Source organism: Pholcus phalangioides, unplaced genomic scaffold, assembly GCF_987345545.1.
Source record: "Pholcus phalangioides strain wild (caught in Gottingen) unplaced genomic scaffold, Ppha-v1.0 ptg000028l_1, whole genome shotgun sequence".
Lineage (NCBI taxonomy): Eukaryota > Metazoa > Arthropoda > Arachnida > Araneae > Pholcidae > Pholcus > Pholcus phalangioides.
Window position 1 is genome coordinate 4334337 of NW_028301618.1, and position 72089 is coordinate 4406425.

The following is a 72089-nucleotide window of genomic DNA, read 5'->3' on the forward strand; positions in this document are numbered from 1 at the left end:
AGCGGGTCTCTCGCGCCTTTTCCGACTAGAGTTATCGTCGTTATCAGTCGTCTTCTTAGCCGATCTAGCTGCCCGACCACGTTTCCTGGTTATCGGTTTCTCTTCAACGACAGCGTCACTCACTTTGCCAGCTTCCTCAAGAGTCACTTGTTCTGCTTCTTCTTTTATAGCTGCTCTCCACATTTCTGCATCAGATGATTCCATCGCTTCTTCGACGGTGGCGGGATCCTCGATCCGAATATCAGCATTAAACTGCGCTTCAAAGACAGCTTTGTATGACACTGGATTCCCATAAAAACTAGTACGTCTTCTTTGTCTCTTGCTTCTTCTAACATCTGGAGGTTGATTCGCAGTGGTTGTAGGCTGTTTCGAATGTCCAACCATTTGCTCTGCATGCTTCAAGTCGGGCAATGCATCCCTTAGAGAGGCTCCAGGAGGTGTCACTTGTACCTCTTGGTCATTTAGATTGATTATTAATTTACTTCCTTTCAACTGACAATCTGTTTGGCTCCTCCTGAATGGAAAAACAGTCTCATCAAACCTCACATTCTTACTGGGGAAAAATATGTCTTCGTCTACGTTCCACAACTTGTATCCCTTGCCTCCTTCAGGGTATCCAATGAAAACGCATTCTTGTGAGCGCTTTCCTAACTTTCCCTTTACTTGCGTTTTATTCATGTGCGCATACGCTTTGCAACCAAAAATTTTAAGATGACTAGTTTTGACAGGTCTTTTGGTCCAAAGTTCTTCGGGTATATCTCCCTGGATAGCTTCAGATGGGCATTTATTCCGCAAATAACTGGCGGTAACGACGGCATCTGCCCACAAGTTGTCTGGAACCTTCGAGTCTAGAAGAAGACATCTGGTCATGTCGAACAGGGTGTGATTCATTTTCTCGGCTACCCCATTCTGCTCTGGAGTTCTAGGGACCGTGAGCTGCCTCGATATTCCATTCTTGTTCAAAAAATCGTCAAATTCACGACTGATATATTCCCCTCCATTGTCGCTTCGTAGAGTAGCGATTTTAACTCCATGGAAATTTTCAACAGTCTTTTTGAACTCAATAAATTTTTCGAGGACTTGACATTTGGATTTCATAGGCTTCACTACTGCATACCTTGAGTAGTCGTCAACAAAAGTGACAATATACCTTGACCCTCCTTTAGATGTAGGCAAGATAGGTCCTGTGACATCACTATGAATGAGCTGAAGTGGCCTCGATGCACGTTTGGTCTCTCCTTTAGGGAAAGGAATTTTTCTCATCTTTCCAAGGACACAAGTAGAGCAAATATTTCCATCTTCCATTGCTTCTGCACAACTAATGACAGTGTCATCCTGCTTCATGAGCTTCTTCACTGCATTCAAATGAAAATGTCCTAAGCGTCGGTGGATAAGATCCTCATGCCTTGAGATATGCGCTTTATAAGTCCTCGCTTCTTCAACCTTATAAAGTCTCCCACTTCTATATGCAGTAAGGATTACTCTATTTCTTTCATTAGGATCCTTGACGATGGCCTTTTTCTGGCTATGTGTCCCCAAACACCACAGGAAAAACACCGAATTCTTCTCTCATTATTTCTGGAGTATCTCCCTGATTGTACGCGAGTTTTTCCTATATCGTCAGTTTTAAGAGCTCTATCACCCACAGCTACGCAATTCGTTTGCGTATAGTCACGCAGTAACTTCTTCTCTTCCACAATCAGACGCGATTTTACCATTTTTGTGGACAGTTCGTTCTCATCACGCTCCAAGTTCAGTATCAGACCTTCGTACTCTTTGGGTAGACCCATTAATATCACAAGAGCGACTTCTCTGTCAGTGAAACCATATCCACAGGACGCTACCTTTCGATGTAAGTCCATCAATCTTCCCAAGTATGCACTTACGCATTCGTCAGGCCTCATCGACACATTAAAAAAGTCTCTAAGAAGCTGCAGTGCGTGTAATAATCCGAACTTCGTGTGAATGTCCCTCAAGGATGCCCAAGCGTCCCTCGCTCTCGCACAGTCCGCGATATCGTCTAAAAAGTCGTCTTCGACCACTAAAAACAGAAACGTGAGGGCCCTTTCATTGGTTTTCCTCTCGTCCTCCCTCAGTTCTGGTCCGTATCCGGGTTCTATGGCATCCCAGCAGTCTTTCTGCACCAGTGCGGCGCGCGTTCGTATACTCCACGCGTTGTAATTGTCCCTATTGAGCTTTGGAATCTTCAATTCCTCCATCTCTGTTAGGCTTAGTTCCGCGCGTGTAGAATTTTTTTTTCAATCCTTTGTGAAATTAGATTTAACTTATCTACTTCCCACTTACCGATGAAACGTCTATCCAGGAGCCTTCGTGCTGATAACGTGTTGCGAAACAACGGGGTGGGTGGACTGGATACATCGTGTAAGTGAAATACACTAGTCACACAAGGAAACGCACGTCCTTCGTCATCACACTTTATTTACGGGAGACATTCTACTTAACATGTTGCCAAAGGGAGAACTACAATACTCTTCATGCTTTTGGCATAACCCGCCATTATAAAGGCTTCACATTTATATCGTAACAGAATAAACATCAGACAAGACTTGGACATACCTCACATATTCACATACATTAAGAAATTAAACAATGAACAATTCGAGCGAATGTTTAGTTCCCTATTCGAACATCTGAGGGAAATTGTTGACTATGATGCTGACTGCTTAAGGAAATATAGGAGGCCCAAACAAATTGGGCGCCTTACATGGGAGAATTTGTAAAGATGCTTTCTTCTACAAATCTCATTGTATACATACTATTTTAATACTTAAATTCTCTCATTCAATTGTATATACTCACATTACTTGCATACTATGTTATATCTATCCACTTTTGACATTTATTCGCATCTATTCGATTTGTATCTTCTCATTATTGAATTTTGTATATACACATATATTTCCCAATTGAACTTGACCTGCATATGATGTACATTTGAAAAAGGTGTAAAAAAAAAAGAGCGAGAAGACTCTTTTTGAACTTTGGATTGTTTTGCTTATACATAAAATTTGTCAGTAGTAAATCCCCATTAATTTCTGATGCACTGAGTTGAAACAGAACTTTATTACCTGTATTGCATTTTTGATGTTACAGCTGGGGTTTTTGCGTCACGACTCCCATGTGATGTTTTTTCCCCCATTCCACTTCGAATATATGTTGCTAGCTGCAGATTGTGTGACCTGCTTCTGTGATGACATTTGCCTGCTTATAGCCAGATCATGACTTTTCATCAATTTGACCAGTTCTTTTTACATACACTGCACATTCATGCAAACACATATCTATCTCTAAACATGTACACATTTTCTTCTTCACAGGCCTTCTTGGCCAGTTTTTATGCCGGCAGTTGGCCCTCGCGGGCTGGGAATCGGCTTAAAGTTCAATTCTGGTCTGGACAGCTAAGACACCGGTTGAACGGCGAATTAAGTTCCATTCAGCTCAGCTCGCGGTAGGGGACGGTTGTGTATTTCTCTCGCTCCAATTTTGAGGTGAGTCACTTAAATTTGTGCGCTTATCATAATGGTTAGGTTTTGCCCCGCTGAAGGCGGCAATGTAGTTGATAAATTTGTGCATATTCGTGATAATTTTACCGAACTTTTGGGGGGGGGATATTAGTGATTTTTTGGAAATAGTCGAACCCTGGCTAGTTTATTTTTTCGATAAACAAACGGATCTAGGAGCCCTCGAGGAGGCAGCATGTAATACGTCCGAATTTTTCGATACCCTTCTTGTAAAATATAGCGACTATGCGAATAGTGATGAGGATTTCAGAACCGAGAGAGCAGCTCCCTTCGTATCGGGCTGTGCGAGTTTTTTAAAAAGATCAAAGAAAACCCTTGTTGCCATATTATGGCCTTGTATTTTCGTAAATCACCCCAAATTGACAAATCTCCGGAAAGTATTGCTAAAAGGAAAAGACCCAATCTCTCGACAAAAAAACGACCGCATTCGCCATTGCTTCAGACGACAGTTCTTAGGACTCCATTGTAAGTTTCTATGAGCAAGATGCCCCCCCCCCCAGTCCACGCGCCGTTAAAACCCAAAACGGCTCGTTCCCTAGGGAACCACGGTAACCATAGTAAACGTTCGGAAAGTGACTGTTGAGACCCAAAAACAATTGTTGCCCTACGGTTTTTTGCCCCGCTCTGACGAAATTTTAAAGTAACCTATCGTTCAAGTCGGGTTCAATTTGGTATATATGCAAAATTTTACGACGATCGATCTAAAATTGTAGATTTGTATAGAGAACACACACACAAGTTGAAAATCAATTATATATATATGTATAGCGTCCAGATCTTATTTATGTTTCCATTTCTCGTGTTTCATATTGTTTTCTATGCTGGCGATTTTTTTCCCCCGTAATGTGTCTAACGGCCTTGGCGATTTTTGATAGGGTCGACGGACATGTTTGGCGCTAAATTCGCCAGGATGATATAATGTATATTCATATTATGAATTTGACATAATCATCGTGTCGTTCAAGTCTATCTCCGCCTATGATCACAAAATTCTACTTCAATGGTTCTCAACGCAGTTTCGACTCGCGGAACCCTTTCTGGTATATAATTTCTATGGCGTAGCCCCGTATATGGGCGTATTTTCTATTTATTAATCAAAGTTACCGATTTCAACTATTTCAAAGCGTATAAAAATTGGTAATTAGCCCTTCAATTAATTTTCTACTTGTTCCGATAAGGAGAGGTCAGCGCGAACGCTAACCCCGCTACCAAAAATTATGCGCCCCAAGCAATCGCAATTTGCGAATGTGGCGGGATTCAGCCAACCGAAGTGCAATGGAAGGCCTCGTCCCGGGAGAGCCGCCTTCTTGATCACGGCATCTCCAGCGCCAGGTAAGTATGCTCGGAGCTGAGCTGAGCTGAATGGAACTTGATTCGCCGGTCCCGCGGCACAATTTTTGATGGCCGTTCTACCGGTCTTAGCAGTGGGCACAAGAAGTACTTGGCCTATTTTGTTGTGTAAAAGTGTGTGTGATGAATAGTGTGTGTAGCTGTATGTGTAGAAATTTAAGTCAAAATCGGGACTCTAAGCTCGTTTAACAGATTACTTCAGGCAAAATGCCATATCCACAACTGAAAGAGAATTATCATGAGTCACTATAATTATGCACTATAAATGGTCATGCTTTTCCTCAGAGAAGGTAGGTGTCAGCGCGCCATTTGTTGGGCTGATTTGGGGGGAGAGGGGTGGTTTTTTTTTTTTTTTTTGGTTTTTTTTTTTTAAGTTTCGTGAGGTGGTCTCGGTCCAGGCACATTTTATTCTTGCGTTGACACAGTTTTTCAACGCAGCCAGCACAGTTCATGTGTGTTTGTTATTCACTGTGTCCACAGATATTGAGCGTTAGCACGTTTGTCCATTTTCCCCCATGGGGAACGGTTCCTGTGCCTGCCTTTGTGCATTTTAGTTTCTTCGCTGGGAGGTTTCTATGCCACCTCCCTAGCGGTACTCGAAAGATATTTGTTCTCTTTGAGTTCTCAGAGAATATTTGTTCTTTTTTCGCATTTCAGATCAGTGTCATTTCATTGACGCTGATTTTTTTCACATCTTTTTCCTCACAATAAGGAGCCCGGCAATGATGCAATCTCCATTGACCAAGTGCAAGGCTCTACTTGATTGCGGTACTCAGTATCAGTAGGAATTTTGACTCCACAACGCTTAGGCCTCCACCAGGCGATGGCAAGTCTTCCTATATTTCATTTTCCAGTTGTTTCATTTCATTTCAGTTCATTTCTCGGTTGTTTTTGGCAATTGGCACTTGAACATGTTCTGTGGTTTCCGTACACGCTTCACCAAATGAGCCGGGAGCGAGATCCGGTGGACAGGGTCAGTATGGCCAGTTTGGGGGCCAGTTTCCTCAGCATGAAGGGATAGTATGTTTCTTCGCCATGGTTTTTATATTAAATGCAGTTTAAAACGAAAAAATTGGAAGGAGTAATAAATGAATAATGAAACGTGTATTTACACTATTTACAATATATACAATTTGTACATTTACCACGGGCGAAAGAGAACATTCTGCGGCCGTCCATACCTGAGGATGACCGCTGGATTATAATCCACAATTTCAGATAGATGTCGATACTCTGAGTTTCTGATGATTTCATATTGAGACTCAGCGAGTTTCCTTATGTGATCAAGATACGTATTCGTGCATAGATCCCTTCTCAAATCTGCGTTCCTCATGAACCAACGGGCTCTTGTAAATTTTCGATAGCTTTTGTTTTCGAAGATTTGAAGTGTGTGTACATTTTTCTTTGTGGCGAATGCCCAAACTGGGGCAGCATAGGTGATAATAGGCCTAATTACTGATTTGTACAAGTACATTTTGTTTTTCAGTGAGAGGCCGCTCTTGGGAAAAAAGATTTTATTGAGCATGCCTAGGTTCTTTGTTGCTTTCATACGGACATACTCAGTGTGTGCTTTAAAATTCAGTTTTCTATCAAAGAATACCCCAAGATATTTGATCTGGGGCTTCGGTGCAAGTCTGGCGTTTCCTAGGACAATAAGGTGATTAGGTCCCGTTGGTGGGTTGTGTCTCTTGTGAAAACATATGAAGTTGCATTTTTCATGGTTGAGGGCAATATCGGAGTCTATGCAATATTTCTCTATCTCGTCCACTGTCTCTTGAAGATTTTCAAAAGCTTTTTGAGGGTCTCTGCAGTTAGTTGAAATTAGCACATCGTCGGCGTACTGACTGATGATGCCCCGTTGAGGCGAGGGGAAATCATTCACGTACAGAGAGAAGAGTTGGGGGCCCAGAACGCTTCCCTGCGGGACAGACGCTCGAACTGGTCTTAAAGTAGATAATGCATCCCCAATCTGGACTCTGAAGTGACGTTCATTAAGGTAATTTTTGATGAAATAGAAAAATTTTGGTGGGAAATTCATATTAATTAGTTTGAACAGGAGCGTGCTGTGATTGGTCCGATCAAACGCCCGCGAGAAATCGAGAGCCAATGAACAGACGTATTCTTTGTAGTTTACGGAATCCATTAGAAATTCTGTCGTACGTAGGAGCTGCGTAATACAAGAGTGTTCTTTTCGAAATCCATGCTGCTCCGCACGAATCACTGAATTATTGTTGCAGAAATTATTTAATCTTTTAATGTAAATTCTTTCAAATAATTTGCTCAGGTTCGAAAGAAGGCTGATCGGGCGAAAATTTTGTGGGAAAAGGGGATCAGAGTTAGGTTTGTGAATTGCTTTTATTATTGCTGTTTTCCAGCAGCTTGGGAAGTAGTTAATTTTGATCATGGCATTGAAGATGTTGACCAATGAATTTCTGATTGAAACGGGGAGAGCTTTTATTGCAAGATTAGAAATTTTATCGTGCCCTGGGGCTTTTTTTGTTTTCAGGAGTTTTATGATCTCGTTTAATTCGGTGATTGACGTGAGCGGAACATCATGTGTCTCAGAAAGGGGAGGGGGATTATTTCTCATGAATTCATCAATTGTATCACGAATGTTTTCTTGTGTTTCGTCGTCTTGTAGTCCGTTTGGAGCAAACTGTTGCTCGAATGTGTCCGCAAAGGATTCTGCAATTTCCGGGGGGGTGAAAACAATTCTCCCATTTTTCCCGTGAATACGGTTGATAATATTTCCCCTTGGTTTGCAAATTTTTAGGGCCTTCCACACGGACCCGTCTGCTATGTTCACTTCCTCCATGAAGTAATTGAACCTTTCGTGGTTGTATGCTCTTATTTCTGCCCTGATTTCTCTTTCCATCTGGGTCAATCTTATTTTATCGTCTCTCTGTCTGAATCGCTGCCATTTTTTTCTGACTTTGTTTTTTTCCCTAATTTTAGTGAGCAACTCTCTGGAGAGGCCGTACTGGTGTTCGCTTACCTTTATTTTGTTCGTACAGCGGTAGATGGCATTGTTGACTGTTTCTGTGATAAGCGAGATGCTCTCATCGATGATGGCTACTGACGGATCATTAATCGATATTTCAGGAAACTCTGTGAGTTCATTAGAAAAATTAACCCAATCAGTTTTGTAAATAAAAGGGATTTTTCTTGAGATAAGGAAATCTATCTTAATTAGTATAGGGTTATGAGAAGAGTCGACAAGCTCAGGGGAGGAAATAGAGATGGCAGAATCGATGTTTTTTGCAAGAGCAAAATCGATGACAGAGGAAAGATGCAAAGAAAAGGAAGGGAAGTGGGTGGCTTTTTTAGTAGCAATGATATCAACAACATTATTTTGGCAGAAGTGGTAGAGTGCAGTGGCTTTAGTTTGATTATATCTGCAGTTCCATGCCTTATGATGCAGATTCCAGTCACCAGCAATTATTGTGGGAGTGTTTGTATTAAATATGTGGGAGAGGAGATTAAGATCAAGATTGTTATTCGGAGGCTTGTAAATGGAAACGAGGTTAATATTAGCGTTATTAACATGAATAGTTATCCCTACCGCTTCCATAGAATTAGAGTCAATAAGATCCAGGGGATTAAATGGTATATTATTGCGGATGAACGCTGCCACGCCCCCTCCACGATTGTGCAATCGGTCACGCCTTATGCATTGATAACCAGGAATTTTTATCTTTGTGCTTGGGATCAACCAGGTCTCTTGGCAGAGAAAAACATCCACATTATGTTCAAAGAGGGCTTCTGTTAGTTCTCCAATACTTGGTTTTAAGCTGGTTGCGTTCCAAGAAAAAATTGTTAAAGGTCTTGGAGGCGTAAGATCCGTGTTTCGGTTTTGATTACTAATTGTTGTTATTTTTTGATAGGAAGTCTAGCACTTCAGTTAGGCTTCGGAAGATTTCCGAAAGTTTGTTTTCTACCTCTATGGGAGGTTTGACAAGATTAGTGATTTTTTGTGTTGAGAGAAGTATTGATTTGATTTCATAATTTACATTTGTTTCGTGTGGGACAAATTCAAGAGACGGGATTGGTTCCGCGACTTCTGGCTCGGTTAAGGAGGGCGGAGCCAGGTTAGTGTTTACATTGTGTAGGTTGGGTTCTTCCCTCACAAGATTTTTCTCTACCTTGGCTATCACTTCATGTAGTACCTTTTCCACTTCCTTTTTGTTTTGTTTTTCGATAGATTTTTCAAGTTCAGTTGCGTACTCATGCTGTTTTAGGGAGTATCCCTTGAAGAGAGGGTGTGGTCCTTTCTTGGTGTAATAATTGGAGATTTTTGTGAAAGCAAGAGAGTTGGGCCTTTCAGTAAGGGGCGTGAACGAGTTGCGTCTTGCTAGTGTAGGGGGAGGGGAGACCTCCATGGGGGCGTTTCCCTCTTCCTCATTTGTTTGGGTTTGCTGGCCTGGGGGTGTGCCTCTGATTATGTCGGCGAATGTTCGTAAGTTTGTGTTTCTTTGTATTTCTGGATCATTTCTTATTATCGCTGGCAGCGAAGGGATAATTAGTCTTCCTGATTCTTGCGACTGTCTTTTCAGTTTAACTGGACAGGCTCCATATGTTGAGCAATGCCTCCCATTGCACAAAAAACATTTTTTGAGATTTATGTTGCCTTTGTTTGGGCAGTCACGACCGCTGTGTAGCTGAGCGCAGAAGGCACAGCGGGGGCGTTCTCGGCAGGATATAGAGCTGTGACCGAGGCGAAGACAATTACGACATTGCAATGTATTGCGGTTGCCTTTGTACCGCTCTATTTGAACAGGAATGCTTGCTATCTCTGTGATATTAAATATGCCCTTATCTTTAAGGGCAAACTCGACGAGATAGAGCGGGTAATCGAAACCTGTACGGTAATTCTTCATACGGGAAACCTTGATTACTTCATGCCCTTGCGATAATATGTCATCCGCAATGTCGTCTGGGGGAACATTCACGGGGAGACCCCTGATAACTACCTTTAGATTTTTGTCGTTTTCCAGTTGATAGGTATAGAACCTAAAATTCTTTTCATTGCAGAATCTAGTCACCTTTCTGTAGTCGCTTTCGGAGTAAAGTTTGATCGATACCGTTGTTGGTGTTGTTTTTGCATCTGGGGGGAATTCGCATAGTTTTCTTATTTCGGCGTAATCTTTAAGCCATCTGGGTCCCCATTCTGAGAGTACTATCGGGGGAATGTTTCTATTTTTCTTTTTGTAGGAAACCGTAGAGAAACCTTCTAAATCGTCATCTTCTATGTCTCCAGCAGTGGGCGTTTCGTCAATGTTTACGTTTCTGATATTGTTTACATTATTGGAGGGGGAGGGGCCCTCGTCAGTCGATCTGCGCTCTGATTGGCTGGTTGGGTCTAATGTTGATGCTGATGGTTGTTGTTGACTTTGAGCATCAGAGGGCATTGTGGGAACGTTGTCTGTGTCAGGGAAGAGCTCGCTAGGCATTATGGGAGCCTGGTTGATGCAAGGTATTATGGGTAGGTTACTTTGTGTAAAAGATGTGGCAACGGTTTTCACAAGAGACACGAGAGGATTAGGGTTATCTCCATGGGACCGGGAGCCATCTTGCTCATAGATGGAGTCCTGAGAACTGTCGAGAAAAGCAAAGGGGAATGCGATTGATTTCTTGTCGGGAGATGGGCTCATCTCATGGGGTCTTTTCCTTTTCCTGGATTTTTCCAGTCTTTTGGCAATACTTTCAGGAGATTTGTCAATTTGAGGCGATTTACGAAAATACAAGGCCATAATATGGCAACAAGGGTCTTCTTTGATCTTCTCAAAAAACTCGCACAGTCCTGATACGAAGGGAGCTGCTGTCTCGGTCTTGAAATCCTCATCACTATTCGCATAGTCACTATTTTGCAAGAAGGGTATCGAAAAATTCGGACGTATTACATGCTGCCTCCTCGAGGGCTCCTAGATCCGTTTGTTTATCGAAGAAATATCCCAGCCAGGGTTCGACTAATTCTAAAAAATCATTAATATCCCCCTCAAAAAGTTCGGTAAAATTATCACGAATATGCACAAATTTATCAACTATATTCCCGCCTTCAGCGGGGCGGATTGCGGGACAAAACCTGACCATTATGAAAAGCGCATAATTTTAAGTGACTCACCCGAGATAAAAAGCATCAGCCGGAAATGTATCGTCAGAGCATCTGATGGAGAATGAACCCCTTCGTTGATGTTATCGATTATTCCCTGTGATCTTGCAATCATGTTCGACTCCGGTAAGTATGCTCGGATTTGGTTTGCACAATTACTCGTACACTATTACCGTAATCAATTTTTAACGGATGATTTTTTTTTTTCTAGAATAATATCGTTAATATGTTTTCGAATAAACTTTTGTCGATTTGCTCAGCATTTTGCAGATTTCGAGAAATAAAAAGAAAATTGGGATTTTACCACAATATATAAATAATTTTTATGATCCTTTCTCACAGTTGGCTCGTTTACTTTCTTATGTGTAGATGGCGCTGAGTACGCTTGTGAACTTCCCATCTGATCTTTAGGAACATGTATTTATTATGAGTTTTATTAAAATAGAGTCCTTTTTTTTGTCTCTGTAGTCGGTTTTTCTCATTGGGGGGTCTTGGGTCAATTTTAACCTAGATGGAATCGTATTTTGTTTAAAATGCCTTTGTTTTTCCATTGTAATTCATTGTAAAGAGAGGGGTATTTACGTATTTTATTAGTGAGAAATAACTCTAGAACAAAAAAGGACCTAAGATATTTGAAATAATATTTTCCCTCAACGAAATTTAGAGGAGTAAAATTGAATTTTGATGCGTGAATCACGTATCTAGATGCGTATTGGTGACACTGATGTGGACTACTTTAATAATAATAATTCTCCGTGATGGAATGAGGAATAATTTATACTTTGCCAAAGCATTCCAAGTGTTATCACAATTTATGCAATCATTTATCAATGGAGACTAAAATAAATTTGAATAATTTTTTTAAGAATTAAGTCTGCATTGATACTTTTCTTTCTTAAAGTTTACACGATTTTATATTCCCTACAATTAAGACATTATCCTTAGACATTATCAAAGTTATCTTAAAATGTGCACATATTTTTATTCTTGTAATGCCTTTTCTGTAATAAATTTTTAAAACGAAAACTACCATTGGCGTACGCCAGGGAAAGCGGGTTGGAGCTGAGATTATGGCGTCCATTGGATACAGCAGGCCGACGCATGCGATATCTTTTCTTTTTTTTTCAATACATATATCCAGTGGCAATAAGAGAAATCACCGTCTTCATCGACGTCGCAAGCCTCGTGCAGAGGCCTTGTTCTATAGGTGGTGTTGGTTAGGGTGCCCAGATAAGCGCCCGCAAAACTGGGACAAATCCCGGAAATCGTTGTTAAAAACCGAGGCATTCATTAATAATAACCGGGACATTTTCAAAACTCTCATTTGGTGAGCATTACAATGTAAAATTGCAAACTCACAATGTATTACGGAAATATTACCACAGTACTTCTGCTCAGAGGCGAGAAAACTAGTAAAACGCCGGGATGGGAGCCATGGTTGTCAGATGTCCCGTATGGACGTGATTGAAGAGCGTATGCCGTGAAGGGTGAGATGCGTTACATTATATACTCATAGATTACTAAGGAGGAAACTTAAGTGTTCTTAGTCTCATATTATAATGTTTATGCTGCTATGAACAGCCGACCTTGGGTATACGAACTTAATGATTCGTTCCGGAAATCCGTTCGTAAACCGAATTGTTCAGAAACCGAAATAGTTCCCCCAGGACTGCAACTTGGGGGGAACAGGCGGGTCTCGTGCCCCGGGCGCTGGACTCGAGGGGGCAAAAATTCCATTCTGAAACCTCTCCTTCAACATTACGAGGGGGCGTAAAAATGCACGCTGGCCCCGGTTGACCAAGCATCTAGTTGCAGCTCTGGTCCTCCCACTAAGAACGAATGTATTATTGATTAATTCGTTCCAAGGGTTCCGAATTTTAGCGTGAACTTTTTCACAGCAGTGCTTTACGCTCAAGCGCATAACATGAAACCGATTGAAATCATTGGATTAACACTGAAACGCTTTTCGCAAGAAAAGACAATCCTAACCTTACAAGATAACGCACTTATATCCCGTATCGAACCAAAGATGGGGGGGGGGGGCGCATGTCTGGTTTCTTTAATATCATCTATACGCTCTTACGAGTGAAAGTTTCCATACGAAATTTCTCTGCCTGCAAAACAATCTGGATACAATTCCTTTGAAACTGAATTGATATTTCTATAAGTCACTTGCTGCCAATCGGTATAATCAATATAATCAATAAGCATACTGCCAATAACAGCTATGAGAAATGTAGTATATACAGTTGCCCCCTTCCCTTTATTTCATTCCCTCCTTACCTGCAACTTCGAATAAAAAAAAATGTACGAAATATTCTGATTATACTTATATGAGTAAGAAACGGCATACCATATAACAAATGTTATTGTACATTATTATTATACGGAACATCGAAAAGAATAATTTTTTCTCATCTGACTCATATATTGGTAGGTACCCCCTTTGAAATCTAGAAATATTAATGACTCTTGAATTTCAGTCCAAGATGAGATGGGACTACAATGGTTCAAAATGAGTTCGGCGTCCTTTGGTTACATAAAATATTAACAAGACAGAAATATAACAGTGATGTAATAAATTCCTACCATAACATCTAACGTAGCTAAAATTGGAAAAATATTGAAAATAATTCCATTTCATTGTACTCAAGAAAAAAACCGGGACACACAGGCGTCCAGACAGGGCGAAAAATAGCGAAAAACCGGGACATCTGGCCACCCTAGACAGGGTTGTAAAATCAGGTTCGTTAGCCCAAACGCAATTTCATATAGATTTCTATGGGGAAAATCGTTTAATTCGTTTCAGGTACTGCTTTTAAAATACCAAGTAGAGCGCTATAAAAACACAGAAACTGACCGAAGGCTGAAATGAACAGCTTTAAATTTTGAGAAATTACAACAGGGGCGGCTCGAGCTTACTTGCCGCCCGGGTGCGAAGCCTCATATGCTGCCCCTAAAGGCGACCCTGGTGGGAGGCTAACAGGGCTTCAGTGTCAAGGGGACCTCTAGATCAGTGTTTCTCAACCTCCGGGCCGCGACCCAGCACCGGGCCGTAAGCCTAGTAGCAGTGGCGTCGGAGCCGGGGGTGCTGTGGGTGCTCGAGCACCCACACTCTCTTGTAGAACGGGGCAGAGCACCCACAGAATTGATTCAGGAATAAAAACCTCCAATATAGATTTCTGATTTTTTTTCTCCGTACGTATCGAACACGAAGAAAAAAAAAAAAAAATTAAAGGACAAACTGCCTGTTTTTCCTCTCTATGAGTCTTGAATCTTGCTGGAGCCCCCGCTGCCATCACAATTGATAGAGCCTTTAGGCGCTGATACAGCAAGCATTTTACTGTAGTGTTTCCCCCCCCCTCCCCCCGCTTTTTCACATTTCTGCTTGTGCCCCTTTCCCTGTTTTTCCTAAGGCTGCCGGCACACTACGGTTCGGCTGGCGCGGTTGATCTTATCAGCAACCGTAGAATTTTGCGTGAAACACACACTGCTGTTAGCAACCGGGTTTTTTTTATTTTTTAATGTCACGTGACATCTCGGGGTTGGCTAAATTTTTTTCGCCAAGCTGAAGTTGGCTCCAGTTAGCATGCAAATTTGTGCTCATAAGCTGCATTGCAGTAAAACCCCCTCTTTACGGATACTCCCTGTTTTACGGACAAATAGTAATTTAGTTGTATAATATATGAAAGTATGAATTTCAAACCTCTTTTTAACGGTCACCCATTTTACATGGATTTACTTTTTTTGTCCTGTCCGTGTTCACAAAAAGGAGGGGTTTTACTGTATATACTAATAAAAATATTCATGTAATGAAATTTAATTTTCTGTAACAATATTTGCCGTTTGAAATTAATTCAGAGTTGAAGAAAGACGGCCTACAAGTTGACCCATTTTTGATGCTTTTACGATTCGTGACCAAATCGCACAAATTTTTTTATATATGATGACTTAAAGACCAGTCGCAGTCCAGGCTCTGTCCCTGATGGGATGTAAGCCATTTACCCTGAAGGGTTGGACCACGCTTATATATATATGATGACTGGAATCATCATAATTAATTTAAATAACGTATATTAAAAACTATTTAAATAACATATTTTTGAAGTTTAAAAAAATTGGCCATGAATTTAGCACGTTTTTCTTTGTAATTAAAGTAAATTTCCAATTAATTAAATTTCTAATTAATGGAAATTAAGCACAATAATTGTAATTTTGGGAAACCCCATATGTCCAAAAGAAAAAGTCAAGGAAAAAATTATTTTCTCCTATTTAAAAAAAATATATATTTCTTTTGATGGTCAGGAAAAAAAAAATTCAGATAGGAATCGGAATGAAATTTCTGAAAATTTCAGTGTTTTAAAATCTGTAAAAAAATCAAATTTTAAAAAACATTATGATACAACATTATGAAGGGTCGTCTTAAGAGTATTATGGGCCCCCCGGGACAAGTGGTTTTTAGGAGGCCCTACATGGTAAATCCTTTAAAATTTCAATCGGATCTCATTTTTGGGAGGCCCCTCTTCTCTTGAGGCACCCGGGCCGTGCTCGGGTGGGCCCATGCGTTAAGACGGCACTGACTGATGCCCGAACTCCGAGCCAGACAGGAGCGCAAATGTTAATACAAATACAAATACAACGCCACAACAGGCAAATTGCCCAACGAGGTGGCTGACTTAAGAACATCATGGATCCCTGAGCCCCTACCTACTACTGCTACACCACACATGCACCCCCCCCGCCCCCGCGGCACCCCCCAACGAATCGGTACATGCGGGAATGTGCGTGTACGTGTAGTGCAACCTGACGTAAAGTTTGTTTCTGTGTAATGCTTGTTATGTGTAGTGCTGTCATCTGCCCCAGTTTTACAAACTATGAGTGAAGTGTTATGGTTGAATGATTTACCGTTGTAGGACTGTTGCTCTCTGTGGCGAGACTTTTTAACGGGGAGATCGGCTCGCATTTGCGCCTTGAAGTTGGGAACCACAGAAAACCAACTTCAGCCGACCACCACTGTGGGGTTCGAACCCGGATCCTCGCATCACGAGTCCGGCACTATAACCACTCGACCACCACAGCGGCTCATCTCTCCTTCAATATTAAAAGGGGGCGCCAAAATGCGTGCTTGCCCCGGCTGACCACGCATGTCGTTGTGGCCGTGTACATCAGTATGTATGTTGCAGGGTTTAAGGTACACACAGGGCCGCAGCTGAATACTTTTTTAACTGGAGCTAGCAAGCTTTTGGCGTCCCCGTATAAGGAAAGGTTAGAAGGAGTGGTGTTAAAGGGGCAATTCGGCGCCCCCTTTAGTTCAGCACTCGATACAGTGGACCCGCTCTCCCTAGTTGTGGCTTTGTGTGTGTATGTAAATTAAAAACTGCTTGGAAAGAACGGTAGGTGTGAAAATTGCCTTAGTGCACTCTTCTATATTACCCGCATACAACGTTTTGCCTAGATCAGCGGTTCTCAATCTTTTTTGACCCACGGAGCCCTTTCCAGTATATAATTTCTATGGCGGAGCCCCGTAGGCCTATTTTTTATTTATTCATCAAAGTTACTGATTTATTTTTATTCAAAAATATTAATAATTATTTTTTTCAAATTTACTGGTTCTTTTTTTATTTTCCTCGAGGGCCGCGGAGCCCTTGGGAGTTCACACGGAGCACCGGTTGAGAACCGCTGGCCTAGATGGGGTTTTTTTTCATTGCAAAAACAACAGATAGACAGCCACATTCATATACGATACAAAAATAAATACCAAAAAGACAGAATAATGAAAGCAAAACACACACACAATGCAGCTCTTAGGGACATATTTCATCCCCGGTTCATACTTAGGCTTTTAATAAATGTTTCAAAAGTTTGATATGGAGAATTTGCAAATATAAAAATATATTCCTTCAGATGTCTGATTATTTTTACTTCTAATTTTTTATGAATTTATTATAAATGGTTGGGCCCCGTGGTAATTTGTACTCTTTTGGATGAGGTAACTAGTTGGTTTTTTGCTAAAACGTTATAATCGGGATCCAATGCATTTCATTCAAGTGTTCTAAAATATACATCTCGGTTTTAGCGTAATCACGTTAGTTTATGAATGTCATTATAACCGAGTTTCAATGTATGCTCATGTAAGAAAGCAAAAAAAATTTCACTAGTTAGAAAAATTTAATTTTTTCTTCATTGGTTTTTTTTATTGTTATCAGTGCAAAAGCGCCAAACAAAGAATTAGTTTCCGTCGCATGGAACTTCACCATACTGTTCCTCGAATTTGTCTTCTCCTCTCATTTTTTTATGGCAGCCTGAGAAGGGGAGCAATTCCTTTGTCCAGTGCATCGAAATCCCGATTAGGGGTTAAAAGCGGACGAGACATATGCGGACATGTCGGAAATCGGGACATATGCGGACATTTTATATTTACCAATAATCAAACGTTACTGGCGAGTAATTCTGGCGATTTTTAAGGTACGTTCTCTGGTCGCGATCGGGTCAAAATCGGACATTATATGTTAACCGATAATTTAACACTTATTGGCGAATGATTCTGGCGATTTTTCGAGCTACATTTTCTAAATGTGTTGAATGGGGGGGGGGGAGAATAAGTTCCTGGAAAGTTTGAAGAAGAATCAATACATGTCGGCTGCCGACCCCATGGGAGATTGTACTATGAAGAAGAATGAATTGACTGAGAGCTGGGAGGATGATTAGAGTCAATTGTTGCCTTGTTTTCTTCTGAGAAACGTCGTCTTCTAACATTGCCGTCCGTACCTCCAAATACGACTCTTAGCCAGCCCATGGATAAAAAAGTAATTTTAAAACTTTGAGAAGGTTTAAATCAAAGGACTTTTAAGAAGGTGTTTTGCAATAATCTCTGCCTCAGAATTAACAATCGCTGACTTCTGCAAACATAACTTAATACACTACATTCCCCTTAATTTTTATTCATGAAGCTTTGCAAAAAGTGACTTACATAGGGACGCCGTTATCAGACACGGGGCCATCTCAAAAATTTCGAGGCATCAAAAATGTTTAGGATACCCTTAGCCCCGATTTTATATATTTTGTGGGGGGGGGGGGGGAGATCATCAGCTATTATTTCAGGATATGTAGGAATGCTGAGAAATATCCTAACAAAAAATTTTAAATACGCAATAAAATGTAAATAAAAAAAATTAATGATAATTCAGTACTTAAAGGTAGTTTCAAAGTAATGAGAGGAAACAATATTCCAGAAACTGATGAAAATTTCAGAATTGAAGAATTAAAAATAACTAAAAATGGATCCAACACCAATGAAAATTCAGAATTAATTAGAAAAATAATAGAATTGATTTTTTTTTAGAATGAACGGAAGAAAAAATTCTAGAATTGATGAAAATTCGGAATTAATGCAAGAAATAATTTAAGAATTGATGGAAGCCTCCAATAAGTTACCGTGAGTGCGGGGCCCGGTGCGACCGCACCTTCCGCACACCTCTAAGGGTGGCTCTAGACTTACAGAACCATAAATTCCGTTTGGGGCGCATTATAGCCAGATTGCTTTTCAGGCAGAAATTTCGAGTGCTTTGACACGTACACTGCTCAACACTAATTTTATTGCCAAATAATTTTTAGTGATTTCAGGGTAATTTTGAGTGCTGATTCTGTGTGTGAATCTGGCATTATTTTTTTTCAAACGCTCTAATTTTTAACATAAAGTGAAACTAAATTTCAGTAGTACTACATAAGCAGCACACAAATCGCATTTAAATCTGCGAGCAGTTTACATCACTAGAAAGCTTGAATCAATGGAATAAATCAATTTAATTATGAAAAGTAATCAATTTAATTATGAAAAGTAATCAATTTAATTATGAAAAGTAATCAATTTAATTATGAAAAGTAATCAATTTAATTATGAAAAGTAATCAATTTAATTATGAAAAGTAATCAATTTAATTATGAAAAGTAATCAATTTAATCATGAAAATCAATACATAAATCGGAAGATAAGTCAATACTGATGATACTAAGGGCCGGACTTGGGCAAGTGTGAAGGTTGGCCGCAACCGGGGCGTTAAATGTTAGGGGCCGCAAAAACGTGATGAAAGAAAATACTTTGATTGCATTTTAATTTAAAAACTTCGTTTTCAACAAAGCGAATGCATTTAAACCTCGCTACAACGATACTCAATATAACGATAAATTACTCTATAACGATATTTTTTCAAGCCTTGTTTGAAAATGCCTATATCTAATGTTAAATTGCTACCTCTCGACATAACGATATATAATCCCTACATAATCTACAACGACATTTTTTCTTGGTCTGCAGAGTCGTTGTATCGAGGTTTCGCTGTAGCTTAAAATTCTGTCTAAAACCTTTAAAATTCAGACATCGAACCCTATTCCTCTTGCCTAGGGTTTTCACAGAACCCCTTCCTCCAAGTCAAGTAAAGGATGGAGGTGGATCTAGTGCTCCGGACGATGGGTTGCTAAATTATTCTTTTAAAATTTAAAAAATTACACAAGGCATACATAATGCATACTTGCCCGGCCGAAAGAGTATGAAGTTGAGGTCCTGGGTAGGTAATCGGTTCAATGGCCCGACAGCTCTCCAACCTTTAAATATCTGGGAGCAGCGTGCAATATCCTTCAAATTTATTTTCGAATGATTTTTTTATACGACCATGAAATAGTAGTTTGATGTTCATTCTGCCTATGTATACCTGGCGTGCTCCAGGGTGTTCATGGTTACTCAGGGATTAGGAAACTCCGTTTTCGAGTTCGTTTTCGTTTCTAAGAGCACGAAGATTCCTACAGTGTCAATTTTTACTTTTTCACGCTCAAGTGAATAACTCGAAACCTATTGAAATAATCATACTGACACTAAAAACACTTTTTACCAGAGAAAATCTAGACTTTACGAGAAAACGGGCACATATGCTATACATGGGCAGAGCTGTACCCATGTCTAGTCTGATTAATTTCATCTATTAATCTCAGTGTCAAAGCTCTCGAAATTTCTGCCTGCAAAGCAATCTGGCTACCTTGCGTTCCAAACCGAATTCATTTTATAAGTCACTTGCTGCCAAACTTCATCAATAAGTTCTTTGAGCAATGTGGGACATTAAAATGATGTTTCTAGAAATCAGATAGTAGTAATTATATATATGTCAGAGGTTATTGCAAAACGTGTTTCAAAAATTTCTTTGATGAAAACCGTCCCAAAATTTGAAATGACATGCTGATCTATGAGCTGAATAAAAGGAGTCGAATTCGGAGGAATGCATTTGAAAAAATCGAAATGCGGCCGTAGACACTTCAATTTCTCCATTATCATTTCGAATTTAGTCAAATATTTTCCTGCTTGCGTGTTCGTAAACCGAATCAATTTTTGTTGTTGGTAAACCGAATTTTACGCAAACCGAGACGTTCGTAAACCGAAGGTTGACTGTATCAGCATTCTTGCTATTAGCGGGACTACGAAGACTTTGAATAACTGCCTTTGCAAAGTAGGTAGTAGAATTTCATGTGCATGGCCATCAACAGAAGTATTTTAGATGACTACTGAAAGTAGTATGTTTCTATTTATCAATGACTTCATACCATGCTTCTTTCCAAAGTACAAAATCTGGGTGCAAAGTTGATGTAAGTGTTGTCACGGCGTCAGATAGGCCCAGCATAAAACCACTGTATATGCTGCAGAGGTTAATTTGTTGCGTCGAATATCGTGTAAAAAATAAATGTAGTTAAACTCTTCTGCTGCTATCAAACTTTTTTCTGTCTTTTCGAAAAAAATGGTTCTGACTTTTGCGTTCATGAGAAAATTAACTTGATGCGCAAAACGTGCGCAAATGGATATATAGTTGGGTCCTTCTATAAATAGTCAATAACGTCCATAATTTTCGGACAGAACTCAGAAACGGAAGGCAACTGAACTCTTAATTCACGAGTTAGAATTCAAAAGCATTTTGCTCAGCAAAATCACGACCTATTTTCGCTTAAAATTGTAAATCTTCGAAATTTTGAGGAAAAGTTATGAAAATCAAAATTTTCGTATTTATTCATCTACATCGGCTGATTTCACTTTTATCGCATTTATTCCGTAAATATGAAAATTACGCTTCCTTAATGATATGAATGCAATAATATTGAGAATAAGTTAGGAAAATAAATAAAAAAACACAAAAGTAAAAATTTGCCGCAAAAAATAGTGATTACAGACTGCATTGGAATGTTGAGAATATATACTATCTCAAAACTAGTCATTTCGTCAAAACCAACACCAGTTTTGGAATCAGCAGCCCACTAAAACCTTTACCCTAAAACCGTTGAAGTTTCTTTGGTAAACCGATTTTTGTTTTGAGCAGTGTTATAGAGGATATTTCAACACTTCTAACGAAATTGGACATTCCCTGTGTCTGCCCCAGTCTGGCTGTCTCTCTCTGAGGGAATTCGCGCGTTTTTAGTTAATTCAAAGTTCTTTATGACTTTTTTTCAAAAACGCTATAGGCGGGATCCGAATTGGACAAAAACCGAGACTGTCATGTAAAACCAACAGATCTATCCACCCTATTTTGTAGGTTAACTATCATTCTCCTTCGACGAAGAATAAGTTTACCTCCCCCCCCCGCACTCATGAGAAAATCTTCCGTACACTTCTGAATGGAATTCACTGCACACACAATGTACTTACAGTTCCCGTTTGAACTAGTTATTGAATTAATAACAAAGCAGGGGAGATTGTCTCTGACTAGGCAGGTCCAAAGAAGAGAAATTAGAAAAATTATTGTTTTAATGTAATTATTATACAGTATGTCATCAAATGGAAGTAAGTTCCTTATGGCCGTTAACTGTTCATGTTTCAAATGCCGCTACACAAGTAGAACGTGGATGGGGCTCCAGCTTTGTGACCCAGGATAAACGTAGTATTTTCTTAACATTTTTTATTATATTTACCTTTAAATCAATGTAGCCCTCCCCCCCCCCTCTCGAGAGTCGTTTTCTATCGTTTTTCGGTAATCCGAGTCAGTGCTGTGGGTTCTGAGCACCCATGGTAGTTTTTGGCATGCATCCGACACCTGCAGAATCGATCAGAAAGCAAATTTATTTGTTTAAAACAAAGATGAGTACCTATTGGTTCGAAACACTTCCGAAACTCCTGATCTTAGTCCTTGGTAATTTGAGGTAGTCTCGGTGCCGTTCACCCCAGATTTTCGACCAGTGACCCCAGTAATTTTTCTCGAACGGTTGAATATAAGCAAAGGGTGTCCGGCCTCCTCCTCCGGTCCATACTCCTCTGGAGCATTTGAAATAAATTTCTTAGTAAATGTAGTTATTCGTGCTCTTTACCCATTTTCGGACAAGTGTAACTAATGATGGTTCATCAATAAGAGCTGCAATGTGGATCAAGTTATCAAGCATAATCAAGAACAATAAAAAAATCCTGGACCACAAAACGGGTAAGTTTATTTAAACGTGGGACGTATAGTATAACTAAAATTCAATGTCAATCATTTGAATTTACAAATAATTTTATTTTCAATTAAAAACACCAATTTTATTTATGATTGTGTTGAATTTTAAGAAAATACATATTCGGCCGCCGAGTATTCGGTTATTCGCTCAAATCACTATTCGTCCCATCCTTAATAAGACAGTAATAGAATTTCAATTCTGAATCAATTAAGCATGAAGATCGCATGTATCTACTTGATATCTATCATTTCGATTCATTATGCTCAACTCAAAGATTTTTTAATAGACCACCTATTATATGCAAATGCATAAATATTAAATAATACAGTGGATCCCGCTTATAACGTTTTCCAAAAAACTGTCATGGAAAACGTTGTAAGCGAGAACCGCTTTAACTAGGAAATCCCTATGAGAATTACAGTCGATCCTGCTTATATAGTTTTCCCGCTTAGTATGGCTTATTCTGGAGTTTCCAACTCACTAATTCGCTCTAAGATTTTCCATTTAAAGCATTTCCCCGCCCGCTTACAATGTTTTTGTGACAGGTTTTTTGAAAAAATGTTATAAGCGGGATCCACTGTACTTAGAGTTGAAACCACAGAAATAAGTCGTACTAAGCGGGAACGTTAAAAACGGGATTGACTGTAATCGGATTAAGTGTGTGTGTGCATAGTTTTAGATCACTTCATTAGAATAAAATCTTTTTCTAATGTTTCTGTCGAACTAGTTCACATGTTTTCTATATTATCATATTTCTATCCACGTGAGGCATCTGTGAGTTGCCGTGATTTTTATTGATTAAATTTAGTTCAGTTGATGTAGTTATTTTTCTTTTCCCGCGATATATCTTGCATGTACGATCAATCGATATCGTTTATGTATATGATCGTATAAGTGCTCATTAATTTATGTATGATTTTACTAATTTTCCCTCTTATGAAGCAATCAACTCCGTTTCGTTTGACAATGCCGTAGTCCACGTACTGTGCTGATAATACTCAGGCGACATTAGTTGTAGAGACCCTTCCTAGAATAGAAATCCCTCGGGATAAGGACTTATGATCACCTCCGCGCTGAGCCCGATAATAATAATAATAGTTCTACTGAAGCTATATATTTATTATTATAGTGTTGGTTATGTCGGCGTTTTTGTTTTTTTTACGTGTAGCAATCCATCACTTGTCAGTGGTTCAAAGAGGACGGGTTTTTTTTTTACTTGTTCTGGCGACTGGTAGACGACTCACGTCTTTCATTGTTCAAATTTCATCAAAAGTTTCTCTGCATGTCTTTATAATGTCCATCAAAGAGAAAATCGCCACTTAGCAGCTTGGTGGAAAAATTAGGGATAAACCGCCAACATCGCCGGCTCGGCAAAATTTGTCCGATTTTGACCCGGCTTCTTGTTGTATCCATTTTGTCGCCATTTAACAGGTTGGAGAGACAAATGGGAGATACAGCGCCAACATCGAGGGCGCGGCAAAATTTGTCCGATTTTGACCCTATTTCCATGTTGTCCGCATATGTCCCGTCCGATTTTGACTCGCTACCGAAATCCCATCACCCTCCTTGTCAAGCCACTTAATAGACAATGGAAGAGAGCAACCGCAGGTCCAGCCGAACCGTCATCAGGGAGCTCAAGCCTTTGCAATACATGATGGCAGCTTTCCGGTTACCCCAACCGTCCCAAAAAATGTGGATTTTCTCGGTTGAAAAAACCGCGCTCAGCGGTTGCAGTTGTATCTGTGCGTTGACAGAATAAAACTATAGATGATGCCTTCCCCCCCAACGTCAACCGCGTGCAACCGCGCCGTAGTCAGGTCCCAGCCTAAGGGATGGAGGGTATCCAGATGCATATGTTTTGGTGTGGTGTCAGAACCCGGGGGTGCTGCTGCTGCTGTGTTTTGCAGTAAACAAAAACCTAACAAAAAATGAAAAATCTTTTTTTCTTCATCCTATACCTCTTATTCTGTCCTGTTGCTCTACTTATCCAGTGGTTATTCCAACGGCTTCAGGCACCTACGATGGGTATTTTTGGAGCCCACACACGTTTTTTTTTTACGATTCTGTCCACGCAGGCAGGGGCACAACTAGGGGGAACCAGGAGGAGCGTCAAATCCATTCTTTAACTTGAGTCATTGATATACTACTCCACCAAACACCAACTCTGGTTATATGGCTATATTGCAATTTACTGCAAATTTAGTTAGAAGGGTTGGAAATGAAAGCGCTGTTTATCAGCGGTCATACTCGAGCTCGTTAGGGGAAAATATCTTATTTATATCCTCTTTCGGGTTTGAACCAGGGACAGAAACCTTCACTGTGGTAAAAGAGCATCTTTCCACTCGTGCGTAAATCATTGATATATTGCCGAATATTACTAATGTTGTAGATTTCGATTAATGATTCTGCCAAAGCAGAAATTCTGTCATTTTTAACAGGGGTGTCGGAAGTGTTTCTAAACTGTGGGTCTCTAATTTAATATGGGGAAATTTTAATTTCTGTATCAATTCTGGGGGTGCTCTGATCCATGCCACAAATGAGCACCCCCGGCTCCGACGTCACTGGTTTTTAAGGTTATTTGGGGTGAATGTGGACTATTTTGTGTTTATTTATTTTTCATTTTCTTTGCTTGAGGGTTGAACAAGTAGAGTAGTCATTAAAAACTTCTGCTTGGTTGGGGGAAAAAAAAAAATTGCATTTACTTTTCATGGTCTTGGGCATGTAACTAACATTCATTATTCAAAATAATGGTGCACATTTTGTTTGTAGGTGAAACACAAAGTTTGTGTAACAAACAGTTGGATGCACAGGCCTGTTCTAGGTCTACAGCATACAATTGTCCTCTGTATTTTAGGGCATGCAGAGGCATAAACGATATTTACAATGCTCAGCAAAGAGCTAGAAACGGAAATGCTTCATTTGCCAAAAACTATTACACTGCGTAGAACACAGGAAAATAATTCCAGCATTAATGAAAGAAATAATTTAAGCATTAATGAAAGCAATTATTCCAGAAGTAATAAAGGAAATAATTCCTGAATTAATGAAAGAAAATTCAAGAAATAATGAAGGAAAATTCCAGAATCAATGAAGGAAAATTTCAGAATTAATGAAGGAAAATCCAGAATTGATGAAAGAAATGATTCCAGTATTAATGAAATTCAGCATTAACGAAAGTGATAATTCCAAAATTACTGAAAGATAATTCCAGAATTAGTGAGACATAATTTCAGAATCAATGAAAGTAATAATTCCAGCATTAATGAAAGAAATAATTTTAGCGTTAATGAAAGAAATTATTCTAGAATCAATGTAAGAGATAATTTCAGCATTGATAAAAGTGATAATTGTAAAATTAATGAAAGATAATTCCAGAATGAAGGAAAGAGAAAATTCCAAAATTAATGAAAGAGACAATTCCAGAATGAAAGAAAGAGATAATTCCAGAATGAAGGAAAGAGATAATTCCAGAATGAAGGGAAGAGAAAATTCCAAAATTAATGAAAGAGACAATTCCAGAATTAATGAGATATAATTCCAGAATTAATGAGATATAATTCCAGAATTAATGAGATATAATTCCAGAATTAATGAGATATAATTCCAGAATTAATGAGATATAATTCCAGAATCCATGAGTTCAGAATCAATGAGATATAATTTCAGAATCAATGAGACATAATTTCAGAATCAATGAAAGAAATAATTCCAGCATTGATAAAAGAAATAATTTCATAATTAATGAAAGAAATAATTTCCTCATTAATGAAAGAAATAATTTCAGAATCAATGAAAGAAATAATTTCAGAATCAATGAGATATAATTTCAGAATCAATGAAAGAAATAATTTCATCATTAATGAAAGAAATAATTTCATCATTAATGAAAGAAATAATTTCAGCATTAATGAAAGAAACAAATCCAGAATTAATGGAAGCAATTATTCCAGAAGTAATGAAAGAAATAATAATTAATAAAGAAAATAATTTCCGGAATTAATGAAAGAAAATAATTTCAAGAATTAATGAAAGAAAATTCAAGAAATAATGAGGGAAATTTTCAGAATTAATGGAGGGAAATCCAGAATTGATGAAGGAAAATTCAATTGGTAACAGAAATGATTCCAGTATTAATGAAATAAATTATTTCATCTTTTTTCACCTTTAGATGAGAGTTCCCTATCCTTTTTTAACTCTTTGAAACGCAATATTTAGAGACCGAACTGTACATTTCTATGGGCAAACGAGCTTTGTTTTCACCGAGTCACGTAGTTTCCTTGCATTTGATGGCGCTGCCGTAGCGGCGGCTGGATGCTTGCTCCCTTCAGTAATATATGCTCGATGCAAGCCTCAGAATCTCTGTCGTCTGCTTCTCTGCAGGTCACTTGTTTTGGAAGTCTCCTTGCGTCATGAAAAAATAACTGAACTGGAAGTTGTAACTGCCAGTTCTGTTTGTGAGCTTGGCTTGTAGGGAACCGAACAAACCGTCTGTCGTCTGCTCATTTGAGAGGATCTTTGTTTTGGACGTCTCCTTATGCTCAGATGAAATAAGTGAGCTTCCAGTTTAAATTTCCAGTTCAGTTTATGAGCTTTTTTTGTGAGGAACTGAGTGGAATAAGGAATATAGTTTTTTTTACTTTAAACTTCATCATCACCACGTGAGTAACTTTTAAATTTGACACTAGATGGCAGCACATTACTATAGAGTGGAATGTGGGGAAAATTCACTTTTTACGATCTTACCTGGCGTCTGCAGGTGTAAGTGACTGACCGTATGAGTGAACAAGTAAGTAAATGAATGAAAGAGTGAGTGAGTAATTGACGGTATGAGTGAACGGGTGAGTGACCATATGAGTGACAGAGTAACTGAAACTATGAGGGACTAAGTGATTGAGTAATTTACCGTATGAGTGACCAAGTGGCTGAGTGCGTAATTGGGAGTATGAGTGACCGCAAGTGACTGACCGTATGAGTGATCCAGTTGGTAAATGAGAGTGACTGACCGTATGAGTGATCAAGTTAGTAAATGAGAGTGACTGAACGTATGAGTGAACAAGTAAGTAAATGAAAGAGTGAGTGACTGACAATATGAGTGAACGGGTGAGTGACCATATGAGTAACAGAGTAACTGAAAGTATGAGGGACTAAGTGATTGAGTAATTTACCATATGAGTAACCAAGTGGCTGAGTGAGTGCGTGATTGAGAGTATGATTGACCGAGTGATTGACCATATGAGTGGCACAATGATTGACCGTATGAGTGACCATCTGAGAGACTGACCGTATCAGTTATCAAGTTACCAAATGAGTGAGTGATTGACGGTATGAGTGACCAAGTGAGTAATTGAGTGATAAACAGTATGAGTGACGAAGTGAGTGATCGAGTTAATGACCATAAGAATGGCCGAGTGACTGACCGTATGAGTGATCAAGTTAGCAAATGAGTGAGTGATTGACGGTATGAGTGACCAAGTGAGTAATTGAGTGATAAACAGTATGAGTGACCAAGTGAGTGATCGAGTGAATGACTATAAGAATGGCTGAATGACTGACCAAGTAAGTAATTGATCCCCTCATGATAATTTTTTCTACGGGCTCCGCGTCTGATAACGGTGATCCTGGAATCGACTCAATTCTGAGTGACCACAAACACTTCCTTTTTGGCATCAAATGAATTTATAATGTAACAGCTATACATTGTTGTGTAAGTTGAAGTGTAATTGAAACAGTGGACGCGCGAAGCAAGTGCAACCAGCTTTACAGTTCTATGACCCTTAATAAGTTAGGCTTCAGTTACAGGTGACGCGCCGCTTACTATAATCACGGATAACGTTGTCGTTCGGCTCTGGAAAATAAGTTGGCCCAGGGCCCCTGGTACTCTTAATTGGTCGCTCACTTGATCATTCACATAGTCATCCCTTCAGCCATACATTCCCTCACATTCACACACTCAAATGGGCACTCAACTTGGTGATTCACACCGTCACTTACTCGGTTAACCGTATGATGTGGTAAATCAGGTGGCACTTGACCACTCGCACATTTAATCACTCGGTGACTCATTTAGTTGCACAGTCAATCACTTGGTCACTCATATAGGCAGTAACTCATACAGTTAATCACTCGATCACTCCTATAGTCACTCGCTTGGTCAATTCACTCGGTCATTCATACAATCGATCACTTTGTCACTCATATGATCAATCACTCAGTCCATCACTCATATCGTCAGTCACTTGATCATTGTCAGTCAGTATGTTCAATCACTTGGTCATCCTCTTGGACACTGATATGGTCAATCATTCAATAACTCAGTCACTCATATGGTCACTCATACTGCCAATAACTTGGTCATCCTCTTGGACACTGATATGGTCAATCATTCAATAACTCAGTCACTCATACTGCCAATCACTCGGTCACTCGTACGTTCAATCAATTAGTCACTAATACGGTCAGTCACTCACTTGGTCACTCATACGGTCAATCACTCAGTCACTCATTTGGTCACTCTTACATACAATCATTTTGTCACTCATGTGGTTAGTTTACTGTCAATCACTGAATTACTCACTTGGTTACTTTTACCATCAATTGCTCAATCACTCACTTGGACACTCATACGGTCAATCACTCGGTCACTCACTTTGTCACTCTTACATACAATCATTTGGTCACTCATCTGGTTAGTCACTCACTCATACTGTCAATCACTCAATTACTCACTTGGTTACTTATACCATCAATTGCTCAATCACTCACTTGGACACTCATACGGTCAACCATTTGGCCACTCATATGGTCAATCACTCACGCAGTCACTCATATGGTCAATCACTCGCGCAGTCACTCATATGGTCATTCACCCACGTGGTCACTCATACTCTCAATCACTCACCCAGCCACTTGGTCACTCATACTCTCAATCACTCACCCAGCCACTTGGTCACTCATACGGTAAATTACTCAATCGCTTAGTCCCTCATACATTCAGTTACTCTGTCACTGATATGGTCACTCATACCGTAAATCATTCAATTACTTACTTGGGTATTACTTTATGGGCATCTTTTTATCAGCCACCTCGTTGGGCATTTTGTCTGTTGTGGCGTTGTATTTGTATTTGGTCACTGATACCATCAATCACTCACTCTTTCATTTACTTACTTGGTCACTCATACGGCCAGTCACTCGGTCATTCAATCGGTCACTCACTTGGTCACTCATACCGTTAATCACTCACTCATTTACTTACTTGATCACTCATACCATTATTCACTCACTCATTTACTTACTTGATCACTCATACCGTTAATCATTCACTCATTTACTTACTTGATCACTCATACCGTTAATCATTCACTCATTTACTTACTTGATCACTCATATGGTCAGTCACTCGGTCATTCACATGGTCACTCATATACTCACTCAGCCACTTGCTCACTCATGCGATAAATTATTCAATCACTTGGTCACTCATGCGATAAATTATTCAATCACTTGGTCACTCATACATTCAGTTACTCTGTTACTCATATGGTCAGTGAATCACTCGGTTGCTCATTTGGTCACTCATACGGTCAATCACTTGGATATACACACGGTCACTCACTTAAGCATTCATATAGTCATTTCGTTGGTCATTCATATGGTCACTCACTCATACAGTCAATTACACATTAACAAATACAGTCACTCACTCATAGTCAATTACACATTCGCAAATACAGTCACTCACTTGGTCATTTATATGGTCACTCACTCATACAGTCAATTACACATTAACAAATACAGTCACTCACTCATAGTCAATTACACATTCGCAAATACAGTCACTCACTTGGTCATTTATATGGTCACTCACTCAATCATACAGTCAATTTCACACTCACTTGATCACTCATATGGTCGCTCACCTGCTTATATAATCACTCAAGTGGCCCCCGGCATATTTTCAGATCACTTCAGTGGTCGCGGCGCAATTCCAGACAACTAAAATATTTCTCGGCCCCCTTCCTAGTACGTGACTCGTCACGTATTCACTTAAGTGATCAGCAGACGTGCCTTGGGTCACTTAAGTGATCTACAGCAGTGGTTCTCAACAGCACCGTCTTAACGCATGGGCCCACCCGTGCACGACCCGGGGGGGGCCTCAGAAAAATGAGAATTAGTTGAAGTTTGCGGTAATCTTACGTTGGAAAGACGCTCCAAGGAAAGATTGAGAGATTCGGTGCCTCTGTAGTCTAGTGGTCTAGGGCGTTCACCCGGAAAGTGAAAGGACGTGGGTTCGATTCCCCGCAGGGGCAGTTGAATTTTCTCTCTTTCCAAAATATATCTTCGCAACATCCAGTTGTTAAAACCTTCGTACAATCAATTTTATTCAAACGGACTGAAACCTGAAAAACCAGACACAGTCCCACGTTACTATTCCTATGGAACCTCTAACGTATAGGGAGTGTGCTGGAAACAACCCGTGGTCAGCAGGCGACATTTTAGTCGTATGAATAATAACTAAATCCACTCAAGTGGCGCGCGAATGATTATTATCAAATCATTCGTAGCACATTGCCTGATAGCTTAAGCGACCCAAAGCACATATTTAAGTCACTTGAGTGACCCGAGGCAAGCCCGTGGTTCACTCAATTAGCACGTAGTAATATGTGAATTACAAACATTACAAATTACTTGGGTATCTGTCAGGCGTTTCCAAATCACTCGAGAAGATCAGCGTCACGCTTCGAAATCTTTTCAGAGACTCGTAGCACATTTGCCCCTACAGTGGCGGCAGCGACAATCACATAATGAGACTGCAACTGGGATTCCTGTTGCACTGTAATAGAGGCATCGGGTACGGAACTCGATGCAACTCGATCACAAGACCCCCCCCCCCCCCCAGAATAAACGTGTGGTCATGCGTAAGACGACAATTGTGGTTTCGTGTAGCTTCAGTATTACTTTTCTGCTTAGAAGAAGGTTCAAAGAAGGCGTCATCAAACGATGTTTGATTATATGACTCATCGGATCGTAATCTCCACAACTGTCACAAAGCACCTTCTAGGCTGCTTCCGACGAATCGGTTAATTTACTCTTGGCTGATGGATGATCCACCCATTTACTCCGTAGCCTGCGAACATATTCGGCTAAATTTCCTACGGATTTCCCTATTGTCGTAATACATAACAATTCTCATAGGATCTCCTCCCCTGGTCACGTGGTGCAGGTTCCGTGGACGACCGTCCCGTATTCCCGACGAATAAGTAATGAAAAATAGCACGATTATATTAATCGTGAAATTAGCTGGAACAAAAAACATAAAAAATGAAGTTTCTCCGTATATAAAAAAAACCAACCCTATCGGTGTGTAGAAAAATGTGCCTGGTGCGTCTTGGTGTTGCTTATTCCTTGATATTTGTATATGTTACTGCTAGAGCCCGAAGTGCGGCCACTTCGCGAATTGGCTAATAGTTTTGGCCGAAGTCCGAATTGCAGAAATAATTTGGACTTTGGCGATTTCGCGAAGTGGCCGGAGATCCCTGGCCAAAGCACGATGTGCTGATGTAAGACGGCCAGGTAGGAAGCAAATACGTCTTGGCTTCTGCAACATATAACTATTCCAGTTCATTTTATTGAGTACTTTAAAAAAAAAGTGCACAATATTCTCCTTTGTAACAACATTAAATTAGAGGAAAAATCAGCCAAACAGACACGCATAACGAGAAAAAAGAATTCTTTATTGTAATAGAATATAATAATTTCTGAGACAATACAAGAAGTTTTAAGCGTGAACGACGCATTTCAGTAAATGGAGATGGTGTAAAAACGTATTGCAGGGGAAGAAAAGATGAAATGCAAGACGATGACTTTTACGGAGTCCATCTCGAAAGTTGAGTGATTTGATTGAAAGTTGTTTTGAAAGTTGAGTGAGAAGATTTGAAACTTTTAAGCTCAAAATTGGAAGAAAACAGCTCACTCAAACATTTAGGCGCATACGTTTCTCGAAGTCAAAAACGAAGCGTTTCATCAGCAGCTGCAGTAAACATCCTCATTGCATAGGCACCGGAACCTAGGTATTGAGGCTGTTTGAGCGCCCCCAATAAATTTTACAAGAAGGCTGAGCTTCCAATAATTAATGAATATACAATGCAACGCATCACTCCCTCTCCTGCATAAGGGCTTGAGCCCGTATATACGGGACAATCAAACATTATGTGGCAATCAAACGTGCCACAATAGCTAAGAATATGATGAGCAAAATAATTCACCACAAGGTAGCTCTATCGACCAAGAATAAAATCATCCTCATAAAAATATAATAATAATAAAATCATCAGAACTCCCGGGAGTTTAATTGTGATATATAATTAAAGCACCACCGAAAATACGAAATATCGCCGCCTGAAAGGCCCGGACAAAACGAAACTACAATTTCTCCCATAGAGAAATCCCTTCTACGCCGAAGATACGATAGGAGAGCGCCCACACGGGAGAGGTGATCTCCCATCATAAGTAAGAAAGAAAAGGAAAGGAAAGGAGCAAGCTCAGACCCCACTGAGTAGGAGCTCCGGAGCGACAATAACAATAGAGATAAGCCAGGGGAAGAATTTTGGCGCTCCTCCCATTAATCGCCCTTCCTCTCTTCCAAGAGAAAAAGTTGGGTAAAAAGCGAACCCTCCGAAAAGTAAAGAAAGGGAAAGGTATATATGAGCGCCTGATAAGAGAGGCGAGGAGAGCGCTCCAGGGGAAAGAAAAGAGAGGGAGCATCCTTTCACCCCCCCCCCAGACTTCCCCTGCAACACGAGGGAAAAGAGATACTGATGAAAATAGGTAATCCCCCCCCCAAATTAAGGGGAGCAGGGCATGTAATTTAAATGTAAATATATTGGTGAAGGGTATCTTTGTATTTCATCTAATTGTAATCAACTGTAGATAATCTCTTGAATCTTTTTGAATCCATGGAATTTTATAACGTAAGAATATAAACATGATCGATACACCACGGCCCCTTTAGAAGACCCCTTTTTGTAACAATACTCCTTCACGACTCCACCTCGTTCCCCTCCAGCACTGCTGAAAAAGAGGAAAAGGGCAATGAGGCAAGGAAATCTCGATATGAAAACGAAACCGACGATTCACTATCGCGTACCGATGAAACAAATTTCTTTCGTACGTAATACCCATAAGGGAAGCTAACTTTCACAAGGAAAGTAAATTATATTGTATTAATCTGCACTCTAGCCATGGCAATATACGCACAACTCGCTATGCAGTGTCATGTTTTCTGTAATTTTCGTGAAAATTAGTTGGAAACTCGGTGTGTGTTATAAGCAAAAATCGTGCGATGAAAATTGCAATTATTGTAGAAAACATTTCTATTTTTGTGAATATACGTGCTATTCTCACGAAAATGCACGCTAGTATTGCAAAATTTCGTTAAAGTTGCAATTCATTTGCAGCTTTTTCTGACACAGGGTTAATCAAAAACCTTTCTTTCTCTTATTTGATTTTTTGTCGGTCCCCTATAAATGCACTCGTAACGAAATTTTCACTAGAAATGGTGAGTAACAACAACATAGAGTATATATAAGAACGAAATTTCAGAACGATTCCTTCAGCATTTTCCTAGAAATTCTAGAAAAAATGTCTAAACTACATACCTCTCGTTCTCTTTCATTTTCCATAGGGTTTTGAAATTTTCTTCCTGGTTAGTCCGCCTTCGGATAATCGAGGTTCTACTGTATATCGAGGATTAACTTCAGCGGACTTATTATTATTATTATAAGATTTTTTTTTTTTAAATTTCTCTCGACCACTTCAGGATAATTTGCATTACTTAATGCTGGAAAATCATGAACATACTATATAGTGATCTCTCAGATTCCTCACAAGTTTATTGGATGCGAGCGAAGCTGTGAAGTAATAAATAGTTGCTATTTTCCAAGAATTTCAGGATAGGAAATTTGGAATTTTCCAAACCCCCCCCCCCCTTAATTTCTTAACAATGAATAGCATGCGTTTCAAACTTTTTCGGGGGGGGGGAGCGGCAAAGAACATACTCAATATGTGTATACACATGTTACTGCCAATGCCCGAAGGGGCCATCGCAGTTGATCCGGCCAATGTCCGAAATTCGGGCTCTCGCCGTTCTTTGGTCGGCTGTTATGTCGATCCCTATATATGTATCACTAAGATATTGATATTCACAGATTCCTTTGATCGTTGTTGTTGCCGAATTATGGTTAGCTATGGCTAATCTAAATGGCCATAAAAAAATAAGTCAACGTGGAGATATCCCCGAAGGGATCGATATAGGGGGTCGGCAAAAACCCGAATTTCATGATTGGCCAGGTGGGAAGTGTACAACTTCGGGCTTTGGCAGAGTAGCGGGCACACACGTCCGAAAACCGAAAAGTGTGTATTTCACCTTGTTTGTTCACTTCTATCGTACTTTTTAAAGCTGGTGTGGGGGGGGGGCAAAAAAAAAGACGGGCCTGATGATCAGGATATCACAGCTCGTTTTTGTGATGTCATGGTTAGACAAAAATGCACACCTGATTACAATTGACATTTCTGTCGGTTGCAGTGTTTGGAATTTCAACCCTAGATGGCACGCCAATACTGAGAGTCATATTAGTGTAGCGACATCTATGATTGAAAATATGTATAACTGCATTTTTGTCAATTTATATAGTAATTAAATTTAATTGAATTTTTTTTACATTCATTACATTGTTTGAATAATTAAATAGAGAAATATTTTTTTTTCAAGTATTTTAATAAGTAGTTGAGGGTTCTCATTTACTTTTTAAAAAATTCTTAAAGTAAATGTCTTGATATAATAAAAAGTTATTAACGTTTTAAACCAACCGGGACTTCGTGACTTACTTGATCAATACCCCGTTCGCTGGGGTTTCAGCGATATAGGGGCCGTATTCGTTGCATGTAGAAGATAAACCTGGAGCGTGATCAATTGTGTGTGCACTATTTACTAGGAGCGCATGAGCATTACAAGGATTGGTTCTAGTCAGCTAGTCATGATTACACGCCGCGACGGCATAGACATCAAAAGCAAGAAATCACGTGACTCGGTGAAAACAAAGTTCCCTCCTGGCAATTTGCCTATCAGAAATGTACACAGGGCCGGTCTTAGACCTAGTTGCGCCCGGTGCAAAAACAGTAGTCAGCGCCTGGGGGCGGCGCTGATCCAGAGTGATGTGAGGGAGGAGGCAATTTTTGCTAATCATTACTGTCCCGTAAAATACGGGACAGAATCATTCTACCATATTATAAGACTCGGTGTGTGGTGATCGTCCCCCCCCCCCTCTTGGTTGGATATTAAGGGACGAAGAAGTCGGAAAAGCTTTCTTCCTTTATAAAACTCATGTGAACTTTAAAATTATTCCTTTCAGACCCAGTACTAAGAAACGGAAGGGGCAGGCAAACACCGGCTAAAGTACCGGGCTCTGCAACTTGGGCAGGCCCGTAACTATTCCGAAGCAACTTGGACGGTGACCCGAGCGGAATGGGGGGGGGGGCACTTGTAACATCTTTTTGTGAGCATAACCATTTCAAGAAAAGTCTGTCCCCGAGAAAGCACGCTACGGACCTGGGGAAGGGGCAGGGTCATCTTAAGAGCATCATGGGCCCCCCTAGCCAAGTGGTTTTTCTGAGGCCTTGCCTAGTAAATTCTAGAAAATTGTAACTAGATCTCATTTTCGTGAGGCCCCTCTACTTCTGAGCCCATGCGTTAAAACGGCTCTGAGAAGAGGTTATTTTTCTCTCTAGATTTTTTTTTTTAACCTCAGGGACTTCGGCTTCAATTTCAACGATAACGCGCAATTCTCTTCCACCTAGTACATTACCAAGGTGTAAAACAATGCCGTGAAGCATATTTTAGGGACAACGAACCCAATGGAATAAAGCAATATATATTTTGCACCTCACTTTCTTTTAGTTTAAAAAACAGAATGGGGGGCGGGAGGGGTCCATGATTGTGGAATCTGGTTTACAAAGCTGTTTAAAAAAAATCAAATTGAACTTCCAACATACGTTCCTCATTAGTTTCTTGAAAGCAAAAAGATGTCCTTTTAAAGTCCCATTGTGGTCACAGAGATACTGTCTAGGAGCCTCATAGGAAGCTTTACCGTTACTCAGCGGCAGGGGCGGTCTTAGGGCAGTGCGACCGGTGCAATTTTCAAATCCACACACACACACACGTTGCACTTAGGGGCGGCTCGAGACAAAATCTCTACTCGAGCGGGACCCTTTTATGTCCCTGACTTCCCCTAATTGAAAAAAACTTTTGTTTCAATCTCTTTCCGTTTTGATGCGTTCAAAGGAACAGCGATATTTTATGTCATAACATATCATGTCGGATTTTTTTTCTGCCCTTTTACCTTGGATTTGGCGCTCCTCCTAGAGCGGGTAGAAATCATTTTCCCATGTTTCGGCGCTCCTAATCATTTAGCGCCCGGTGCAATTGCACCGGTCGCACTGCCTTAAGACCGCCCCTGCATAATGTACAGTTCGCGCTCTAAATATTGTGTTTTAAAGATTAAAAAAAAGGATAGAGAACTCATTTAAAAAAGACGGAAAAAGATTGAATTATTTATTTCATTAATATTAATTAATTAATCCCTTTATTAATCATTATTTCTTTCATTACTTCTGAAATAACTGCTTTCATCAATTCTGGATTTGTTTCTTTCATTAATGCTGAAATTATTTCTTTCATTTATTGTTTTAAATTCCTGTGGATATACCAAAAGAAAATAAGGAGGGATTGTGTTAGTTTGCACCGAGTCACGTGATCTTCCGACGAAAGATGTTTGTGGACACCGTTCCGAGCACTGCCAAGGCAAAGATCGCTGTCGTCATGCCAGTAATACACTGAAACGCCAAAAAAACTGGTTCACCTGAAAAATATCGTGTACGGTCCCCGCAGAAGTGCCGCAACACGACGTGGCATGGACTCGACTAATGTCTGAGGTAGTGCTGGAGGTAATTGACAGCGAGAATCCTGCAGGGCTGTCCATAAATCCGTAGGAGTAAGAGGGGGGTGGAGATCTCTTCTGAACAGCACGTTGCAAGGCATCCCAGATATGTTCAATAATGTTCATGTCTGGGGATTTAGGTGGCCAGCGGAAGTGTCTAAAGTCAGAAGAGTGCTCCTGGAGCCACTTTGTAGCAATTCTGGACGTGTGGGGTGTCGTATTGTCCTGCTGAAATTGTCCAAGTCCGTCGGAATGCACAATGGACATGAATGGGTGCAGGTGATCAGACAGGATGTGTAAAGATTCCTGTCCATATATCTATCTATCTTCTATATATATAAAATTGATTTTCTGTGTGTGTGTGTATGTTCTCTATACAAATCTACAATTTTAGATCGATCGTCGCCAAATTTTGCATATATACCAAATGGGACCCGACTTGAACGATAGGCTACTTTAAAATTTCGCCAGACCAGGGCAAATGCCCTAAACGGGCAAAAAACTGTCCGGCAACAATGGTTTTTGGGCCTCAACAATCACTTTCCGAACGTTTCCTTTGGTTTCCGTGGTTCCCTAGCAATGCGTTTCAGACGTGTATATGCCTTTACAACGGTTTGTCACTTCTTTAATCCTGTTAGTATATGTATAATAGTTTATGCCTTTATAATGGTTTGCCACATTTTCAATATACTCTCAGTAATGAGGCTTTTTGAATAGACGTCATAATTTTATTTATTTATTTATTTATTATATACAAACCTGTGCAAGGCCAGTAGGCTCTAACTCCACAGGTGCACTATTCAAACAATCAATAAAATTGGAAAGAGACGGCAGGGAACATCAGTACACATTCATACACACGAATATATGCAAAGAGAAAAATGCATAAAAGATGACGCCAATAAAAAAAAAAATAAAAAATCCCCGAACACAAAACAACAATAAAATAAACATGTTTACACAATAAAATTCAATATATAAATCAGAATAAAATACATGTATATATATATATATATATATTTAAAAAAACACAAAAAAAAAATAAACAAACAAATAAAAAATCATCACATGTAATTCCGAATTGAAATAATCAATAGAACTGATGGAAAAAAAAAAGTTATATAAATAAAACAAGCATATATGCACCAATAAAACCCGACATGAACTAAAATGCATAGCACATTAAAAATGTTGAAAGATCAGAAGCGTTGAGAGAGTGACAGATGATGTAGATGAACATACGAGATCTGGTGCTAATTTGTTCCATACTCTTCCAACTCGGCATCGGAAGTTATAAAAATTTAGCATTGTTCCTGGCAGTTGGAATTTTTATTTGTAATGAATGTCTTCTCAGTGATGGTCTGGGATTGATTTCAAAAAATGGAGTTGACTGACCCGTATATACTAAGTTGTGTACAAGTTTGAAGCACAGCTTTAAGTCGGCTTCAAGGCGACGCCATTCTAAAGAGTGGACGCCGAGACATCTCAGCCTTTCCTCGTATGGGCGATGACGCAGACTGCAAAACTGTTTGGTAAATGACTTCTGGACCTTTTCGATGAATTTTATATCTTTCACTTTGTACGGAGACCATATTTGCGAACAATACTCCAGGATTGGGCGTATAAAAACGGTAAATGCGTGCATGAGTGTAGCGGTATCACATTTTCCATACGCCTTCCGTAGGACATAAGAAGCGCGTCTCGCTTTACACACTATATTCGAATAATGTAAGTCGAAATTTCTGGTATTGCAAATGGTGATCCCCAAGTCAGTGTAGGAAGTGAACCTCTGGAGCTCTTCGCCACCCATCGAGTAGCTTGGACTCATTCTGTATCCCCCTATGTGCATGACACCACTTTTGTTAACGGAAATTGGAAGACGATTGACCACAGTCCAGTTGCGGAGACGTTGGCAGGCAGAATTAAGCTCTGTGTGTTCAGACGTGGGAAAAAACAGTTTAACATCATCAGCAAATTGTACTAGTGGAATTGGATGAGTGTAAAAAGCAATGGCATACGTGAATAGTACAAACAACAGTGGACCCAACACAGAGCCCTGAACTACACCGCTAGATACGCATTTTTTCCCAGAGAGGCAATCTTCAACACGAACCTGAAAAGTTCTAGAGCCCAGATATGACTGCAGTATTCGGCACATCTTTTCTGGCACACCCAAGTTCAATAGCTTTGTGATTAGAAGAGAGCGGTCTATTTTATCGAATGCTTTGTGAAAATCAATAAACAATATATCAATTTCGGTTTTTTCTTCAACGGCATTTGTCCAATAGTCGTGGCAAATTAGTTGTTGGATTAATAGTGATCGATCAGGAACAAAACCAAATTGATTAGATGGTATAAACCCTGAATTGATAGCAAATGTAAGAAGTTTTTGGACCAGACATCTTTCGAATATTTTAGAAGAAATATCAGTCAATGATACCGGGCGATAGTTTTGAGGATCAGAACATTTGCCTTTATTTTTGAAAATAGGACGAACTATGGCATTCCTCCAGGAATTGGGTATCATACCAAAGTCATAAAAATACTGGAACACTGCACTCAAGAAATAAGATGCCTCGTCTCGTAAGGCCCTGTAGAAGCTACCGGGGTTACCATCAGGCCCAGTAGAAGAGCGAGAAGGCAATGCATCTATTAAAGAAGCGATACCTCTAGCATCAAACATATCGATGAATTGGGAATGGTCTTGCATAAGGCCGCCATCAAAATGAACTTCTGTCGCGAACGGTAACAAGTAAGCGTCTGAAAATATGTCCGCAAATATATCAGCCTTAGATTGACTGTCAGTAATTATAGCTCCATCTACAACAAGGGATGATATAGATGCAGCCGAACGTAGTTTCCGTCGAGCGTCTTTGTAGAAGGCAGTACGATTATTATTGCCACAAATCGAACGGAGGTGTGCACTCTCGCTTGATGCAACGTACGCATTGTATTCCTGAGCCATGGCACAATATATTCGTTTGTTTAGAACACTCGGATACCTCGTCAAATTGCGCCAAGCAACCAGTTTCCTCTTACCGATTAGTCGCAGTCTTTTATTTGCCACGTTGCTAAGTTTTAATGACATACGAGGAATATACCTCCAACAATTCAAAAAGAAAGTTTGAAATGCATCGAGGGGAGACATGCGCTTTTCCCGGATAGAACCAAAGAGATCATGTAGTAATAGAGAAAGAGCGTCATAATCCGCACTCCTAAAGTCATGTTTAGCCAAGCCTGAATAATTATTGGCTATTAAATTAGGCAGTCGAAAGAGAAATGGTATATGCGGTGGGTTGTCACTATTGCAGAAGGGTGGCAATGATCGTATGTCGATTATAAATTCGGGAACAGTGCACAAAAGAAGATCCAAGAAATTCTCTCCCTTAGTGGGAAAGTCAACAAGTTGATTGAATCCCAAGTCTGCAATAGAGGCAAGAAAGAATCTGTCAGTTGCATGTGTAGATATGAGGTGGTATGAATCCCATTTTATGTTTCTCATATTCAGGTCGCCGGCCAATACGATGGGATATCTAACTGTACAATATAGTCTGAGAGCATCGAAAAAACAATGTAAATGTCCGGAGGAATATAAGCACAGATCACGAGCACACACTGAATACCGACTTTAATGTCCACAGCTATTATTTCGATTTCAGCATTATTTGTATCAGTTCTCGCCATAACAGCAGACGGGTTCAAATTATTTTTTGCGAATATGCAGACACCACCTCCAGGAGCGAACAATCTATCAGATCTAAACACGTCGTATCCCCGCGGGCATAGCAGGGAATCGGGTAGACTTGGGGACAGCCATGATTCGGATACGCATACAAGAGAGGGATCATAAGTTTCGAAAAATGAATGCAAAGTATACAGTTTATTGCAGAGACTGCGGGGATTCAAAAAGATTCCAAACACATCACATGGTCCTTTAGGTGGATCCGGATATCCCAGTGATCTTCCTAGTCACTCTGGGCCGTTAGAGACCTCTCTAGTAGAAGAGTTGTCATTTGTAGCTTGTTGTCCAGACGAATCCTCTAGAATAAATCTCGGAATTCCAAAAAATTCTCTTATATGAATTCCAACTGGCCAATGAGATGGATCACTTAAGATATTTTATAGTTCTCTTCAGCACTAGTCAAGACAAAAGAAGCGTAATGCATAAAGTTCTTCGTGTTCAACTTCACGCACTCAAACTCGAATTGAGTATTCTGGAATAGCCCGCGTACGTCCGATACTGAAGTCTCCACATCAAACCTATTCACCAATAATCGCCTTTTACGAAGAGCTGGCACTACACGTATCTGCGACGATACAGCCTGGCCAACTCTGACGAACATTTGGCGCTGTTTCTGCCAATCTCTGCTCATCCCTGCGATGTAATCGAACTGGGCCTATGGGACGATTAACCTCACGCATGGTATCCCGCTCTGACGTTTCACCATTATTTGGATGAGTCTGAGTCAACACTTGGGCAAATGAAACTGAAGCTGCAAGAGATTGAGGTGTTGATTCCGATTGGATTGGTTTTATCGATGTATTCACAGAGGGGCGGAGAGTGCTCGACAAGGCAGAAATATCCGACTGCATCTTCGGAATAATTTGAGTGAGACTTTCCAGTTTGCTGAAACGCTCTTCAAATTTCTGAAAATTATTTACGATGAGATTTGATAAACTACTAAACTCTTGACCAGCAGAAGAAAAATTAGGGCTTACACTCGTAGTTCCCGAATGTCTATTCGAAGCGACGTGAGCATCCTCAAATAACTTCGAGATCTGAGATTTCAAATCCAAAAATCGTTGTCTCTCCGATGCCCTCACAGATTTCCAGTCACAAACTCCCGTAAAAATTTCGAACATTTCATCTAAGCTTTTGTAAAATTCTCCATTAAAAACATTGCCTCCGGAGGACGATAGAGGGCGTTCATCAGGCATTCCTATCAGAAAAAACTGCTCTGATACATATGAATAATAATTTCGAGCTTCTGACTACGACGGCTGTGACTGCATCAAATACAACCAGCACTGTTTGTTTACACCGCCATGTTTATGGGCGGTTCAATTAAACTTCAAAAAATCCAGCAACGGAATTCAGTCGTGGTTCTATTTAAAACAAAAATGTCATGAACTCGGCATTCACCACTTCCGATAAGAGAATATAACAAAATCTCCCCGAACAACGCTGATAATTATGAAAAATACTATGTAACTTACAGAGCTCCAACGAACACGTCAAGCACACTTGTAAATCAAACTCCTTTTTCAATCAGTGCTAAAATTGTCGATTTTACTGTAGAAATGCGGAAATTAGTGGGATTTTCCGCCCCATCAATAATTTTAAAAATTGTATTGAATTCTCGATTTTTAAAATATTTAGTTCGCTTAGAGATATACGAAGCCCAGGAGATTAAATACGAAGTAATTAGCCAAACCTATACTTTTGAGTTGGATATTCGAGCAATAACACATTGATTTCATTTATATCTTCTCAAGTATGAAAATGAATGTCTCCATATTGTCTCTTTTGATATTTATTTGCATAAATTCATGTGGGTTAGGATATTTTAAAATTAGTTATGAGCCCGTGAAAAGTGCATCGAAAAAATTCCACAGCTTTAACTAAGGATTTTTGGAAGCTGAAACAGACAGATGGAGAACTTGAAGTTCAGGGGGGGGGGGGTCGAAATACCTGGCGCCCCTTAAAAAAAGAAAAATATATATTCATTTCTACGTTTCTGTGTAAATCTATGTTTATTTCATGAATCGCGCAGGTCGTCATATTGGTTAACTTGGACACGGTTTGTATGTCCCTCAAGAACAACGTGATCCAAAAAAGCCTCATTGAAGAAAACCCGGGCAGCGCCGGGTATTATAGCTAGTAGGTTATAAAATAGGTCGAGAGATGGCAGCAACACATTTTTCCTTCATTCGCAACTACTTATGAAGGGCAATTTTCACCCAATAGGAATCAGCCTAACAATACTAAACTGCGGCTTCGTAGAAAAGTCGCACAATTTATTCACTTTCACACAAATAATTCTACATGTCACATGGATCTAACAACTAATGATGAAATCAGCTCAATCATCAACTCGTTGGATGTCAAAAAAGCACCAGGTGCTGATGAAATTAGCAATAAGGCCTTGAAGTGCCTGCCAGAAAATATCATTACTCACATAACAGAAATTTTCAACAGTGCTTTAACATTAAATTATTTTCCAAAACCTTGGAAACATTCTGTTATAAAAACAATTCACAAAGCTGGGACTGACCCACTTATGGCACACAACTTCAGACCAATAAGTTTACTGAGCAACTGGAGTAAAATCTTTGAAAAGATTGTCGCAAATAGACTTACACAATTCATCAATGAAAATCATTTAATTAGACCCGAACAGCACGGGTTTCGGCCTGATCACTCTTGTGTGACACAGCTGGTTAGAGTCTCAGAGTTCATAAATGAAGCTTTTAACAATTTTGATTTTGTGGCTGCATCATTCTTAGACATAGCAAAAGCATTTGACCGTTGTGATTATGCTACATTGCTTTCCAAACTCATTGACTTAAATATGCCTCCGCATATGGTCATATTCTTCTATCACTATCTTTTAGGTCGAACTTTTCAAGTAAAAATTCAAAATACACTTTCTTCAATAAAACAAATTCATGCCTCTGTGCCTCAGGGCAGTGTGTTGGGGCCGCAACTGTTCCTGCTATACATTAATGACATACCTTGTCCCCAAAATGGCATAATATCTTTATTTGCAGACGACTGTGCAGTTTTGTGCAGTAGCAGGGATGCAAATCAGGCCTTCAACAATTTACAAGAAACCATGGATGAAATAGAATATTGGTGTGATCAATCTGCCATCCAACTGAATAGTGACAAATGCAAATTTTTATGGTTCACTAGACGTCGTAAAATACCGGACAGACGACTTCAAATTGGTACACAATCTTTAAGCCCTGTTAGACAAATAAAATACTTGGGCTGTATCCTCAACAAAAATCTATCTTTCTCTTCACACATTGATCATGTAATAAACAAATCTAATAGAATTATGGGTATGCTCAATCGCATCACATTTCCACAGGCAAAACTTTCGTTAAAGAACAAAATTATTCTTTTTAAATCCATAATAAGACCTACTCTACTCTATGCTTCGCCAGCTTGGGCGCATGCTTGTAAAACGAATATAAAAAAACTACAGACTATGCAGAACAAAATACTCAGAAGATTTGTTGGAGCCCCTTGGTTTGTTCGTGGAATAAACATCAGACAAGACTTGGACATACCTCACATATTCACATACATTAAGAAATTAAACAATGATCAATTCGAGCGAATGTTTAGTTCGCAATTCGAACATCTGAGGGAAATTGTTGACTATGATGCTGAATGCTTAAGGAAATATAGGAGGCCCAAACAAATTGGGCGCCTTACATGGGAGAATTTGTAAAGATGCTTTCTTCTACAAATCTCATTGTATACATACTATTTTAATACATAAATTCTCTCATTCAATTGTATATACTCACATTACTTGCATACTATGTATCTATCCACTTTTGACATTTATTCGCATCTATTCGATTTGTATCTTCTCATTATTGAATTTTGTATATACACATGACGACAGTTCTCAGGACTCCATTGTAAGTTTCTATGAGCAAGATGGCCCCCGGTCCACGAGCCGTTAAAACCCAAAACGGCTCGTTTCCTAGGGAACCACGGTAACCAAAGTAAACGTTCGGAAAGTGATTGTTGAGGCCCAAAAACCATTGTTTCCCTACGGTATTTTGCCCATTTGGGGCATTTGCCCTGCTCCGACGAAATTTTAAAGTAACCTATCATTCAAGTCGGGTTCAATTTGGTATATATGCAAAATTTGACGACGATCGATATAAAATTGTAGATTTGTATAGAGAACACACACACAGACAGAAAATCAATTTTATATACAGTCAAACCTCGTTAGTGCGTCACCCGGTTAACACGTCACTCCGCTTACCGGATCACTTTTTGGAAGTCCCAATTATCTTCAGGCAGGAATTGGCACAGCTATGGCTAACTTCGTTTAACGAGTCACTCCGCTTATCAAGTCATATTTTTGCTCTCCCAAGAGTGACTCATTAACGAGGTTTGACTGTATATAGATTGAGCGTCAATATATATATATATATATATATATAGCGTCCCAGATTTTATTTATGTTTCCATTTCTCGTGTTTCATATTTTTTTCTATGCTGGCGATTTTTTTCCTCCGTAATGTGTCTAACGGCCTTGGCGATTTTTGATAGGGTCATCGGACATGTTTGGCGCTAAATTCGCCAGGCTGATATAATGTATATTCATATTATGAATTGACATAATCATCGTGTCGTTCGAGCCTTTAAGTCTATCTCCGCTTATGATCACAGAATTCTACTTCAATGGTTCTCAACGCATTTTCGACTCGCGGAACCCTTTCTGGTATATAATTTCTATGGCGTAGCCCCGTAAGGCCTGTTTTCTATTAATTAACCAAAGTTACCGATTTCAACTATTTAACAGCGTATTAAAAATAGTAATTAATCCTTATCTACTTGTTCCGGTAAGGGGAGGTCAGCGCGAACGCTAACCCCGCTACCAAAAATTATGCGCCCCAAGCAATCGCAATTTGCGAATGTGGCGGGATTCAGCCAACCGGAGTGCAATGGAAGGCCTCGTCCCGGGAGAGCCGCCTTCTTGATCACGGCATCTCCAGCGCCAGGTAAGTATGCTCAACTTTGGTTTGCACAACTACTCGTACACTATTACCGTAATACATTTCTAACGGATGATTTTTTTTTTCTAGAATAATATCGTTTATATGTTTTCGAATAAACTTTTGTCCATTTGCTCCGCATTTTGCAGATTTTGAGAAAAAAAAAGAAAATAGGGGTTTTATCACAATATATAAATAATTTTTATGATCCTTTCTCACAGTTGGCTCGTTTACGTTCTTATGTGTAGATGGCGCTGAGTACGCTTGTGGACTTCCCATCTGATCTTTAGGAACATGTATTTATTATGAGTTTTATTAAAATAGAGTCCTTTTTTTTTGTCTCTGTAGTCGGTTTTTCTCATTGGGGGGTCTTGGGTCAATTTTAACCTAGATGGAATCGTATTTTGTCTAAAATGCCTTTGTTTTTCCATTGTAATTCATTGTAAAGAGAGGGGTATTTACGTATTTTATTAGTGAGAAATAAGTATAGAAAAAAAAATGACCTAAGATATTTGAAATAATATTTTCTCTCAACGAAATTTAGAGGAGTAAAATTGAAGTTTGATGCGTGAATCACGTATCTATATGCGTATTGGTGACACTGATGCGGACTACTTTAATAATAATAATTCTCCGTGATGGAATGAAGATTAATTCATACTTTGCCAAAGCATTACAAGTGCTATCAATTTATGTAATCATTTATCAATGGAGACTAAAATAAATTTGAATAATTTTTTTAAGAATTAAGTCTGCATTGATACTTTTTTTGAGTTTGAATGATTTTATATTCCCTACAATTAAGTTAGACATTATCAAAGTTATCTTAAAATGTGTACATATTTTTATTCTTGTAGTGCCTTTTCTGTAATAAATTTTTAAAACGAAAACTACCATTGGCGTACGCCAGGGAAAGCGGGTTGGAGCAGAGATTATGGCGTCCATTGGATACAGCAGGCCGACGCATGCGATATCTTTTCTTTTTTTTTCAATACATATATCCAGTGGCAATAAGAGAAATCACCGTCTTCATCGACGTCGCAAGCCTCGTGCGGAAGCCTTGTTCTATAGGGGGGGGGGGAACAGGCGGGTCTCGTGCCCCGGGCGCTGGACTCGAGGGGGCAAAAATTCCATTCTGAAACCTCTCCTTCAACATTACAGGGGGGGGGGGCTAAAAATGCGCGCTTGCCCCGGTTGACCAAGCATCTAGTTGCAGCTCTGGTCCTCCCACTAAGAATGAATGTATTATTGATTAATTCGTTCCAAGGGTTCCGAATTTTAGCGTGAACTATTTCACAGCAGTGCTTTACGCTCAAGCGCATAACATGAAACCGATTGAAATCATTAGATTAACACTAAAACGCTTTTCCCAAGAAGAGACAATCCCAACCTTACAAGATAACGCACTTATATCCCATACCGAACCAAAGATGGGGGGGGGGGCGCATGTCTGGTTTCTTTAATATCATCTATACGCTCAGCGTCACAGCCCACGAAATTTCTCTGCCTGCAAAACAATCTGGATACAATTCCTTTGAAACTGAATTGATATTTCTATAAGTCACTTGCTGCCAATCGGTATAATCAATAAGCATACTGCCAATAAAAGCTATGAGAAATGTAGTATATACAGTTGCCCCCCTCCCTTTATTTCATTCCCTCGTTACCTACAACTTCGAATTAAAAAAAATGTACGAAATATTCTGATTATACTTATATCAGTAAGAAACGGCATACCATATAACAAATGTTATTACACATTATTATTGTACGGAACATCGAAAAGAATAATTTTTTTCTCATCGGACTCATATATTGGTAGGTACCCCCTTTGCAATCTAGAAATATTAATGACTCTTGAATACAATGGTTCAAAATGAGTTCGGCGTCCTTTGGTTTCATAAAATATTAACAAGACAAAAATATAACAGTGATGTAATAAATTCCTACCATAACATCTAACGTAGCTAAAATTGGAAAAATATCGAAAATAATTCCATTTCATTGTACTCAAGGAAAAAACCGGGACAAACAGGCGTCCAGACAGGGCGAAAAATAGCGAAAAACCGGGACATCTGGCCACCCTAGATAGGGTAGTAAAATCAGGTTCGTTAGCCGAAACGCAATTTCATATAGATTTCTATGGGGAAAATCGTTTAATTCGTTTCAGGTACTGCTTTTAAAATACCAAGTAGAGCGCCACAAAAACACAGAAACTGACCGAAGGCTGAAATGAACAGCTTTAAATTTTGAGAAATTACAACAGGGGCGGCTCGAGCTTACTTGCCGCCCGGGTGCGAAGCCTCATATGCTGCCCCTAAAGGCGACCCTGGTGGGAGGCTCACAGGGCTTCAGTGTCAAGGGGACCTCTAGATCAGTGTTTCTCAACCTCCGGGCCGCGACCCAGCACCGGGCCCTAAGACTAGTAGCAGTGGCGTCGGAGCAGGGGGTGTTCGAGAACCCACACTCTCTTGTAGAACGGGGCACCCACGGAATTGATTCAGGAATAAAAACCTCCAATATAGATTTCTGATTTTTTTCCCTGTAAGTATCGAACACGAAGAAAAAAAAAAAAATTAAAGGACAAACTGCCTGTTTTTCCTCTCTATGAGTCTTGAATCTTGTTGGAGGGTATCCAGATGCATATGTTTTGGTGTGGTGTCGGAACCCGGGGGTGCTGCTGCTGCTGTGTTTTGCAGTAAACAAAAACCTAACAAAAAATGAAAAATCTTTTTTTCTTCATCCTATACCTCTTGTTCTGTCCTGTTGCTCTGCTTATCTAGTGGTTATTCCCACAGCTTCAGGCACCTACGATGGGTATTTTTGGAGCCCACACACGCTTTTTTTTACGATTCTGTCCACGCAGGCAGGGGCACAACTAGGGGGAAGCAGGCGGGTCTGGTGCCCTGGGCGCTGAACCAGGAGGAGCGTCAAATCCATTCTTTAACTTGAGTCATTGATATACTACTCCACCAAACACCAACTCTGGTTATATGGCTATATTGCAATTTACCGCGCTGTTTATCAGCGGTCATACTCGAGCTCGTTAGGGGAAAATATCTTATTTATATCCTCTTTCGGGTTTGAACCAGGGACAGAAACCTTCACTGTGGTAGAAGAGCATCTTACCACCCGTGCGTAAATCATTGATATATTGCCGAATATTACTAATGTTGTAGATTTCGATTAATGATTCTACCAAAGCAGAAATTCTGTCATTTTTAACAGGGGTGTCGGAAGTGTTTCTAAACTGTGGGTCTTTAATTTTATATGGGAAATTTTAATTTCTGTATCAATACTGGGGGTGCTCGGATCCATGCCACAAATTACTATGGGTGCTTGAGCACCCCCGGCTCCGACGTCACTGGTTTTTAAGGTTATTTGGGGTGGATGTGGACTATTTTGTGTTTATTTATTTTTCATTTTCTTTGCTTGAGGGTTGAACACATTTTGTTTATAGGTGAAACACAAAGTTTGTGTAACAAACAGTTGGATGCACAGGCCTGTTCTAGGTCTACAGCATACAATTGTCCTCTGTATTTTAGGGCATGCAGAGGCATAAACGATATTTACAATGCTCAGCAAAGAGCTAGAAATGAAAATGCTTCATTTGCCAAAAACTATTACACTGCGTAGAACACAGGAAAATAATTCCAGAATTAATAAAAGAAATAATTCCAGCATTAATGAAAGCAATTATTCCAGAAGTAATAAAAGAAATAATAATTAATAAAGGAAATAATTCCTGAATTAATGAGAGAAAATTCAAGAAATAATGAAGGAGAATTCCAGAATCAATGAAGGAAAATTTCAGAATTAATGAAGGAAAATCCAGAATTGATGAAAGAAATGATTCCAGTATTAATGAAATTCAGCATTAACGAAAGTGATAATTCCAAAATTACTGAAAGATAATTCCAGAATTAGTGAGACATAATTTCAGAATCAATGAAAGTAATAATTCCAGCATTAATGAAAGAAATAATTCCAGCATTAATGAAAGAAATAATTTCAGCATTAATGAAAGAAATAATTTCAGCATTAATAAAAGAAATAATTTCATCATTAACGAAAGAAATAATTTCAGCATTAATGAAAGAAACAAATCCAGAAGTAATGAAAGAAATAATAATTAATAAAGAAAATAATTTCCGGAATTAATAAAGAAAATAATTTCAAGAATTAATGAAAGAAAATTCAAGAAATAATGAGGGAAAATTTCAGAATTAATGGAGGGAAATCCAGAATTGATGAAGGAAAATTCAATTGGTAAAAGAAATGATTCCAGTATTAATGAAATAAATTATTTAATCTTTTTTCACCTTTAGATGAGAGTTCCCTATCCTTTTTTAAATCTTTGAAACGCAATATTTAGAGACCGAACTGTACATTTCTATGGGCAAACGAGCTTTGTTTTCACCGAGTCACGTAGTTTCCTTGCATTTGATGGCGCTGCCGTCGCGGCGGCTGGATGCTTGCTCCCTTCGGTAATATATGCTCGATGCAAGCCTCAGAATATCTGTCGTCTGCTTCTCTGCAGGTCACTTGTTTTGGAAGTCTCCTTGCGTCCTGAAAAAATAACTGAACTGGAAGTTTGAACTGCCAGTTCTGTTTGTGAGCTTGGCTTGTAGGGAACCGAACAAACCGTCTGTCGTCTGCTCATTAAGAGGTTCTTTGTTTTGGACGTCTCGTTATGCTCAGATAATATAACCGAACCTCCAGTTTAAATTTCCAGTTCAGTTTATGAACTTTGTTTGTAAGGAACTGAGTGGAATAAGGAATATAGTTTTTTTTTACTTTAAACTTCATCATCACCACGTGAGTAACTTTTAAATTTGACATTAGATGGCAGCACATTACTATAGAGTGGAGTGTGGGGAAAATTCACTTTTTACGATCTTACCTGGCGTCTGCAGGTGTAAGTGACTGACCGTATGAGTGAACAAGTAAGTAAGTGAAAGAGTGAGTGAGTAATTGACGGTATGAGTGAACGGGTGAGTGAGTAATTGACGGTATGAGTGAACGGGTGAGTGACCATATGAGTGACAGAGTAACTGAAACTATGAGGGACTAAGTCATTGAGTAATTTACCATATGAATAACCATATGAAGTAATTTACCGTATGAGTGACCAAGTGGCTGAGTGCGTGATTGGGAGTATGAGTGACCTCGAGTGACTGACCGTATGAGTGATCAAGTTGGTAAATGAGAGTGACTGACCGTATGAGTGATCAAGTTAGTAAATGAGAGTGACTGAACGTATGAGTGAACAAGTAAGTAAATGAAAGAGTGAGTGACTGAACGTATGAGTGAACAAGTAAGTAAATGAAAGAGTGAGTGACTGACGGTATGAGTGAACGGGTGAGTGACCATATGAGCGACAGAGTAACTGAAAGTATGAAGGACTAAGTGATTGAGTAATTTACGATATGAGTAACCAATTGGCTGAGTGAGTGAGTGATTGAGAGTATGATTGACCGAGTGATTGACCATGTGAGTGGCACAATGATTGACCGTATGAGTGACCATCTGATTGACTGACCATAAGAATGTCCGTGTGACTGACCGTATGAGTGATCAAGTTAGCAAATGAGTGAGTGATTGACGGTATGAGTGACCAAGTGAGTAATTGAGTGATAAACAGTATGAGTGACGAAGTGAGTGATCGAGTGAATGACCATAAGAATGGCCGAGTGACTGACCATATGAGTGATCAAGTTAGCAAATGAGTGAGTGATTGACGGTATGAGTGACCAAGTGAGTAATTGAGTGATAAACAGTATGAGTGACGAAGTGAGTGATCGAGTGAATGACAATAAGAATGGCCGAGTGACTGACCGTATGAGTGATCAAGTTAGCAAATGAGTGAGTGATTGACGGTATGAGTGACCAAGTGAGTAATTGAGTGATAAACAGTATGAGTGATCGAGTGAATGACCATAAGAATGGCCGAGTGACTGACCGTATGAGTGATTAAGTTAGCAAATGAGTTTGTGATTGACGGTATGAGTGACCAAGTGAGTAATTGAGTGATAAACAGTATGAGTGACGAAGTGAGTGATCGAGTGAATGACCATAAGAATGGCTGAATGACTGACCGTATGAGTGACCAAGTAAGTAATTGATCCCCTCATGATAATTTTTTCTACGGGCTCCGCGTCTGATAACGGTGATCCTGGAATCGACTCAATTCTGAGTGACCACAAACATTTCCTTTTTGGCATCAAATGAATTTATAATATAATAGCTATACATTGTTGTGTAAGTTGGAGTGTAATTGAAACAGTGGACGCGCGAAGCAAGTGCAACCAGCTTTACAGTTCTATGACCCTTAATAAGTTAGGCTTCAGTTACAGGCGACGCGCCGCTTACTATAATCACGGATAACGTTGTCGTTCGGCTCTGGAAAATAAGTTGGCCCAGGGCCCCTGGTACTCTTAATTGGTCGCTCACTTGATCATTCACATAGTCATCCCTTCAGCCATACATTCCCTCACATTCACACACTCAAATGGGCACTCAACTTGGTGATTCACACCGTCACTTACTCGGTTAACCGTATGATGTGTTAAATCATGTGGCCACTTGACCACTCGTACATTTAATCACTCGGTGACTCATTTAGTTGCACAGTCAATCACTTGGTCACTCATATAAGCAGTAACTCATACAGTTACTCACTCGATCACTCCTACGGTCACTCGCTTGGTCAATTCACTCGGTCATTCAAACAATCGATCACTTTGTCACTCATATGATCAATCACTCAGTCCATCACTCATACGGTCCGTATGTTCAATCACTTGGTCATCCTCATGGACACTGATATGGTCAATCATTCAATAACTCAGTCACTCATACTGCCAATCACTCGGTCACTCGTACGTTCAATCACTCAGTCACTCATACGGTCAGTCACTCGGTCACTCATTTGGTCACTCTTACATACAATCATTTTGTCACTCATGTGGTTAGTTTACTGTCAATCACTCAATTACTCACTTGGTTACTTTTACCATCAATTGCTCAATCACTCACTTGGACACTCATACGGTCAATCACTCGGTCACTCACTTTGTCACTCTTACATACAATCATTTGGTCACTCATGTGGTTAGTCACTCACTCACTTTGTCACTCTTACATACAATCATTTGGTCACTCATGTGGTTAGTCACTCACTCATACTGTCAATCACTCAATTACTCACTTGGTTACTTATACCATCAATTGCTCAATCACTCACTTGGACACTCATACGGTCAACCATTGGGCCACTCATATGGTCAATCACTCGCGCAGTCACTCATATGGTCAATCACTCGCGCAGTCACTCATATGGTCAATTACCCGCGTGGTCACTCATACTCTCAATCACTCACTCAGCCACTTGGTCACTCATACGGTAAATTACTCAATCGCTTAGTCCCTCGTACATTCAGTTACTCTGTCACTGATATGGTCACTCACACCGTAAATCATTCAATTACTTACTTGGGCATTACTTTATGGGCATCTTTTTATCAGCCACCTCGTTGGGCATTTTGTCTGTTGTGGCGTTGTATTTGTATTTGGTCACTGATACCATCAATCACTCACTCTTTCATTTACTTACTTGGTCACTCATACGGCCAGTCACTCGGTCATTCAATCGGTCACTCACTTGGTCACTCATACCGTTAATCACTCACTCATTTACTTACTTGATCACTCATACCATTAATCACTCACTCATTTACTTACTTGATCACTCATACCGTTAATCATTCACTCATTTACTTACTTGATCACTCATACCGTCAATCATTCACTCATTTACTTACTTGATCACTCATACCGTTAATCATTCACTCATTTACTTACTTGATCACTCATATGGTCAGTCACTCGGTCATTCACATGGTCACTCATATACTCACTCAGCCACTTGCTCACTCATGCGATAAATTATTCAATCACTTGGTCACTCATACATTGTTACTCTGTTACTCATATGGTCAGTGAATCACTCGGTTGCTCATTTGGTCACTCATACGGTCAATCACTTGGATATACACACGGTCACTCACTTAAGCATTCATATAGTCATTTCGTTGGTCATTCATATGGGCACTCACTCATACAGTCAATTACACATTAACAAATACAGTCACTCACTCATACAGTCAATTACACATTCACAAATACAGTCACTCACTTGGTCATTTATATGGTCACTCACTCACTCATACAGTCAATTTCACACTCACTTGATCACTCATATGGTCGCTCACCTGCTTATATAATCATTCAAGTGGCCCCCGGCATATTTTCAGATCACTTCAGTGGTCGCGGCACAATTCCAGACAACTAAAATATTTCTCGGCCCCCTTCCTAGTACGTGACTCGTCACGTATTCACTTAAGTGATCAGCAGACGTGCCTTGGGTCACTTAAGTGATCTACAGCAGTGGTTCTCAACAGCACCGTCTTAACGCATGGGCCCACCCGTGCAAGACCCGGGGGGGGCCTCAGAAAAATGAGAATTAGTTGAAGTTTTCGGTAATCTTACGGGTAGGGCCTCAGTGAAATCACTTGTCCCGGGGGGGGCCCATGATGATCTGAAGACGGGTCTGGTTCTCAACCATTGGAAGCCCGCGGTCCGGTAAGTCGAGTTTGCGTAAGTGAAAGGCCCGTTCATACACACGACCAACGTGAAAAGAATGGAAAAAATGAAACTGCGAATCACTCACGGCCCGGCGTGACTAGTCTTAGGGTCCGGGATTGGGCCGCGTCCCGGCGGTTCAGTAACACTGATCTACAGCATCTTTACTTGATTAAATGGCCCTCGACATGTTCTCAAATCCAACAAGCTGCTCGATTTAAAAAAGGGCAGCATTCAGTCTTCAGTTTTAGCATGAGGTCTGCATGACGTCGTCATCAAACGAATGAGAGACGCAGAACGTGCAACGTCATCAATTGTGGGAGGGGCGAAGAAACGAGAAGCGAATCATTGAAGAGATAAGTGACGTCATTCATTAGGTGGGCCGTAAAACCTGATTTTTAATTTTCGTTTTCGAGGTTTTAGTGACGTCATCAGATTCAACTCATGTCATCTTCTAATGATAAAGCAATGTAAAACTATTGTTTATTGATGATTTGTTTACTCAAGTAATTATTCTCGAAACATTACCAGTTTTTCTGAGTAGACGCCTCAAATATCCCTCATTACCACGATATTTCTTTTACATTTTTAAAAAGAATATTTGATTTTTGACAGATGTTTTTCCGAGCTCATGCATGCAATGTTAAGTCAATGGGAAATTGCTTTTCTACGAGAACATAATTGTCAGAAATGTCTCTTGCCGTAATCTTGCTGAAACTTGCAAAAAGAATTGGCTTTTAAATGCAAATTGTTTGTGGAACGTTATTCAGAAATTCAATGATTCATTTAAATAATGTCGTTTCTGAGAAAATATCTAAAGTACACACGCAGAATCAGTTTTATTGAAGACCAACGATCGCAATCAATGTCCTCTTTATTCTATCGGTGCTAGGGCTAACTGGAAAAAATTTGATTTTTTTCTCCTCAATTTAGTTCTCAAACCGTGGTCTGAAACCTGAAAAACCGGACACAGTCCCACGTTACTACGCCTATGGAACCTCTAACGTATAGGGAGTGTGCTTGGAAACAACCCGTGGTCAGCAGGAAACATTTTAGTCGTATGAATAATAACTAAATCCACTCAAGTGGCGCACGAATGATTATTATCAAATCATTCGTAGCACATTGCCTGATAGCTTAAGCGACCCAAAGCACATATTTAAGTCACTTGAGTGACCCGAGGCACGCCCGTGGTTCACTCAATTGGCACATAGTACTATGTGAATTACAAACATTACAAATTACTTGGGTATCTGTCAGGCATTTCCAAATCACTCGAGAAGATCAGCGTCACGCTTCGAAATCTTTTGAGAGACTCGTAGCACATTTGCCCCTACAGTGGCGGCAGCGACAATCACATAAGTGGACTGCAACTGGGATCCCTGTTGCACTGTTATAGAGGCATCGGGTACGGAACTCGATGCAACTCGATCACAAGACCCCCCCCTCCCCCCAGAATAAACGTGTGGTCATGCGTAAGACGACAATTGGGGTTTCGTGTAGCTTCAGTATTACTTTTCGGCTTAGAAGAAGGTTCAAAGAAGGCGTCATCAAACGATGTTTGATTATATGACTCATCGGATCGTAATCTCCACAACTGTCACAAAACACCTTCTAGGCTGCTTCCGACGAATCGGTTAATTTACTCTTGGCTGATGGATGATCCACCCATTTACTACGTAGCCTGCGAACATATTCGGCTAAATCCCCTACGGATTTCCCTATTGTCGTAATACATAACAATTCTCATAGGATCTCCTCCCCTGGTCACGTGGTGCAGGTTCCGTGGACGACCGTCCCGTATTCTCGACGAATAAGTAATGAAAAATAGCACGATTATATTAATCGTGAAATTAGCTGGAAAAAAAAATCAAAAATGAAGTTTTGCATCCTCTTGGATACGGGGCAAGTGCGCTAACCAATACACCGGAGGCACACCTTTCAATTCCATTAGCAGCCAAAGCCAAAGACTTCAACAGCCTCTGAATTTGCTACTATATTTCATGCTTCTATGTCTCGCGAAACGAAGCCACAGCTGACTATGAGCCGGTTTGGTGACGAAACAATTCTGCAGGCGGAAGGAAAGACACCTTCATGACATTTACCCCGATGTCGACCCTGATGACTATGGTCCTCCTTTTATGGGTTCTAGTCTGTACCTCGACCCGGATCTGAATATGAGAGCAATATCTAATTATATAAATGGTTATTAAATTATATAAATGGTTATATAATTCACAAAGCGTTCATATCATATACCTTTCAATTATTTAATTTTATGAATGACTGTATTTACATAAACTATTCTCACTCTACCAATGCTAAAAATTGAATTGATTGGCAGTGATTAGCATTTCCATCATTTTACAAAAATTTGATGAAATTTATTTATAGTAATATTTATCTATACTATGCTGTGGTACATAATTAATAAAAAAATACAAGGTCTTTTCAATCATAACTTCAGTATGATTAACCATTATTGCTTGTTCTACGACAATTAAAATTCCTTTCTAAAATTTGTAATCAAGATATTCTTTGGTCTTAACTGTGCTAATTTCTGTTCAGCTGGGTAGTTGGATGCTGAGCTGATAACATGCACTTCTGAAGCATCTTGCTTCTCAAAGTACTTTTTGGCCAGTTTCTTTATATATTTGTAGATGGATGGAATTTGAAGATCAGCGTGCAGGTCGGTTAGTCTGAAGTATTTTGGAGCACCTGAGAATATAATTTTGATGTTTCTGGAAGTTGTAAATATTGCTTTTCTGAGCGAAAGCCCAAGCCGGTGCACCATATGCAAGAACAGGTCTGATAATTTGTTCATACATAATTTTCTTGTTCTTTAGTGACACATGTGACTTCGGGTAGCAAAAACGGAGGAGACTTTCCATTGCAATTTGGGATTTTTTTATCACTTGCTCGACATGATATTTGAAATTTAGGCGAGTGTCTATGTATACTCCTAAGTACTTAGTCACTATGCTTGTGTCAATCGCTTGATGTTCAATAAACAAGTAAGAATTTTGTGGAATCTCTTCATTTGTCAGCTACATAAAAACACACTTTGAAACATTTAATTTGGCCCTATTTACTAAATTCCAGTATTCCACTTCCTCCATCAGCTCCTGAAGGTTGCTCAGAGTCTTAGAAGCTATCCTATCTGTGCATATCATGAGGACATCGTCAGCATATAAGGATGAAATTCCTTTAGGCACCTGCGGATAATCATCCATAAAAATATTGTGTAATATAGGTCCTAAGTTTGATCCTTGATTGATACCCGCCTTAATGCACTTTTTGGAAGAACATGCTTCTCCTATTTTGACCTGAAATATAAGTATGATCGCAAAAATTTTATGATCATCTTCAGTAGGAGCTTCTCGTGCCAAATGCAATCGAATGCCTTGTTATAATCTAAAAAAGCTCCTACTGCATAGTCTTTGTAATTTTTACCCTCTTGAAGTTGGCGGGCAATTGGAAAAAAAAAAATTTTAAATTGTAGCTGATACATTACGGGAAATTTATAGCATTTTAAGTAACGTCATTGAAAACATTTTTGAACCTACAATGTATGTATCAAGTCAATGGTTGGAGATATCAGTGAACAAACAATTTAGGACAGAAATTAAGGTTCCATTTTTTTTTCTTATATTCATGTGGTAAAATGTTATTAAAAGACATTAAGAGATGGCGATCAAACCATTTCTATCTAACAATTAGGCCTGCCATCTCTTGAGCAAAATTGGAAACATTGATTTTTTTTTTTTTTGAGACACCTCATTTATGGGACATGTGCACTAAAATTCTTCAAACACAAAACGAATGCATGTATTAGATGGAATTTATGATTTATACGAACAACATTTATCGGTTTTCAATTCGATCAGATTTCGGTTAAACACTTTTTGAAGTAAAAGTATATGAATAATAAAGTCGCTAAGGAACTGTAAGTCTCGCCACAGAGAGCTCCACTTACGCTCGCACCAGTATTAGCTGGAGCGGGTAATTAAATCGTTAAGGAAATCCTCGTTCCCGCGAGTAATGGGTGAAGACGATGGGCCGTATTTCTGGAATATATAAGTATTAGCAAGCGCGCCCTCCAGAATGAAACTCGTTTTGACGTCACCCGATTCCTCACGTGACTCACTCAAACGGCAGCATAATGTAAAATTGTTTGTTTTTCATGAATGTTTTCGCATAGACTTCACGCTCAGAACTTCATTTTTTTTGGGCGGATGCCACAAAAACCGCTTATTGTCAAGATATTTTTTTTTTTAATTTTTAAAAAATTTATTTAATGAAATTTTTTTCCCAACTCATGTATGCAATGTTAAGTCAATGGAAGCAGCTTCTCTCTTCCACGAGAGGGAAATTCTAGAAACCATGAGGGAAATGATCGTCTTTACGGAGAAAAAAAACGTACAGGGAAAGAAAAATATTTGAAAGTGTTTATATTAATTTTGATTGAATTAAAAAAAATTTCTTGGTAAAATAAGTTATTTATTATTATTTATTACTAGTTATTTATTATTATCGTTATTTTGAACTCGCCTACACCTGAACTTGTTTAAACTGAACTTGTTACACCTGAACTTGTTTATAATGTAGTGAAATTGATTCCCAAACAGGATGCCACGGAACCGTGGGTAAGGGGCAATAACAAGAGGAAGGGGTTTTCGTTCGTTTTTTTAACTGCATTAAAAAAAGTAATCGCGCTCTTTCCTAGTGTAGTCTTAACGCATGGGCCCACCCGGACACGGCCTGGGGGTCTCACGCAGAGGTGGCCCACATGATAATGAGATATCGTTCGAGATTCAGCATGCAAATTGGTAAGCAATCACGGGGCCGCAAGGAGGGGGAAGCAGTCATGTCTGGTGCCCTGGACGCTGAACCAGAAGGGGTGCAAATTTCAACCTTTAACCATAGGGGGAGTTTGACTTGGAAGTCTGGGGGGGGGGGCAAGGTCATTATTGCTGGGGAGGGGGGGCACGACGATGATGATGCCAATTCATATATACATTAGATCAGTCAACTACACCTTTGACGCTGGGGGGGGGGGGGGGCATTGCCCCTCACGCATCTCCTCCCATGCCTTTAACCTCTCCTTCAATATTAAAAGGAGGCACTAAATGCTTGTCCCGACTGACCAATCATCTAGTTGCGGCACTGTGTAACCATTTTTAGTTAGGTAGGGAGGTCTTAAAAAATTTATTATTTTTCCGGGGACCCCAAGATTGCTCTTAGGACGACTCTGCTCTTCTCGCTGAGTACGGCAGTGCCGCGAGATATGTTAGGGATTATATTGAAGACAGTGAGACGGAGGGCTGTGATTCCCGAATGGTGAGCCACATCATCTTGAGATGTCATTGCTATTTGTACCGCAAATATTCTGATATTCTGCTGATACTTTTATTGAAAATTGTCTTATTACTACACATAGGCGTACGCAATATTTTCTCAAGGGCTGGGTTTCATTTTTTTCTGATGGGGGTGGGAGGCCCGTCATTTCAATATTTTCTGGTGGGGGGGGGGGCAAAGAACTTATACTCAATATATGTATACACATATATCGCCCCTGGTGCATTTTTTGAAGAACCCTGCTTTATAATACGTTTGGTTAAACCTAGCGTGCACAACTTCCGGTCCCCTATGACCGAAATTAGGCAGCTGCAAAACTTGAAATTTTATTGAATCAATTGATAAAAATTACGTCGATTTATTGAAAGACACACACACATGGTAGTGAATCTGCAGCCTCTCACATCCTTGAATGGGGGCCTTAATTTTTTAAAAGGACCCCCAGACTAAGATTTTTATCTCGCTTTCTTGGTTGAAATCCAAGAAATTTTATATTTTTATATATTTATAAATATAAGACCGATAACTAAAGCCCCTACAGCCCGGTCTGCCTTTCCCATAAATTGGCCATTGGCCATGGCCTTAACACTGTGATGAGCCCTCGGTGCAAGGGACTCACCCTATCAGACTTAAAGCGCCAGTTATCCCGATTCAAAATCTTATTTCACAGTATTAGACATTAGGGTCGCAACTAGATGCTTGGTCAGCCAGGGCAAGCATGCATTTTGGCGCCCCCTCATAATGTTGAAGGAGAGATTAAAGAGTGAAATTTGCGCCCCCTCTAGCACAGCGCCCAGGGCACCAGACCCGCATGCACCCCCCCCCCCAGTTACACGCCTGGGTAACACGTGTGCGAAATCGAATTATATTATATAATGCACTAATGATTGTGATGCAGTAGTAACTATGCAGAAATTATTCGAGCGTCAATTAAACATTTTGAAATTAGTTTTATCCCTGTTTTCATGGTCATATGGCCCGCAAACCTAAGAGTTTGGACATCTATGTCGGGGCCCAAATCAGACGTGGGGGTTATCCGTGACCTGGATCAAAGACGTTTTGTTAATCAGTGAACGCATGTTGTTTAAATGTTGGATCTAGTAGGCAGGGCCGTAAACGGGAGGGGAACGGGTGGGTCTGGTGCTCCGGATCCTGGGATAAATTTTATCCTCTGACCTTTCTTTCGACATTACAAGGGGACGCCAAAATACTTGCTTGCTTGCTCCGACTGACCAAGCATCTATTTGCGGTCCTGTCCCAGGGCAAATGCTTCAATTCCCCATGCGGAAATCAGGCCCTGTTCTATGTTCAACAAGTAATGTGGGCAGAGCCGCAACCGATGCTTGGTCAGCCAAGCAAGTACATATTCTGGCGCTCCCTTGTAATCAGGGTCGCAACTAGGGGGGGGGGGGCAGGTGGGTGTCGTGCCCAGGGCATGCCCCCACAAGGGGTGTGGCGAGGCTCCAGCCCTGGGGCCCGGGACGATTTTCATTATTTTTTGTTTTTCACGCTATAAATCCATCATAAAAGGGCCCGTGAAAGTCTGGTCGGGGGGCCCGCAAAAGATTCCAGCCTAGGGGCCCCACTCCAGAATGTGGGGGCCTGGGCGCTGGACCAGAGGGGGAGCAAATTTTCTTCCCAAACCTCTCCTTCAATATTACAAGTGGGCGCTAAAATGCGCACTTGCCCTGGGTGACCAAGCATCTAGTTGCGGCCCTGCTTGTAATGTTGATTGAAGGAGAGGTGAAAGGGTGAAATTTGCCCCCTCCCCAGACCAAACCCGCCTGCTCTCCCCTAGTTGCGGCTCTGAATGTAAGGCCGAGTTATAAGAAAAAGATGAAAATTTATTCCAATTAATACATTCCCACTGAACGTTGAACATCAGGAAAATATTTTCCCCCATTCTGATAATTCCCTTTCCGTTTCCCTTTTCGATTTTACAAACGTGCATACTTCCCATTGATTTAACATTGCATACAAGGGTCGAAAAAAAAAATCTGTCAAAAATAAAAAAAACTTTCAAAAAAATAAAAAAATACAATTTGATAATCAGCGGTATTTGTGGCGTCTACTTGGAAAAAATGATAGAGTTTTGTGAATTAGAACTATGCAAAAAAAATTAGCAAAAAACAGTAATTTTACTCAGTGTTCCAACGGGAGACGGTCGCGTGAGGAATCGGGTGACGTCTCTTGATTTTTCGAAAAGAGTAGCTGGAAAACCGGTTTTACAGCACCCCTGGCGTAATACCCATAAGGGAAGCTAACTTTCACAAGGAAAGTAAATTATATTGTATTAATCTGCACTCTAGCCATGGCAATATACGCACAACTCGCTATGCAGGTGGCGAGGAAAGATGAAGGGGGGTATGGGCCACTACTGCAGTGGATTCTGAGACCCCGACTCACTTCAATGTCGAGTCAGTTGAGTAACATGGAAATATGGCACAGACTGCATGAGTCACGCGAAACTGCATCTCGGGTCACTCAAGTGATCTGGTAAAAAATAAGCCTATTTCATTTTTACGAATTTAGGTTTGAAATCGCGGGCCACATCAGACATTCCCGTGTCATTGGCAGTCACTATATTTACAATGGCAAATGAAAGGGCCCTCTGATTGGGCGGTTAAAATCCCAGATTTTTCTGTAAAAAATTAGCGGTCACATGTGTGAAAACTGTTTTTCAATAGGTAACAGCGGAAATAGATAAGGAGAGCGCTGCTGGCTCCCCCCCCCCCCCCCATATCGCCATAGCGACGAGTGGAGCAGGAAAACCTGAGAAGGCGAAAAGAAAAAGCCCGTATAACACAATGATTTCTCCCGCCAGGGGGAGCTGCATACAGCAAAACTCGAATGTAAATAAACAAATGATACACTGTAAATAAAAACACGTAGAGGGTAATGCCCACATGATTATGTATATATTGGTGGAGGTATAGTACATAATTGAATGATAAGCAAACTAATATGAATTGTAATTGTAACTATAAATACAAATCTGTAAATATAATAATAATAATAATAATAATAATATTTATTTGCATATAGGCCATTGGCCCGTTACAAAGACCGGCAACATCATAATTACACACAAAAATACATTTACAAAAATACATCATAATTCAAAAAATAGTAATAAAATGAAACGAGGGTCGGGGGTTAATTAATTTTTACATATCAACTTCAGATAGAAGTAAACAGACATTGTTAAAAAAATTGTGTATATCTAATATAAAATTTCTATTCGATGAGTTAATATTTAATAATTGCAGAAATCCATTTTCATTATAATTAATAAATTCACAGTGCGGCAAAATATATCTGTTACGGTAAACATGAAAAAGGGAACAATGAAATAGGATATGTACGACACTGCCATTGAGTCCAGAACTACAAAACGCACAGATCTCTTCGCAGTTATAACAAAATGTAATTTCACCATTGTCACTCAGAAAGGATAAACTAGATCTCAGTCGGAAATTATAATTTATTTATATGAGATTTTAATTTCACGGGCTCTCGGCCGCATTTTCAGAGCTTATTCGATAGTCTATTATTCGCTGGTAAATCACTGATTAATGTTCTCAAAAAATCATCATGACCATTGGTTGAAATTAAAGTAATCGAATCTAAATCGTACGTAAATCGCATACCTTCTATAACTAGGCAATCTTTCAGCAATCTTGTTTTCCTACCCTTAAATATGGCCACCCTCATAATTGGTTTTAATTGCTCTCGGATTATTTTAAATACACGACAGAAATCTTCACTAATTTTTATGCGTTGCGCTGTATCACTGAAATTTTCCTCTACTGCAGTGGTTCTCAACCTTTTTTTGTCCATGGCCCCCTTTCAACCATTTCTCATTCCTGTGGCCCCCTCTAACGAACATGAATAGTTTTCTACTCCCCCCCCCTTCCCGTTTTTCCATTAGAAGATAGTTATTCAAAAATTGTCTGAAGTATAAATATGTTTGAAATTAATTTGATTAATTTTTAATTCATGAAAATAACGAAAGAGCCAAATAAACGTTATAGAATAAATTATTTTCAATCAATGTAAATTCTGAACTTGAAGACGGCACAACGTCATCAAGTCACTGTACTGGATGAAATTTGTATTATTTCAAATTAGTTTATTTTTGTATAAATAGTCATGGTTTCATTGAGAAAATGTCAGTTGTAGCTTCCAAAATACTCATTCTTATAGTGATAAAAATCACAAAAAGTGGTAGACAGCAGTTTTATTAATTTTATTCTCTTCATAAAAGTAGTAATGAGGGAGTAGCCACGCAAATGAACCGACAGTTGAAAAGGTGAACCTTTCACATCAATTTCACCAATGTATCAACGATATATGTAGGTTCATATTGTAGTCCTACTATGAATTTGAAAACATTAACTGAAATACGTGTGAAAAAATTTTAAATACTTGTTTGAAACATTTATTCCAGAGAAATCATGTACGCAGTCGGGGCCGGATCAACCATTAAGCAAAATAAGCACGTGCTTATTGCATCAGTACAGAAGGGGCACCACAAAAATATATCGAATGTTTTTTTTTTTAATGTAAAAATTTTTTTCAACATTGATCAACCGATAGAAGATCCTAAAATTTAAAGAACACTTGATTGTAATAGTTGAAGATCGTTTTCACAAGGATGACACAGAACATGGGAAACTAATAATAGCGCAAACTAGATCACATTATTTTGCTGAGTTTTTTGATTAGCTTTTCCAAATTTTCATAAAGTACGCCCAGGGCTGTCTTAACATTACCATACGCTCACATACAAAGCGGTTTTTCTGAGAGAGGCACCTACTACCTAGCTAAAAATTCCTACCTACATATTTGCATATTTACTTTTGAAAATCGGAACTAGATCTAATTGTCATTTGGCACCCCGGTGCCAGAAGTGCCCAGATGGGCCCATGCATTAAACCAAGTTCTACAGAATAAGAACATGATTTTTGTGTGTTATTAATGGATCAACTGTATAGTTTGATCTATAGAAGTAATAGAAATGCTACCAGGTGTAAATTACAAACTTGAGAATGTATCTAAAAAAAAAAAAATACCCAATATATAACGGTGAATCTTTAGAAATAATATACCTACTGGCAGGGCCGTAACTGAATACTGGGTTAGCCGGGGCAACTACTCAGACAGCCCCCGTAATGCTGAAGGGTAGGTTGAATGGTTAAATTTGCTCCCGGGGCAACAGACCCGCCTGCTCCCCCCCCCCCCAACTACTTGCGGCCCTGCCTATTGGTAATAATATGGTCATTCTGAGTCAATGGTTTCTCCTTGGAGTGTTGGCACAGCCTTTATTCATCAACCATTCGTCGTAGTGCCTATGGTTCTAATTTTAAAAAATTCTCAAAATGTGACCAGAAATTACTATGTACGAGTTTTGAGGATGAAAATACAGTGTACACGAAATAAAAAATGTAAATTTTTGTACGATTTCCCCCCCCCCCCTCTAATTTCCAATTAGACAGTTGTTGCTCTTCCTCTTCTGAGCCCAACAAACAAATCACATGTTTTTAACTGCATTATTCCCTGAGATATTGAAATTCAAAAATCGAAGGCAGGTCCGGGCTTAGGAGAATTTTGCGGCCCAATGCAAAAATAATTTTTATGGTTCCCTCTAAAAAATTTTATGAACGCATTCAATTACACTCATTTTTTTTCATTATTTCCGGAGCGCGTTGATAGTGTGGATCGTAATCAAACACGATCCATTGAAAGGGAATGACATTTAAATTAATTTTACGTAATTCATAGATTATTAATGATAATTAGTGCACGGACCACCTGCTGACACTTCATCGTGGCTCGAACCATATTGAACAGACATAAATTTTCGTCATACTTTTAAAGCACTTCATCATCATCTCTTTATCAAATATACGTTCAATTCGATAACTTTGATTATTTTTCAAATTTTTCATTGCTGTTTTTGTTTAATTAATGTAAATGAATTGAAGTAAACGAATCAAGTATTGGAATTCCATGGCCCCCACAAGGGTGGGGCTGATAGGCAGGATCGTCCTAATAGCATCATGGGCCCCCGAGCCAAGGGATTTTTTGGAGGCCCTACCTCCAAAATTCTCGAAAAATTCAACTACGTCTTGTTTTTCTGAGGCACCTCTTCTCTTGAGGTCCTTCGGGCACGGCCCGGGGAGGGGGAAGTATGCGTTAAGACGGCACTGCCTAAAGTTCGCACCAGGCGTTCCCTTTTTTCAGTTTTGAATCTGGTGACCCTATCTGAAGACCACATAATCCGTGTTTTCACTTATTTGTTCGATCATCCATATTGTCCGAATGCTTTTGTGGAAAGAAATAACTATTTTTTTTTACATAAAATCGATTATTGCAAATGTACGAATTTTGTTACCAAAATTTTCGTCTCATAAAAAAATTTTATGCAAAAAAAACCATCTCTCTTTCATCATGGCATGAGTTGCCTAAAATTTCGAGATTAGATGGCAGCACCAACCTAGTATGACGTCAGCGGTCTCCGCCTTGGCAGTAAGACGCCTTCATATACTCGCCTTCATTCATGTATTAAGGAGTTCTACTTGGCAGTGCTGAGAACCAGCATCTTTCGTCGGAACATCACGTGACTGGGTGAAAACAAACACGATCCCCTGTTATTTTTTTATGGCATAAGTAGAAGTTTAAAACAATAAATGAAAAAATAATTTCAGCATCGACGAGATAATTCCAAAATAAATGGAAGTTATAATTTCAGCATTAAAGAAAGATAATTTCACCATTAATGGAAGAAAATATTCTAGAATTAATGTAAGAGATCATTACAGCATTGATAAAAGTGATAATTCCAGAATTAATAAAAGAGATAATAATAAAATTAATGAAAGATAATTCGAAGAATGAAGGAAAGAGATAATTCCAAAATTGATGAAAGAGACAATTCCAGAATTAGTGAGAAATAATTCCAAAATTGATGAAAGAGACAATTCCAGAATTAGTGAGAAATAATTTCAGAATCAATGACAGAAATAATTCCAGAATTAGTGAGAAATAATTTCAGAATCAATGACAGAAATAATTCCAGCATTAATAAAAGAAATAATTTCGGCATTAATGAAAGAAATAATTTCAGCATTAATGAAAGAAACAAATCCAGAATTGATAAAAGCAATTATTTCAGAAGTAATGAAAGAAATAATAATTAATAAAGGAAATAATTCTAGAATTAATGAAAGAATATTCAAGAAATAATGAAGGAAAATTCCAGAATTAATGGAGGAAATTTTCAGAATTGGCGAAGGAAAATTCCAGAATTAATGGAGGAAATTTTCAGAATTGGCGAAGGAAAATTCCAGAATTAATGGAGGAAATTTTCAGAATTGATGAATTAAAATTCAGAATTAAAATTTATCCTTTTTTTAAATCTTTAAAACCCAATATTTAGAGACCGAACTGTACATTTCTATGGGCAAATTGCCAGGCGGGAACTTTGTTTTCACCGAGTCACGTAGTTTCCTTGCATTTGATGGCGCTGCAGTCGCGGTAGCTGGATTCTCCCTCCAGTAATATATAATCTCTGTCGTCTGCTTCTTTCCATGTTACTTGTTTAGGGCGTCTCCTTGTATCCTGAAAAAATAACTGAGCTGGCAGTTTGAACTTCCAGTTCTGTTCGTGAGCTTAGCTTGTAGGGAACCGACTTCTTGTCTGTCGTCTGCTCATTAAGAGGTAGTTCGTTTTGGACTTCTCCTTATGCTCAAATAAAATAACCGAACTTACAGTTCGAATTTCCAGTTCAGTTTACGAGTTTTGTGTATAAGGAACTGAGCGGAATAAAGAATACAGTTTTTTACTTTGAACTTCATTATTACCACATGAGTCGCTTTTAAATTTGAGACTAGATGGCAGCACATTACTATGAAGTGGAGTGGAAAAATTCACTTTTTACGATCTTATCCGTCGTCTGCTTGTGTGGAGGTCCTTTGTTTTGGAGTTTTGGATGTCTCCTTGGGTCTTGAAAAAATTACTGAACTGGAAGTTTGATCTTTCAGGTCAGTTTATAAGGAGCCAAGCTGAATGAAGAATTTTAGATTTTTATACCTGAGCTTCGTCATCACTACATAAGGCACTTCTAATTTTGAAAGTAGGTAGCAGCACCAACAATATTTTTAAAAATGAATGTCTTAAAGTGTATTCTAGAGTGTTAAATTAATTTTAATTCCCTGAAAATTGTTAGTGCCATTGTGAATTCGCTGCAAATGCTACAAGGCAAAAAAAAAAAAACTGCTTTGGCGGACAGCGTAACATTTCGATTCACCCGGTGGATACGGGTTTTGTCATTGCGAAACGCAGTGACAAAACTGTTCGTGTGAACATAATAATGATTCATTATCAGGATTTCAAGCCCATCGGAAAATATAAATAATCAGATTTTCAAATAAGAAAATTATCAGTTTGTTGACTTCAATTTCGATACGGTGAAAATCTGATATTTCGTTGGATGACAAGCTACCTTGAAGTGGCTTTTTGGTTCATAATGTGGGCGGAAGAAGCAACGTGCGAGTTGGCTTAAACACAGGGCAATATTTCACATAACAGTCCGTACTATATTTAATATACAGAGCGCATAGGTAACGGGGCATATGGCATTTTACTGGCAAACCATTGGTCCTAGAAGGAAAAAGTACCCGAATAATGTGTAGCACTCACATATTTGATTCACGTTGCCAGGGGATACATAGTTATTAAAATAAAAATGTTCACTTTTTACGCGGATACCCTGTGCCCCAAAACCCAATTGGAAAGTTGTTTCCCGGTCTCCGACAAGAAAAATTCATCGTTTCTAAGTGCAATATTCACTGAGATATTCGAAGAAAATTGGGAAAAAAAACATCATTAAATGCGAGGAAACCATTTTACCCGCATTTAATGCAGTTTTTTTTCCCAAATTTCCTCAATTTTTTGAATTCGCGTATCTCAGTGAATATTGCACTTAGGAACGTGAAATTATTTTAGTTGGCATCGGGAAAGACAGAGCAACAACTTCTTAATTGGGCTCTTTAGCACACGGGGATGGTATAAAAAGGTGGTTTTTTTTTATTTTATAACTATACAACCCCTTGCAACATGAATGACATATGCACGTGATTTGGATACTTTTTCTAGTTGGGTATGTCTTTAAGACTAACGGCTCGCCAGTAAAGTGCCATACGCCCTGTTACCCATGCAGCCTGCACGTAAAAAAATAGTTTGAGACGAAATACACCCGACTCCCGTTTTAACGAATATCGTTTTAACGAAAACTTTTCTACACCCCCGGTTAAGTTTACATAGGAACAATATAAAAATCTGAAATTCCTTTGTAACGAAATTTCTTTGTTACTCCGGTCTCTTGGAGTTCATTATAATGTGGTTTGATAGCATCCCCCCCCCCCAAAATAATCTGTTATTTTTCCATTAAACTAACGTAATTGAACTTCGGCAATTTTATCTGAAAACAGTCCTTTTTATAATGATTGTCCTTTTTACTTTTAAAAATTTAGGAAGGAAACAAAAGGAAGAAAGGGTGGGAAGAAAAATGGACAAGACGGGCTCGGTTGTGCGTAAATGCCTTGAAATTCCACTTGTGCTCAAGGAGATTCGCGCCTCACTCTCAGTTTTATGACAAAATTTCACATTTATGATACGTTTGACTACGGTTACGATTAATCTCTCTATACAGCTTTTAGTATTAAAATATTTCATTTATACGAAGCACAATTTCAATTATTTGACATTTTTATTTTGATTTGAACTCCAAATCTTTAGCATTTAGACATTTCCAACTATCAAATCCACGCAGTTTTTGCAGATTGTGAAAATGCGTCGCTGAATTGGTTTTGCATGCGTATTATCAACACAAAAAACCATAAATTTTAGGTTGACAGATACAAAGAGACGCATTGAGCTGGTTACGGACATTTCAAAGTGAAGACTTACGTGAGAATTTATTGCACTTTTCTGAGAAATCAGCAGATGCAGTGAGTCTGTAATAAACGGATTTAAATTGCTTTAAATGCGGTCATACGCCCCTTTAGAATTTTTTTTCTAATGTCCACAACATTGTTCTTGCAGGATAAGAAAATTGCATTGAAATTATTTCGGATGTTGCAGGCCAGCAATAGGCTTATGTTGTAGGGCAGTTAATAGGAAGCATTAAGTATAGATTCAAAAAACTTCAAAGGTGTGGTGTCAATCTTAGAGAAGTCCCAATACATTATCTGCTTGGATTGCATATAGAAACCAATCAGCAAACCAAATGACGTTAAGACCGTTTTAAATATGTTTAAAATTACGTTTTTCCTGTTAAATTGAAAGGAATGGCATATCAACACTTGCGATTGAAACAACAGTAAATTTATGCAATTGCAGTTTCTTAAGTTATACAGCACAATGTAGTTTTAAAAAATTTAATTTCGCGGGTTTTTTTCCCTCATGTATGATTTGGTCTCTTGGAGTTCGTTATAATTGAATTCGACTTAATTTCTTTTCAGTAGAGGCAATGGGTGTTGCCACCCCATCCCCTAAAAATTCATAAAAAAATACCCCAAAGCAATCATTCTTCATTCGATTTTTATAAATATATTCCCCATCAGACCACTGTTGTAGATAGCTTTGTGCTAAACTAGATGGCTATCCGTCTGTAATTGCATGAGAACGATGGGGGGGTTTTTTTTACAAGCTTTCATTTTTCACTCATTGCATTTACTACCTGCACTCAAAAGAATGTCAATGAATGGTCAACAAATCTTTGTCTGCTTTCTTTATGGAAGCCCTCTTTGAATGAAAAGTCTTCGAACACACAATTTTCTGTCTTTACAGTTATTCCATTTTGCTTAAACCTCTTCTAATAGTTTGTGCCAGGGCCTACTGTCGTTTTCCCCAAGATTACATGAACCACGTTTTTTTATTTCCTTCCTCATGTTAATGCTACTTGAATAGGGGAAAAATTTCTAAAAAGATATTCTATGCATTTTGTTTGAAATTAATTTTTTTTAGTCAGAGTGACTTAATTTCACAAACTTCTTCGTGGCCCCCCGTATCAGTAGCCGTGGCTCCCCTTTTGCCAGATTTTCAACCGTGGCCCCCCTGGAATATCCTAGGGCCCCCCTGAGGCCATATGGCCCCCGGTTGAGAACCACTGCTCTACTGGATTACTTATTACTGATGGTTCATTAGTTCCGCTTGGACTTTTATTCACATTGGAGGCACTTGAATTCGGAACTGGATCAAACTTTGAAAATTTTACACGCTTCATTTTACGATAACTTTGAAGTACCTCATTTTTGTCAGATCTCTTAACAAATTTTGCAATAACAGGAGGATTCGTATCATTACTATGCGGGAGGACATACACAATGTCAAATGCCACAGAAGCGGCATTCGGGATTTTCATGGCACGTAAATATTCCTTAAGTCTGTCTTCACATTCACCAGTCAATCAATGGTTTTGTTTTAGCAGGGTTTTTGGCAACAGCAAGGCCCTCTCCCTGCGGCTGGTAGAGATTTTCTACATTAAAGAAAAAAATATAAATCATTGTCGACTGCTCCCAGAAATTAAGAGCAAAGGAAAACAAAATAAAGGGAAAGGAAGAGTGGGATATCTTCAGCTGCACAGGGCAATGATGCAGCACTTCTGAAGCTAGAGGCCCTCTATTTTAGTCATGATAGAACAGAAAGAAAAAAAAAAAACAATCAATCAAAACGATGGGATGCCCAAATATATTTTTGGACCAAACAAGAAATAATGTTGGGAGGAAGAGAAATCAGATCTGACCACTCTAAAATGTAGTTTTTTGAAACAGGATCAATGAGGATAAACTTGCGAATATTTTGATAGAAAGGACACTG

At 39.3% G+C, this 72089-nt stretch overlaps 3 non-coding genes across 3 annotated transcripts; 1 reads left to right on the top strand and 2 right to left on the bottom strand.

The window, feature by feature from the left end:
* Positions 1 to 4720: 4720 nt before the first annotated feature.
* LOC149067795 (U1 spliceosomal RNA) lies at positions 4721 to 4882 on the bottom strand. The gene has a single exon (XR_016195303.1). It is a non-coding gene; the product is annotated as a U1 spliceosomal RNA (small nuclear RNA).
* Positions 4883 to 30696: 25814 nt separating this feature from the next.
* On the top strand, positions 30697 to 30770 carry TRNAS-GGA (transfer RNA serine (anticodon GGA)). Its single transcript has one exon. It is a non-coding gene; the product is annotated as a tRNA-Ser (tRNA).
* A 15288-nt stretch (positions 30771 to 46058) lies between these two features.
* Positions 46059 to 46219, bottom strand: LOC149067797 (U1 spliceosomal RNA). Its single transcript, XR_016195308.1, has one exon. It is a non-coding gene; the product is annotated as a U1 spliceosomal RNA (small nuclear RNA).
* Between the last annotated feature and the right edge of the window lie 25870 nt (positions 46220 to 72089).